The sequence below is a fragment of the Dendrobates tinctorius genome, unplaced genomic scaffold (assembly GCF_039654945.1).
Source record: "Dendrobates tinctorius isolate UK_male_01 unplaced genomic scaffold, ASM3965494v1 ptg000156l, whole genome shotgun sequence".
NCBI lineage: Eukaryota > Metazoa > Chordata > Amphibia > Anura > Dendrobatidae > Dendrobates > Dendrobates tinctorius.
Genome location: NW_027361823.1, coordinates 23,385,154 through 23,457,242, shown reverse-complemented (window position 1 = coordinate 23,457,242; position 72,089 = coordinate 23,385,154). Strand labels below are relative to the sequence as shown.

At 44.3% G+C, this 72,089-nt stretch overlaps 1 protein-coding gene across 1 annotated transcript; it reads left to right on the top strand.

Moving 5' to 3' along the window:
- Positions 1-16,492: 16,492 nt before the first annotated feature.
- Positions 16,493-59,761, top strand: SLC16A9 (solute carrier family 16 member 9). Its single transcript, XM_073548267.1, has 7 exons — positions 16,493-16,894; positions 23,202-23,256; positions 25,448-25,665; positions 33,722-33,865; positions 35,584-35,679; positions 44,526-45,398; positions 51,831-59,761. Exons 3-7 carry the CDS (start codon positions 25,470-25,472, stop codon positions 52,007-52,009), a joined length of 1,488 nt encoding a protein of 495 aa, XP_073404368.1. The 5' UTR covers positions 16,493-16,894; positions 23,202-23,256; positions 25,448-25,469; the 3' UTR covers positions 52,010-59,761.
- The last annotated feature ends 12,328 nt before the right edge of the window (positions 59,762-72,089 follow it).

Here is a 72,089-nt window from a genome sequence, read left to right as displayed (position 1 = left end):
TTCACCTCGGGGAACCCCAGACAGCACCATGGGGATCACCAACTCCACCCACCTGTCTGGGTACGTCCGCCTGTATGAACAAGTCCCGCTCCCCAGCAGCAACTCTAAGGGGCACTTTGCCAGAGAATATGGAGGAAAAATACACTCTCTGGTTGCCTCCACATGACCAGGAGGGGGCGGCTTCTTCAATGGTATGGAAGATTTGGCGTGAGCCCCGCGGACTATAAAGTACACCAGTCTGCTCACCACAGGGATGTACCCCTTCACCTCGGGGAATACCAGGCAGCTCCGTGGGGCACCAACTCTTCCCACCTGCCTGGGTACCTCCGCTTGCATGAGCAAGTCCCGCTCCCCAGCAGCGACTCTAGGGGCTTTTTGCCAGACCGCAGCCGCCATTTGATTTTCTGGTTGAGCCCAAGGAAAAGCCCCAGACCCTGAATACTGCTGCTTGAACCGCTTCACACCATGCAGCTTCTCACACACCTCAGTGAGGTCCAGCAGCAATTGCTCACAGGTCTCCACATGGCCAAGGCTGTCCAGAAAAAAAAAATGTAGGGTTGGTGATAATGTTCACACCACCCTGACTGAAACACAAACAAAGAGCACAGAATGACAAATGTGCAAAAATACCTTGCAGTAAGACATATGATAGTAGTCAGCAAGTGCTGATAAAAGGTAATAACTAATACAGGGTATTTAGTCGATACATTTTTTGCAAAACTACTATCATATGTCTTACTGCAAGGTATTTTTGCACATTTGTCATTCTGTGCTCTTTGTTTGTGTTTCAGTCAGGGTGTTGTGAACATTGTCCAACAGACTTATTCACATTTGTGCGCACATAAGGAGCTGTCTTGCACCACGTGCCCATACTAGAAAGTGCCTGTCTTAATCCTGCTCATTTAGACACTGTTCATATGTTCAAGTTTTAAATACATTAGATCGGGACTGCTTCAATACGGGTTACCTTGACGAGGTGGAGCAGCTTGGCATACATTTTTTGCAGTAAGACATATGATAGTAGTTTTGCAAAAAATGTATCGACTAAATACCCTGTATTAGTTATTACCTTTTATCAGCACTTGCTGACTACTATCATATGTCTTACTGCAAGGTATTTTTGCACATTTGTCACTCTTTGCTTGTGTTTCGGTCTGTAGCTTTGCTGTCCCCAATGTTTGCTGCTTGACCTTGTTGTAATGGACTGCCATCTTAGAAATCTTAAGGATGGAGGCAACATGACACTCACTGTATCTCTTTGCTAGTAAAACCAGAATTGAGACCTTCTTTTCCTCACTCAAGACTTTTCTTTTCAACTCCTATGGCATGGTTAAAAGTTATTTTTTCATTCCTATTACTTTTGGGATATTACTAGCACTTGTTTTGCCATCCAGCTTGTCCTATTGCAAGAGGATTGTGAACACCACAGCAGGTTTTTTTTATACTTTCCTTCATTAAATAAGATTTGGTTCAGGTGATCACCTAATCAGAAGCACATTAAGTAGAATGAGGTGTACTCTGGAATTCAACTGACACTGGAATGGAATGGCTGTCAGACATGTAGAGAAGCTGATTTATATAAAACTGTGCAGTGGTCTCTTAATTTTTGCTAGAGCTGTATATGTGAACAAGGACCCCTGAAATACATTTATCAATGCACTGCTTTGCCCACATGGGTAACATATAATCACTGCTGGTATGGTGGGACCACAGTCATAATGTTTATTAATGGTCATTTACTTATAGAAGACTCATGTTTAGAGATAATACATGTAGCAAAGATAATTTCATATAAAGTATTTAACAATTGTGTCTGTCCTGCCTGCACTTCGGCCACGTTCCCCAATGCGCGTTTCGCGTTAATGTCGCTTCCACAAGGGTGTGGCTTAAATGTGGCAGATATCCAATATACATATTTGGCCGTTTCCGATGACGCAATGGGATCGAGTCTCCATCCATCCGCTAACATGTCCTCGTCATGTCGGCAAGTGCATAATTGTTTACTGAAAAATTATATTTTGCTCTAATTGGTCAATATAAGTCAGGCCTCATGCATGTGTCACATGTGGTATGTCGCATGATGTTGTGTGCGGCCCGCGGACCTGTCTGGGATGCAACGGCTCCTTTTTCCCATATTGAAATGTATATGCGTCTTTGAGATGTGAATACATTTGAACACTGGGGAGCCAGGACTGGGGCAGAGAAAGCACTTGTCAGCCCCCACCTCGATGTGCAGCGGCATGATGAGGTCAGCACACTGGGGCCGCACAGGTAGAGACATCAGGCATTGGTAAGCGCTCCTTTGAGGAGACGATGATAAAATGTCTTGTTATTTTATGTTAAAGGGAACCTGTCACCAGGTTTGGCCGTTATAAGATGTGGCCACTGCCTTTCAGGGATTATCTGCAGCATTCTATAATGCTGTAGATAAGCCCCCGATCCGACCTGCAAGATAAGAAAAGTAAGTTTTATAATACTCACCCGGGGGGGCGGTCCGGGGCGGTCCGATGAGTGTCGCAGGTTCGGGTCCGGCGCCTCTCGTCTTCTTGCGACGTCGCCCTCCTGCTTGATTCACAGGCTCCCAGGCATCGTGCTTCTGCGCAGGTGTACTTTTCTGCAAAATTCCTGCAGTGCGCAGGCGTTGGATCTCTCTGATCTTTCCCGGCGCCTGCGTACTGCAGTACTTTTCTCTGCCCTCAATAGGGAAGAGAAGTACGCCTGCACAGGAGCACGATGTCGGGGACAATGATGCAAGCAGGAGGGCAGCGTTGCAATAAGATGGGAGGTGCAGGACCCGGACTGCCCCCCCCGGTGAGCATAATGAAACATAATTTTCTTATCTTGCAGGTCGGATCAGGGGCTTATCTACAGCATTATAAATGTTGTGCACTCCAGACTGAAGTTATCATTTGTTTTATAGTTATTTAGGGTATGTAGTATCCACATAGCCACATTTCCCATGCATATGCATAGAACAACACGACACAGACGGCGACAACCCTGGCACACCCCGCAAACACGTTTCCTGCAGAGGTGCTCCATGTCCGCCGAACATCTGTGGAGAAAATCCAATCTACACGAAGATTTCATCAATTATAAGTTTATGCTTAGAACATACAACACTGCCCTTCACCTCTCCAAACAAACCTATTTCAACACCCTCATCACCTCACTATCCAATAACCCTAAACGTCTTTTTGATACTTTTCACTCCCTGCTCAACCCAAGAGTGCAGGCCCCAACCACAGAGCTTCGAGCTGACGATCTGGCCAATTACTTCAAAGAAAAAATTGACCATATCCGACAGGATATTATCTCCCAATCACCTCATACAATGCACTGTCCTCCCTCCCCCACTGCATCTAGCTCACTTTCTGATTTTGAACCAGTCACAGAAGAAGAAGTAAGCCGGCTCCTTGCATCTTCTCTCCCAACCACTTGCACCAGTGACCCATTTCCGTCACATCTCCTCCAGTCCCTTTCCCCTGCTGTCACCACTCACCTAGCCAAAATATTTAACCTCTCTCTTCTAGTATCTTTCCCTCCTCATTTAAGCATGCCATCATACATCCACTGCTTAAAAAAACATCCCTCGACCAAAACTGTGCCGCTAACTATAGACCTGTATCTAATCTTCCCTTCATCTCTAAATTCCTGGAATGCCTGGTCCACTCCCGTGTTATCCGCTATCTCTATGATAACTCTCTTCTTGACCCTCTCCAATCCGGTTTCCGCTCTTTACACTCTACTGAAACTGCCCTCACTAAAGTCTCTAATGATCTACTAACAGCTAAATCTAATGGTCACTATTCCATGCTAATTCTCTTGGATCTCTCTGCAGCATTCAACACTGTGGATCATCAGCTCCTCTTCACTATGCTCCCCTCCATTGGCATCAAGGACACTGTTCTCTCCTGGGTTCCTCAAGGATCAATCCTAGGCCCCCTTCTCTTCTCTTTGTATACTGCCCCAATTGGCCAAACAATCAGTAGATTTGGTTTCCAGTACCATCTCTATGCTGATGATACCCAATTATACACTTCTTCTCCTGGTATCACGCCTGCCTTGTTAGAAAACACCAGCGATTGTTTAAACTCTGTGTCTAACATTATGTCCTCACTATATCTGAAACTGAACCTGTCAAAGACTGAACTCCTTGTATTTCCTCCCTCTACTAATGTACCTGTACCTGACATTGCCATTTCTGTGTGTGGTTTCACTATTACTCCCCAGGAACATGCCCGCTGTCTTGGGGTCATACTTGATTCCAAGCTTTCATTCAACCCCCACATCCGAGCACTGGCTCGCTCATGTTATCTGCACCTCAAAAACATTTCTAGAATTCGACCTTTTCTTACTTTTGATTCCGCAAAAACTCTTACTGTTTCTCTTATTCATTCTCGTCTGGACTATTGTAACTCTCTTCTAATCTGTCTTGAATGCTGCAGCCAGGATCATATTCCTCGCCAATTGTTACACCGATGCCTCTACCTTGTGCCAGTCATTACACTGGCTACCCATCCACTCCAGAATCCAGTACAAACTTATTACCCTCACCCACAAAGCACTCCATGGCTCAGCACCACCCTACATCTCCTCCCTCGTTTCAGTCTACCACCCTACCCGTGCCCTCCATTCTGCTGATGACCTGAGGTTAGCATCCTCAATAATCAGAACCTCCCACTCCCGTCTCCAAGACTATACACATGCTGCACCAATTCTTTGGAATGCACTTCCCAGGTCAATACGATTAGTCCCCAATCCCTACAATTTTAAGCGTGCAATGAACGCATTTATTCAGACAGTCCTATCGCCTCAACACATTAACCTAATCTATCCCTGCGTGGCACAGTCAAAAGTTTTACCATAACCAGGTTCCCCGCATCATGTTCCCACATGCTTTGTGCATCCATTAGCCCTCTGTGTCTGTACTGTTACACACTTAACATTTTGGCTGTGGTCCAAACAATCAGGGCAACTGTTACCACCCACCTTTCGTGTCTACCTCTTTCCTCATAGACTGTAAGCTTGCGAGCAGGGCCCTCACTCCTCTTGGTATTTGTTATAATCTATGTGATTATTGTTATGCTGTAATGTCTATTGTCTGTACAAATCCCCTCTGAAATGTAAAGTGCTGCGGAATATGTCGGCGCTATAGAAATAAAATGTATTATTATTATTATTATTATTAATAATAATTTTTGCTTTAACATTACACACAGGCATACACAAATGATATATACTGTACATACACATTTCACACATACATTAAAATTATACGCACACATCAATGAACACATTAAAAATAAATATACTGTACATATTAAACAGTCATGTAGTTACACATATTATACATACTCATCTCTGCTGGGAAGTGAGCAGCTCTTCAATCCTCATCCCTTCCTCTCATGTCACCTGGATCAAGTTACAACAGCTGGTAAGTTATAGCTGCTATGTGTTAAGCAAACACAGAAAAGAAAACAAGAGTGAAGGCAAGATCTGCAGACATCTCTGTCCTGCACCTCCCTCTGCATTTCTACCTTACTGCCAGATTCCCCATTTGCTCCTCTAGCTTTGCTCAAGCTTTGCACAGTGTAAATCTGAAGAAACTTACCATAATTCAAGGAGACCATACAGAAACAATTAATGCTTTTGGCCAGATTAAAACCTAAAGGCCCCGTCTCACTAAGCAATCTCGGTAGCGAGATCGCTGCTGAGTCACAACTTTTGTGACGTAACAGCGATCTCACCAGCGAGATCGCTGTGTGTGACAGCGATCAGCGAGCGGCCCCCCTGCCGGTATCGCTGATCGCTGGAAGAAACCTCTGGACATTTCTTTGGTCGCTGGTCTCCCGCTGGCCAGCACGCATCGCTGCGTGTGACAGGCGGGAGACCAGCAATCAGCTGTAAAAAAATAATAAAAAAAATAAAAAATATAGTTATTCTCACCTTCCGACGTCCCGTTCAGCCATCCCGCCTCTCTCCACACTCCGGTCCCAGTGATCCTTTGCACGAATGACCGCGAGACTTCGCGCTCCCGCGAGACCGTGACATCTCGCGGTCATTCGTGCAAAGGATCACTGGGACCGGAGCGTGGAGAGAGGCGGGATGGCTGAACGGGACGTCGGAAGGTGAGAATAACTATATTTTTTATTTTGATTCTATTTTTTACAGCGATGGCAAGCGATGCCGGGCGCTCGGCATCGCTGTGCAGATCGCTGGTGAAGCTGTCTGTGTGACAGCTCACCAGCGATCACATATCGACTTACTAGCGATCCTGACACCTTGATATCGGTGTCGGGATCGCTGGTAAGTCGCTTAGTGTGACGGGGCCTTAAGACCTGACTGCTCAATTGCACAAAGCTACTCATTGCTAATCATTAATCATTTTCCATGTAGAAATTAGAATAATTAACAAATTATTGCACTAGTTACCAAAAAGCTGATAGAGATCAGATTAAAAAATGTAATTTTTATTAATTTGTCCAAACATTGGGCATAAATGGGTTGCAATCTTTTGCAATGAGAAGGAGTGCCAAACTGAAACCTTTTGAAAATATCATCCTCTACATTGCATTTGTCACCCAGTAATCTAGGTTAGGTCAAGAGCTGCGCTTGACCAAAATCTTTACTGTGGTATTATAAACAGGTGTTTGGGTTGCAACAGCGCAGAAGATGAGTACACAGCGGAAACTTAACCAAGGATTATTTATTACTCTAATGCAACAATTTGAATGATTCAGATACAAATAAAAAGAGGTTAGAAGATTACTAGAGTGCAATAAAATATTTTACAATTCAGACATCAGTCTCTTCTTGAGAATAAAGCAGCAATAACCGATAAAACAATTAAACCCTATCATGGAAGGCACTAAACATTTATAATAGGTACCAGCATCTCTATTCTCTTATTCTGTCCTATGGTGCATTACGGTCAATCGTGTACCCATCACCGTCGTTACTCTGTCACTTTGGTAGTAACGCCGCACCATCCAGGCCAGGGGCAGACACTTAACAGCATGGGGCCCCTGTGCAAGAAATGTGTCTGGGCCCCCCTCCTTTTATGGCGACGAAGCTATATTATATATATATATATATACACACATATATATATTTATTTTAGTCACACACATACCGTATTTATCAGACTATAAGACACATTGAACCATAAGACGCATCTAGGTTTTAGAGGAGGAACTTAGAAAAAAAAATTGAAGCAGAAAATGTGGCCAGTTCTGTAATTCATCTCCCATATCATGGTATATATGGTCCCCTCATCACTATCCTGGTATTCATGGCCCCCTCATCCCCATTCTGGTTTGCATGGAGGAAAGTAGGGGAAAAAAATTGAAGCAAAAAATATGCTACCGTATATACTCGAATATAAGTCGAGATTTTCAGCCCAAAAAATTGGGCTGAAAGTCCCCCTCTCGTCTTATATTCGAGTCATATACAAAGGGGGTCGGAAGGGGAGGGGGGCAGGGGTGTCAGGTCATACTTACCCGTCCTGACGCTGTGTCTTGAGCCCCCAGCTTCTCCCCATGCTCTCTCTTCCTGCCTTCAGCGGTCACGTGGTGCCGCTCATTAAAACTCATGAATATGCGCATATTCATGAGTTTTAATGAGCGGTACCACGTGACCGCTGAAGGCAGGAAAAGAGAGCGCTGAGAAGCTGGGGGCTCAAGACACAGCGTCAGGACGGGTAAGTATAGCGATACTCACCTGTCCTGCGTCCATGGCTGCTTGCTGCTGTCTGTGTCTGTCATCGGTCAGTGACTTCAGACAGCAGAGGGCGCGGTGACATGATTAGTGCGCGCCGCGCCCCCTGCAGTCGAACGTCACTGACTGATGACGTGGCAGATAGCGGTGAGCAGCCATGGACGCAGGACAGGTGAGAATCTGACACCCAGCGACGGAGAGGTGTGTATGTCATTTTTTTATTTTTACATGCAGCAGCAGCACATGGGGGAATAATCTTAAGAAGCTTCTAATGGGGGCAGCATATGGGGGAATAATCTATGGAGCTGCTTATGGGGGCAGCATATGGGGGAACAATCTATGGAGCTGCTTATGGGGGCAGTATATGGGGGAACAATATGGAGCTTCTAATGGGGGCAGTATATGGGGGAATAATCTATGGCGCTTCTAATGGGGGCAGTATATGGGGGAACAATCTATGGAGCTGCTTATGGGGGCAGTATATGGGGGAACAATATGGAGCTTCTAATGGGGGCAGTATATGGGGGAACAATCTATGGAGCTGCTTATGGGGGCAGTATATGGGGGAACAATATGGAGCTTCTAATGGGGGCAGTATATGGGGGAATAATCTATGGAGCTTCTAATGGGGGCAGTATATGGGGGAACAATCTATGGAGCTGCTTATGGGGGCAGCATATGGGGGAACAATCTATGGAGCTGCTTATGGGGGCAGTATATGGGGGAACAATATGGAGCTTCTAATGGGGGCAGTATATGGGGTAACAATCTATGGAGCTGCTTATGGGGGCAGCATATGGGGGAACAATCTATGGAGCTGCTTATGGGGGCAGTATATGGGGGAACAATATGGAGCTTCTAATGGGGGCAGTATATGGGGGAACAATCTATGGAGCTGCTTATGGGGGCAGTATATGGGGGAACAATATGGAGCTTCTAATGGGGGCAGTATATGGGGGAACAATATGGAGCTTCTAATGGGGGCAGCATATGGGGGAATAATCTATGGAGCTTCTTCTGGGGACACCATATGGGGGAATAATCTATGGAGCATTTCCCACCCTAGACTTATACTCGAGTCAATAAGTTCTCCCAGTTTTTGTGGCAAAATTAGGGGGGTCGACTTATACTCGGATCGACTTATACTCGAGTATATACGGTAAATTATGTACTTAATATCCCCTATCCTGGTATATATGGTTAGCTCATCCCCATCCTGATACACATGACCCCCTCATCCCTACCCTGGTATGCATGGCCCCCTCATCATGATCCTGGTATGCATGGATCCCTCATCCCTACCCTGGGAATGATCGCCCTCATCCCCATACTAGTATGCATAGCCCCATCTCTAACCTGGTATGCATGGTTCCATCCCCATCCTGGTATGCAGGGCCCCCATCTCGTCCTAATATGCATACCCCATCCTTATCCTTGTATGCAGGGCCCCCATCTCGTCCTAGTATGCATGGTCCCATCCCTATCCTGGTATGCATGGCCCCATCCCTACCCTGATGTGCAGAGCCCCATCTTATCCTAAAATGCATGGCCCCATCCTTATCCTAGTATGTAGGGCCCCATCCCTACCCTGATATGCAGGGCCCCCATCTCATCCTAATATTCATGGTCCCATCCTTATCCTGGTATGCAGGGCCCCCATCTCATCCTAGTATGCATGGTCCTATCCCTATCCTCGTATGTATGGCCACCATCTCGCCCTAATATGCATGACCCCATCCCTATTCTGGTATGATTGGCCCCCATCCCAGTCCTGGAATACATGGCCCCATCCTTATAAATGGCCCCCCCCCCATCCTGGTAGGCATGGCCCCATCAGAAAACATTAAAAAAACAAACCATTACCCTTACCTACCAAGCAGAGCACAGCTGCCGGAATACTCGCCGGGACTGTGCACATATAGAGCAGTGAGTATTCATTGCTCTTCAGTAGCGCACAGTGTCAGCCACCGGCTTCCTGCTGCTACTGGTGGTCACGTGTGCCGATACTTAAGAGAAATGAATATTCAGGAAGTGTCTGCGATGAACAGTCCCGGTGAGTATTCTGGCAGCTGTGCTCTGCTTGTGAGCAGCACATGACATCCCTGCCATGTGCTACTTACAAGCATTAAGCAGTTGCTGGCACCGGAGCAGGACACTGCGAGGGAGCGGAGAAAGGTAAGTGTAATGGTTTGCTTTTTAAATCTTTTCTGATGGGACCATGGATACCAGGATGGGGATGGGGCCAATCATAACAGAATAAGGATGGGACCATGCATACCAGGACTGGGTTGGGGCCAATCATACCAAAATAAGGATGGGACCATGCATACCAAGACCATGATGGGGACAATCATACCAGACTAAGGATGGGGCTATGCGTACCAAGACCGTGATGTGGCCAATCATAACAGGATAAGGATTGGACCATGCATACCAGGACCGAATGGGGACAGTCATACCAGGATAAGGATGGGACCATGTATACCAGGACCAGGATGGGGCCAATCATACCAGGATAAGGATGGAGCCAATCATACCAGGATTCATACCATTCATTTCTCTTAAGTAGCAGCACACGTGACCGCCGGCAGCAGCAGGCAGCTGGTGGCTGACACTGTGCGCTACTGAAGAACAATGAATCCTCACTGCTTTATGTGCGCACAGTCCCGGCGAGTATTTCCGACAGCTGTGCTCTGCTTGTGAGCAGCACATGATGTCCCTGCCATGCGCTGCTTACAAGCATAAAGCGGTTGCTGGCACTGGAGCAGGACGCTGCGAGGGAGCGCCTGGTAGGTAAACGTAATGGTTGTTTTTTTTTAATGTTTTCTGATACCATGCATACCAGGATGGGGATGGGGGTGGGGGCCAATTATAAGGATGGGGGTCATGCATACCAGGACTGGAGTAGGGGGGGAAATCATGCCAAGATACTATTATTAAAGAGAAATGAATATTCATTGCCCTCCACGCCCATGGGCATGGAATGCAGTGAATAGTCATCTCTCTTTAGCAGTGAGAGCAGGAGTTAGCTGCAGCTGCCCGCTCCAGCCTCCTGTTACCCGCTGCTCCTCCGCCGATTCCATTTCCCCCACCTCTCCACCGCAGCCAGAGCCGGTACATCTGGACTATAAGACGCACCCCCCCCATTTTCCTCCACATTTCTGGAGGAAAAATGCGCCTTATAGTCCAAAAAATACGGTACTTTGAAACGCATTGAATAAACCCCCATCCTTCATTTCATCAAGTCTGGATTTATGTCGTATTCGCCAGCACGGATAATATCCACAGATTTCTTTTACTCTGGTTCTAATTTAGGCCGGTTTCACATTAGCGCATTTTCAGCGCGCGCACGGCCGGGGGTAGCTCCGCCCCCGATCCGGCTCTCTGCCCGGCGTGCCCGCCCCTTCCTTGTAGCGCCGCCTCCTAGCGGACAGCGGCGCCTGCGATCGGCGCACCCTATCTTTAGCATAGGGTGCGCCGATCGTGCGCAGGCCGTGCGCTAGTTGCGCTTTGACCTGCGCTGCGCACTTTTGACGGTGCGCCGTGCGCGCCAAAATCAAACTTTTCGGATTTTGGCGCGCACGGCGCACCGTCAAAAGTGCGCAGCGCAGGTCAAAGTGCAACTAGCGCACGGCCTGCGCACGATCGGCGCACCCTATGCTAAAGATAGGGTGCGCCGATCGCAGGCGCCGCTGTCCGCTAGGAGGCGGCGCTACAAGGAAGGGGCGGGCACGCCGGGCAGAGAGCCGGATCGGGGGCGGAGCTACCCCCGGCCGTGCGCGCGCTGAAAATGCGCTAATGTGAAACCGGCCTTACTGAGATAATGAGTTTTGGGTTTTCATTGGCTGTAAGCCATAATCACCAACATTTACAGAAATAAACACTTGAAACAGATAACTCTGTTTGTAATGACTCTATATAATAAATGAGCTTCACTTTTTGCATCGAAGAACTGAAATAAATTAACATTTTGATGATATTCTAATTTTGTGAGAAGATCTTGTAGCTATCCAGCATTTGACATCCACACAGCCAAGGAAAGGGATTACACTCCCTGGCAATGAAGTGTGGTAATAACAATGATATAAACAGTGTAAAACACGAACATAGCAATAGTATCACAAAATATTAGCAGTAATATTGTGCAAAACAGTCGATATAGACTGAATATTATGGCTGTCAAACGTAGCAATATTGACAAATATGCAGTTTAGTCAGTAACCCAGCAAAGGCATAAGTCTGAATGGCAGCCTATATATATATAAAATTGAATGTGTGTGTGTGTGTATCACCAACCAATCACGAAGCATCTTTCATTTCACCAGAGCTGTTTAAAAGAAGCTGAGTTGTGATTGGTTGCTATGACCAACAGTTTTCCCACTCGACAACACCTCACCAGGCACTGACATGGTGGGAGAAATCTAGCATCCCCGGGAACATAAGCGCCCAGCCATTGTCTGCCCCTAGAAAAGAGCAGAGAGCACATGACAGAAATGAATCACCCCCTCCCTGCCCATATACCCATCACACATCCTCCATCCCAAAGGCACATCTTCCCTCTTAAAGGGATCTCCGGTATGGAAGTTAGGGCAAATCCCTCAGCACTCTGATACTGACCCCAGGCCTCTCTTAAAGGGATCATTGGTATGGAAGTTAGGGCAAATCCATTCAGCGCTTTGGTTTTGACCCCAGGTCTCTCTTAAAGGGATCCCCGGTATGGAAGTTAGGACCGTTCCTCTCAGCTCTGTGGTTCTGACCCCCCAGGGTCTCTTAAAGGGATCCTCGGTATGGAAGTCAGGGCAATTGCCTTCAAATGCTTTGGTACTGACCCCAGGCCTTTATTAAAGGGATCATTGGTATGGAAGTCAGGGAAAATCCATCCAGCACTATGGTTTTGACCCCAGACCTCTCTTAAAGGGATCTCCGGTATGGAAGTTAGGACCGCTCCACTCAGTGCTGTGGTTCTGACCCCTGGGCCTCTTTAAGGGATCATTGTTATGGAAGTTTGTGCAATTCCACTCCGCACTCTGGTTCTGACCTCAGGCCTCTCTTAAAGGGATCTCCGGTATGAAAGTTAGGGCAATTCCACTCAGCGCTCTGATTTTCACCCCAGGCTTTTATTAAAAGGATCATTGGTATGGAAGTCAGGGCAAATCCACTCATGCGCTCTGGTTCTGACTCCAGGCCTATCTTAAAGGGATACCCGGTATGGAAGTTAGGACCATTCCACTCAGTGCTCTGGTTCTGACCCCAGGCTGAAGGGATGATGTGGGATATTAGGGGTAGTAGTCCGGTGGCTATGGCTGATGGGATGATGTGGGATATTAGGGGTAGTAGTCCAGTGACTTTGATGGGATGATGTAGGATATTAGTAGTCCAGTGGCTCCGGCTGATGGGACGATATGGGATATTAGGGGTAGTAGTCCAGTAGCTCTGGCTGACGGGATGATGTGGGATATTATAGTGAATGTGGCTATGCAGAGTGGGCAGGGCTATACACTCAGCTTTATATATAGATATAATCATTATAATTTGTTATAACTATCCATAGTTAGTTACTATGCCCGGGCAGCACCGGGCTCTTCAGCTAGTGTATTAATAACAAAAAGAGTAAAACAAGCTGGTTAAAGTCATAAGCTATAGCCCTATGTACAGGGAAAAGTCACCGAAGAAAGGCCTTGGTATTGGCCATTCAGACTTACCATCACTCACCTCTCCATACATCCCCCCCCCAGTATCATCGTTGCCGGCAGCTTTCTCTCTGACACAGGATCCGTTTTTTCTGTAAGCAGGAAAGCTGCAGGGATTGTTCCCTGCCCAGCACACATGAAGGTGATCTGGCCAGGAGCCCCTTCGAGCCATGGGGCCAGAGAAACAGGCCAGACTGCCCTCATTATTAACCGCCCTGCAAGGTGCGGCTGTCCCGGCGGTGTTTTCGCCCCTGATCCAGGCTCTAACGAGAGTCTATACTACTATAACGTTAGGCCTTAAGTCCCTTCTTGCCGAGGTACACTAGCCGCCTCAGTTCAGTGAAGCGTAGCTCCGGTCCCTCTGTGTACCATACTTCTGCACTTCACGTCGTGGGTCTCACAAATGTCTCTCTAACACGATCCGCTCACTTCTTGCAGCTCTGGTCCCGCTTGTTCAGTTCTGGCTCCGTTCATTTAGCTTCGGTTTCAGCCCCTCGATTATTCTCTCGCTCTGATCGCTCAGTTCTTCTCTTGGTTTGGGTTCCGGTCTTGTCACTTGGCTTCACACTCGGATCTATTCACTCGATTCTTCAGTCGGGTCTGGTCATTCAATTCTTCACTTGCATCTGGTCACTCAACTCTTCACTCAGGTCTGGTCATTTGTAATGGAGGCTATTAGCCAAGTTCGTATCACCGCTCATCTGTCCTGCTATAGGTTCAGGCTCCTCCCTTCACTGCCTTCCTGGGCCTTTTATAATTACTAAATGCTCAACAGCTATCACCTGACCTGGTGTCTCCTCTAATCTCCTCCCTGAAGGAGCATGCACTTCACTCTTTAGTCCCTGCTAACGCAATTCTCTCTGCTTTCCCTTTTCCTATCATCTTTGACCAGCAGATAGCGGTGTTCACTTGCAGACACTCTGTTAGACATTATCTGTGTGAGTCTTCTCTCTTGTCCATCTCCTTACAGTACCCAATAGCCATGCCAAATTTTTACCTTCTGTCAATGCATGTAAATGAGATTGCATTTAAATGTCATCTGAGTGTGATCTGATTTTCTTAATAGATTCATTGACTGGCATAACAAATTGCGATCTGAATATTGGATGCAAATTGTACACGCTGATATTTTATCCTCAGACAGACTCGGCCCGAGGAAAAATTCAAATATGTGCACAGCCCCATAAGAATAACAGGTCGATCTGATGTTTTGTTGACCCGAAGATACAGTCATCTGCACCTACCCTGACGGTGTGACCTGCAATTGCACTCAGTCTTCCCCGTATTCCTTGATCTCATTACATTTTATCAAGTACAATTTTTCTTTTTCATTTTAAAAACTAGCTGAAGATCCCGGCGCTGCCCGGGCATAGTAACTAACTATGAATAGTTATAACAAATTATGATTATATCTATATATAAAGCTGAGTGTAGAGCCCCGCCCACTCCGCATAGCCACATTCACTATAATATCCCACATCATCCCGTCAGCCAGAGCCACCGGACTACTCTCACTAATATCCCACATCATCCCGTAAGCCAGAGCCACCAGACTACTACCCATAATATCCCACATCATCCCTTCAGCCTGGGGTCAGAACCGGAGCACTGAGTGGAATGGTCCTAACTACCATACCGGGGATACCTTTAATTAAGAGAGGCCTGGAGTCAGAACCAGAGCGCATGAGTGGATTTGTCCTGACTTCCATACCAATGATCCTTTTAATAAAAGCCTGGGGTGAGAATCAGAGCGCTGAGTGGAATTACCCTAACTTCCATACCGGAGATCCCTTTAAGAGAGGTCTGGGGTCAAAACCAAAGCGCTGGATGGATTTGCCCTGACTTCCATACCAATGATCCCTTTAATAGAGGCCTGGAGTCAGTACCAGAGCATTTGAAGGCAATTGCCCTGACTTCCATACCAGGGATCCCTTTAAGAGAGCCTGCGGTTAGAACCAGAACGCTGAGTGGAATTGCCCTAGGTTCCATACTGGGGATCCCTTTAAGAGAGGCCTGGCGTCAGAACCAAAGCGCTGGATGGATTTGCCGTGACTTCCATACCAATGATCCCTTTAAGAAAGGCCTGGGGTCAGAATCAGAGCGCTGAGGGATTTGCCCTAACTTCCATACCGGAGATCCCTTTAAGAGAGGCCTAGGGTCAGTACCAAAGCACAAAGTGGATTTGCCCTCACTTCCATACTGGGGATCCCTTTAAGAGGGGCCTGGGGTCAGAACCAGAGTGCTTAGTGAAATTGCCCTAACTTCCATACCAGTGATCCCTTTAAGAGACCCTGGGGGGGTCAGAAAACCACAGAGCTGAGTGGAACGGTCCTAATTTCCATACTGGGGATCCCTTTAAGAGACCCTGTGGTCAGAACCACAGTGCTGAGTGGAACGGTCCTAATTCCATACCGGGGATCCCTTTAAGAGAGACCTGGGGTCAAAACCAAAGCGCTGGATGGATTTGCCCTAACTTCCATACCAATGATCCCTTTAAGAGACCCTGGGGTCAGTATCAGAGCGCTGAGGGATTTGCCCTAACTTCCATACCACAGATCCCTTTAAGAGGGAAGATGTGCCTATGGAATGGAAGGTGTGATGGGTATTTGGGCAGGGAGGGGGTGATTCATTTCTGTCATGTGCTCTCTGCTCCTTTCAGGGGGCAGACAATGGCTGGGAGCTTATGTTCCCGGGGATGCTAGATTTCTCCCACCATGTCAGTGCCTGGTGAGGTGTTGTCGAGTGGGAAAGCTGTTGCTCATAGCAACCAATCACAGCTCAGCTTTTAAACAGCTCTGGTGAAATGAGAGATGCTTTGTGATTGGTTGGTGATACACGCACACACACACACACACACATTCAATTTTATATATATAGATAATTTTATTATCTATTCGCAAATCGCTGACAAAATAAGGATCTGAAATTTCCATCCTATGTCTTTCTGTATCACATGATTTTTTTTCCGCATGTTTTGCATTTAGCAGGACTTGTGCGTGTAAATCTAGATGTGTTATTGATGACACTGGTGATAATAATGCAGCCTGGGAAATGACGAGCACAAACAGACAGGCAGCAGAGTGGTGAAGCCGTGGGCGGCTGCTGCTCAGCTTCTAGCTCTTTGTCACTAGCCCGGCTTGTCACAAGGTACCATTTAGGGATCTTTGTGCCAACAGCTATGTGAGCGCCTGGGTTCCCTGTATATTTTGCAGCACCTACCCCCCCTCCCTCCCTATTTCATTATCTTCCACCCTCTGCAGTTATGGGAACTGGTTTAGACTGGACTGATGTCAGGCAGGGAAAGGAGGTGAAGCGGGGTGGAGAAGAAGAAAGAGGAGGAGGAGGGCACCATATAATGGAGACACAAGCAAAAAATATTCCTTCTCACTTTCCGCACCGTGACTCTTCTGTCGTAAGGTGCATGCAAGCTCAATCCTGGTACTGAAGCTGCAATGGGGTCCGGGGCGGCACCTGGCAGTCTACAGGTAAAGCCGCATGCTCTCTTCCTTTTGGCTTGCTGTCATTTTGCCTCTAGATATTTTCTGTCTTCTCCGAGTTGTTATATTATTATTTTGCTTTCCTTCTTGAAATTCTGCTTCCTGATGATAACACTCGTCCCGCTATAGTTATTACACTTCTCTCGTCTGGACAGATGTTGGTTTACTTGACCGCGATGTTTTCCTTCGTTCTCAAAAAAAATCCAAAATTACTGCAATGAACCCTTGGAAGCTGCTGGGCTTTTTCGGTATTAACCACATATTCGGTAGAGTTTTCATCGCTTATTTTGTGATGCTAACATGCTGGGTGGCTCAGTGGTCACCACTGTTGACTCGCTGGGATCTTGAGTTTATTTCCAGCTACATCTTTATAGAAGTTGCATCTTCTCCCTGTGTGGGCTTCCTCCGATTCCCTTCCGCACTCCACTGAAAGATGTTGAACGCCATTTCACGTGGGATTTGCATAACAAAATGCTTATAAAAAAAAGTGTTACATGCAAAATTAGGCACGTAACACTTTTTTTCCCCATCAGATTTGATGTCATAAAACACATTAGGTAATCAAACTGCCAAGAAATCACCGCTGAAAAAACTAGCATCACAGCTATCTGGACCTAGGGGCAATTTAGACATTTCTTGACAAATAAGCTGTCAGAGAGGATTCCTCAAAATTGCACATTATCCCCTAATCATAGGATAGGTAAGGAATAACTTTATGATCAGTGGGGGTCTCCTAGCAGGAACCCTCAGGGGATCCTGATAACAGATTTTCTGAATCTCAAAAACGGAGCCTAGTCTTGGATGGAGTAGAGATACAAATGCTGGACCGCTGCTCCATTCATTGTCACTGGGACTGCCAGAAATAGCAGAGCGCTGCGCTCCAGCAGTCCCATAGACAATGAGTGGAGCGTGTGCACCTCTACTCCATTCAACAGGAGGCTCTTCAGAGACCCGTCATTGGGATCACTAGGGTTCACAGCTACCGGACCTACAGTGACCAGTAAATTATCTACTATCATATGGATAGGGAATAGCTTGTGACTTTGTTTCTTTTCATTAGAGGATTCTTACAGTATAGGGTATAAGGGGTCAGGAAAGGAATGAAGGGAAAGGGAAGGCAACCAAACAAAAGAAAAGGGGAAAGGGTTAGGGAGGAACAGGAGAAAAGGGAAATGAAAGGAAATTGACAACTTCTTAACATAGTTGCACCATAACAATTAACATACCAAGTTCAAAAACAACATAGCATAAAGCATAGATTAAAAGAATTCCGTTCTCAAGGTCTCTCCTAGATGTATTGGTAACAAAAGAACTGGTCAAAATGAGTACACTATCAATATATTGCATCTATAGCCTGCTAAATAGCTGCGCATAACTCAACTCCCTTATATTTTCAACAAAGTACATTCATAGTAAAGGAACGCTTCATCTGACATCTCCTATAATTAACGAGGTCTGGTTGGGGCAGAGGTGCACAATAGGGCAATACCACAGGAGAAATGAGAGAGGATGAGAGCGCTGGGAGTGCTCACCTGGAGAGGTTGTGTGCGGACACTACACCTGTAAGAGCCTTAGGAAAAATCTTTCAGATAGCAATTCACATTAGAAGAGAGATCACGGTACCTGGGCTGCGCTTGCGGAAATGTTTTTATTTTTTTTTTAACCTTGAAAAAGGCGCCAAAAAGCATTGGTGTAATATAAAAACCTTCATTTTATACCATCGAGGATTCTTCATTTCTGTAAGTGCAGGCCAGGTTCCGCGATCTCTCCTCTAAAGTGAATTTCTGTAATTAACGACTCTTCAGTTTTCCTTCCTTTGATTCCGCCTGTCTGTTCTTATTTTTATTATAATCTTTTAAATATACCATATTTTTCGTATTATAAGACGCACTTTTTTCCCCCAAATTTGGGGTGAAAATGGGGGTGCGTCTTATAATGCGGATATACCTTACCGGTACCGTTGCTGCAGGCCGCAGGCTGGGATAAGGAGGTGTCCGACGGTGCTGTGGGTGTCCAGCGGTGCTGCAGGTGTCTGGTGCTGCTGCTGGTGTCTCCAGTGCTGCGGGGGCTCTGTCAACATTTTGTGAAAGTTCAGAGCCCCCCCAGTTCCATGGTTTGCTATGCGGTGGACTCTGGGGAAATGAGATCTCATCTCCCGAGATCTTGGTGCCGAGATCTCCATCTGCGCATGCGCCGCCCCGGTGGCCATTTTCCCGGAGTCCACTGCATAGGAAACCATGGAACTGTGGGGGCTCTGGACCTTTCACAAAATATCGGCAGAGTCCCTGCAGCACCCGAGACACCCGCAGCAGTGTGCCGCACATTGGAACACCCCTCATCCCAGCCTGCGGCCTGCAGCATCACCCCACTCCTGCCTCCTCCAGCAGCGACCCTGGGACCCCACATCACAGCAGTCACCACCCCCGATAAGCAATAAGACACATGGAATATAAGAAGCAGCACCATTTTATTAAAAAAATTTCCTATTCTTCTCCTCAAAATTTGGGGTGCGTCTTATAATCCGAAAAATACGGTATTCATTTTTAGACATCTCAGTGTCAATTATAGAGAATCACATCTAGAAAACAGACAATCATCCCCTAACCTCACTCATCTAGCTATTAATTCAGAAAAGTGTAACTACAGGGAGGATTACATCAGTGTGACATATGCAGCTACGATCTGCCGATCCCTAAGATAAAGGTGTCACCCGAAGCTCCCGAATCCTAATACCTCCATTACAAAGTGTCATTTATTAGTCTGGGTTTTTGGGTTGCTCAGACATCAAAGTCTGGGTGAGTCATCTATCTCTGCTCCCTGGACCTGGGAAGTTTATATCAGACTTTCTAAGACATCTTCATTGTCTTTTCAGAGGAGTTATAATTAGAAAAGAATCTATTTTTTTTTTCTATTCTAAATCAGACCAACATTGATAAATTTTATGATATACTGTATCTATAGAAAGGTCAGCTCTCTGGAGTTCTATTACAGAACTAGAAATCTCCTACTATTCAACAGGCAGCTACAGAGTTAATTCCATAATATAGCTCCAAATTATTAATGAGGATCTGTCACCAGGTCAAAAGTGGGCAGTTTTTGATTTTGTTTTATTCCCGCTTTTCCCCAGAGTCTTGCAGCTTTTGTTGTTTTAATCCGCCATGCGGTTCCAGGGATGTGGGCCTTTTAGTTAGCGCTATTTTTTAGTGTCTTTACAAGGGGGCGTGGCTTGCAGGGCAATAAGGCACAACTGTCTAAAGACATGCCCCCAAAGTATCGTGTGACCCATACCCACTTGGTAAAGACCATAAAAATGAGCATCAAGTAGAAAGCCCCATATCTCTGGAGCCATATTGTGGACTAAAAACGCAAAACAAATATTCAAGGGAGCAGCAGGAATAATGTACGTAATAGCAAAAAAAATGTGCCTCTTTCACTTGGTAAGAGATCTTCTTTAAGGTTAAAGGCAATCTATAACGTGTAAAAAAATGCAATTAATCTGTAGATATGTGCTTAAACAGCATTCTGAAGCCATGTGGCGCTTGCACTGAAATCCCAGCTGCCACCAGAAAATTAACTTTATTCCTCCCAGCAGCCTCAGGCTTTCAGTCAAAGGAACCATGGCCGGCTGGTACCGTGCCCTGGCAATGACTGACAGACGACTGTGCAGTGTCAGTGCAGGGGTGTGGTTACATCCGCCGCTCACTATTTATGGAGTGGAGTGGTGCACCGGCTGCCCTTCTATGACTGAAAGTCATTGTATTAAGTAAAGTTAATTTCTTCCTGGTAGCCTCAGGCTTTCAGTCATGGAGGCACGGCAGGCTGTTACCATACCCCAGCACTGACTGACATCCTACTTTGCAGGATATCAGGATATGGCTGGCTGTCAGTCAGTGCAGGGGTGTGGTTACAGCCACCGTTCACTATGTACTGAGCGGAGCGCCGGCCGCGCTTCTATGACTGAAAGTTATTGCATTGAGTAAAGCCTCAGGCTTTCAGCCAAGGAGGCAGGGCAGGCTGTTACCACACCCTAACACTGACAGGGTTGTGGTAATAGCCACTGCTCAGTATGCACCGAGTTGTGATTGAAGCAGCGCCAGCCGCTTTTCTATGACTGAAAGTGATTGCATTGAATTAATTTCCTGGTAGCCATGCTTGCAGTGCGACGGTCACATGACTTCAGAACTCTATTAACTTGCAGATTAACCCTACACATGCAGGTTAATATTGTTTTTTTCACATCACAGGTTCCCTTTAATGAAAAAAATTCTGGGCACCTTCAACTACCACTAGGGGGAGCTTCAGATCTCACAGAATACAGCTTTATGACTGAGTACAATATACACATAATATATAGTGAGCTGCTGAGCATCCCCTACTGGTGGCTGAAGACAGTCAAAAGTGTATTATTCAGCTCTATAACTATTGAGGAGATTCAGAGTTTTATAGCTAAAAATGTTCCAACAGCTATAAAGGTAACACTTTATGTTCACAAATCAGCCAAAAAACAAGTATAGATTTTTTTAAAGTTATGCTTACAAGTGAATATTCCTTTTATGCCATATTGGATTATTGCACTTATACATTGAGGCAGACATATTAGAAATCCAAGCCCGGCTGTGAGCAGTGAGGGAGAATCCCGCATGGAACCTTGGAACCATAGAAGCTCTGAGCCACTGATGAGGCATGACTCCGGTCTTCTGCGATGACGCCCAACGTGTCATTTACAGTAGTTTACAAATGGACATGCTGCAGCTGCACAATGTGAACAGGCAGCGACTAAGAGGACGTGATTAAAAGCTTCTGGTTCCCAAAACTGGGATTTATCACCTAAAGAAAAACCGTTGTGTTCCACGATGCTCTCGTATTTATGTACAATGTTCTTCACAATGACCGTCACTACTACAAGTTCTTCTAGTAAGCCCTGCCCGGGGGTCGTCTTCATCATAAATAAGGAATTTCCAAGGCCATTGTCCCATTTCAGTAGATCTCCGCACCAACAACTGGGCTGCAACATCACAAGACCCCACAAACAGACTTTTCGACTTCTGGATGAGTTTAGACTGGAGCTGCCAAGTCTTGTAAGAGCAGAAGTTCATCTCTGGAAACCTGAACGCATCAACAGCTGATTTCTGGAGGCTTTAGTCATCATCTATCTGCAGGAATAACCTATTGTGACCGTAAACGACCCACAACCATTTATTCATGTATTTATTACCAAATTATATAGAAATATGTCTGGTTAATGGCCATTAGTAAAGAGCAGTTTAAATGGGATGACCACTTGGAAGTTTATCAGATGCGTTGAGGACTTTATTTTGTGATGTACTAATATACAAGTATTAGGATTTATGCTTACAACCTATCCATGGTTTTGACAGATAACACTCGTTATGTTATTCCATGGACCAAGTGGTCCGAGGGAAAAAAAAATTGCTGCATGCACGATTTGCCTCCGAGAATGAGATGACACTTGTTCATTCATGTCTATGGGACCGTGGAAAAAAATTGGACTGCACTCAGAGGACATTCGAGTGCAATCTGATTTTCAAGGACTGACATAACAGAGAAGGTAGAGAAACCTTTTTTTTTTGCCTCTCCATCTCTGAGCAAACTCTGATCAGAGACCATACAAGTATCAAAAACTGACCAGCATCTCCAAATAGAATAAGGCAAGTGTGAATTGGTGCGAGTCATCGCGACTATTCAATATAATCAAGAAAATACAGCTGCGCTCTGAAACGCTATAATATGCAAACATTGAATATGTGAAATTGGAACTGATAAAGAAAACATGTTCAAAATGAAGGTACTTAGTGCATAAATTGGCCAATTCATGAGAGCCCACCAGCCTGACAAGGCGTACCCTTTTGATAGGACCCTAACCTAAAATGCCTATCCCAACCTGAAAGCCTACAATTTTATGACAGGCAGGATCCAGCTCTATTTAATAACTTCTTAGGTTGATGGGAGGAGTGCTAATCAAAGAGGTGCGCCTTGTCAAGGCTGGTGGGCTCTCATGAATTGGCCAATTTGTAATGGACAGATCTGGTCATATGTTCCATTCTGAGAACAGGGCATCTGTGCAATCTGTGAAGAAGGCTGAAATACAAGTGGGATTATGAGCAGCACATCACGAACAAGATTAATGTGAATAGTGGCAATCGGTACAACACTGTAGAATATGTTGGTGATATATATGCAGACAAGTAAATTCTAGCACTTACGAGAAATTTAAAATGCCATTGGATATGTAAGTGTTGGTGGTTTATGTAAAATCATGTCTTTTTCTTGACAGATATAGATGATCTCTTAGATGATGTGCACTTCTACAGATTTCCAGATCCCTATCTGTAAGTAACAGTCCTGCGTTGCTTTAGTTTACTACTAACCTTCACATGTCCAAGGCTGAAGGGAACAGTCTAATAAAACATATCGTGAAGGGTAAAGTTACGATTCCCTTGTTCAAATTGCAGTTTTGAGTTGAATACTAATTGGAGACAGATTTCCAAATTTCCAGATTAGAGGGTTAATGTGGCCTGATTTTGGTGGCAGGTTAAATATTGGGTGCAACATAAAGATATTCCATACAGGACCTCACTCTTAGAATTGATAATTAAAGCCCCTATAAGACACATGCTATAATTTTTTTATTTCAAGTGGATCTGTTAGCAAATTTGATAAATCGTACTGCATACATCATTACATAGATCTCTTAGATTTGATGAGGCTGGTGTACTTACTTTGAAAATCCATGTCATAATGGCTATATAATTATGACATTAATATGAGCATTTTTAAGTCCAGGTAAAGAGTGAAGTCATTCAGCAGCTGTAAGATAAGGCCACAATAATCCTGAAAAACTCCAGGGCTGTATGTCGTTTGTGCTAGAAGGCTGCCATCTACCGTTCAAAGGGACCATGCGGAACTAACCAAAAGAGGAAGAGTTGCAGGGAGGATAAGTTTGGATGCAGCACCTAGTCAGGTGTCATTGATGATGGACCTCCTCAGTATAAAAGGTCTGCACAACAAACCAGAGCGGGTTTTGGCACCAGAGGAGAGAGTGGTCCAGATGTGAGTGGAAGAGAATGCTGCAGCTGGAGTGACATGCCTCAGCCGGAAGCGTGTGCCAGTGGGCTGCTGTCCACTTGCAAAAGAGACCCAAGCAGCACCAGGTCAGACCCAGAGTCCAGAATATGACAGTCAAGGCCCAAGACCTGATATGCACCAGTCAAGACCCAAAGTCTAGACCTCACCAGTCAAGGCACGAATCCCAGACCTGTGCCAGTCAAGAATCAGAGTCCCGATGACGCCAGTTAAGAGCCGCAGCCCAGCCCTCATTTCCACAGACTTGGGAGACACCCAGCATTGGTGAAGCACCGAAGATCCTTGGGAAGGCTCCACCCAGATGAGGACGCCTGCGGTGGTGAACAGGAGACACAAATGAGTGTTGCTGTCGCTTCCAGCACTAACATACGGTATAGGGGATGGCCTGGGCTAGGACAATAGACAGGATGGGGGTCTACTGAAATGTAGGAGACCCAACGGGTTTTGGTCAACTTTATCAGGAGGACTTTTTGGTCCAGTGCGAGAACCGGTGACCCCCTGCTAGGACCATAACCAGAGAAGGAGCCAGTATGTTAGCTCCTACGTGAACGGGTGTACAACCCCGTTAGATGTTTATAGGAATAATCCCTAAGAAACTTTCATAACATTTAAAGTGAATTTTAGGACTTATTGTACACTCTTTATTGTACGCTCCAATTTAGATTGCTCTGTTTTACATTGTTTGACTGTTGCAATAACTACCATAAATTCCCGCTATATCAGGGGAAACAAATAGTTCATTGACTGTACCTGAGTCGTGTCTTTCTGCTTGTTGCATTTGGTCACCTGCTTTACACAGCAGCAGGGAGGATGGACACTGAGGAGTTGTCAATTAGGCCAAAAGGCAGAGATTAAGCTTCAACCTTCAAATGGGACAATACAGCTATAATAAAATGAATTTTCCAAGTGGGTACACCAGCCTCATCAGATCTAAGAGACGTATTTTTATGATATATACATTTGTATTGTGAAATTTGATCAGATAAGACCTACATATAACCAGGTAATGCTTAATGATTTAAAGCTCTGCTGCCAGTAGGTTTTGGCCTCCATCATGTATAGTGTGAATTAATGTCGATGGTCAGTATTGACAATTTGCAATTTAAACGTGCCGTACTTTGTAGGAATTGAGGACCATACAAAAGCTAAAGGATTGTGTTCCATTAGATTAATGCAATCTCTTAGAACATCTACATTTCGATCTAGTGCGGCTTCTTCACTTCTTATATCCAGTGTTATTTTCATTCACTGACTGAAGTCAAAGGATGTCGTGATAAGACCTTCACATTGTTACAAGACTATAGCAGTGAGGTTCCATTAAAAAATATCACTGTAAAGACTGAAAATCATCAAATCCATATGACAACATTAGCGCAAACACTGCATGATCTTGGGTAGTTACTGATTTCTTTTATATGGTTTCTTATATTCCCACAGAACCTTACGCAGCTGCTGAGACATGACGCACCAGAAGCCACCGGATGGGGGATGGGGCTGGGTTATTGTCTTGATCTCATTCTTTATTCAGTTTTTGTGCTACGGTTCTCCTCTTGCCGTTGGAGTTCTATATGTTGAATGGTTAGAAGTCTTTGATGAAGGAAAAGCAAAAACTGCATGGGTCGGGTCTCTGGCAGCTGGAGTCGGATTACTCGCAAGTAAGTAGACATTTTTAATCATCACATCACTTTTTTCATGCGCGCCAAGCGCCTATCCCCAGGAAATAGCGTATAGCCTTGACGTTTAGCGATAAATATTTATAATTGCACAGATATTGATACTTCTAAGTCGTCACCGCCTCGGTTCCAACACATGTAAAGCATTAGTGAAAGAAAAATGCAAGATTCGGACCATTTGGTTTCCATCTGCTTTCATTTTTTTCAAACACGTCATTAGTGAATCGGATGATTTTCCTATGATACTTTACAAGAGTGAGCACAAAATCAGGGGAGATTCTCTTATCAACGTTGAAGTCAAGAGCTGGATGGCAGAGTTGAGCCTCGTGCTCTGATCTGGATGGTTTTGGCTTCTTTCGATATTATCTTGTACGTTCTCTGGGCCATAGAATATAATTGGGATAGATAGATAGATAGATCACTGGATCAATGGGACCACGTGTCACAATGGGCAGCCCAGAGTCTGTACCAGCTGCGCAGTAGTAGTCAACTTCAGTCTGCTGGATAGATAGAGATGTCCTTTGCTGTGATTTTTTTCACACTTAACAGTTCTATTTTTTTCTGTTCACTTTCCTTTTTTATATATACACATTTTTCTGTTTGTCTTACATTTTCCTATTCATGCAGTAAAAATGCATTAAAAAAATACTGTGTCATTTCTGCACCAAAAATGCATCAGCAAAATGGAAAATGTATAAAAAAAATGCAGAACAAAAATAAACAGGGAAGATTGCTATTGGTGTGGACGCCTGTAAAGAAATGTAGTGGTCAAAATGAAGTTTTTCTGCACATTGCAATATGGTCAAACATGAGTGACAAGATGTAGGGTATGTGCACACGCTGCGGATTGTAGTGCGGATTTGGCCTCGCGGATTTTGTAAAATCCGCAGGTAAATCTGCAGGTCAAAAGACTTGAGGTTTTACCTGCGGATTGCTCTGCGGTTTTGCCCTGGGGTTTTTCATCTCCTCAATGGAGGCGATGGCAAACCGCAGCGGAATCCGCAGAAAGAATTGACATGTCAATTCTTTCTGCGGTTTCAAAACCGCAGAAAAATCGCGCGGAAAAATCTGCACTGTCTGCACTGCAGATTTTTATTCCCATAGGGAATAATGGTACTGTACATCGCAGCAAAAACTGCTGCGGGTCCGCAGCGGCCAAAACCGCTGCGGAACCGCAGCAGAATCCGCAGCGTGTGCACACACCCTTAAATTGGTTGTCACAGCTTCCAGCTTTCTCCTTCTGCTCTTCCTGCTTCACATCTTTTCTTAAGGCTGTGTGCCCACATTAGCGTTTTTGAAGCGTTTTTTGGGGTCAAACCGCTTCAAAAATGCTTAAAATAAGCATCCCATTCATTTTAATGCATTTTGGCCTTTTTGTGCCAATGGATGTGTTTTTTTTTTCCGCATAGGAAACGCTTAGCGGTTAAAAACGAAGCATGCTCATTAATTTTGTGGAAAAGTCCACGTTTTTAGCTATTTCCTATGAGTCCAGAAGATGCGCGGAAAAAAACGCATCAAAAACGCGCGGTTTTTGAGCAAAAAACGAGCGGAAAAAAAATGCTCGTTTTCTGAGAAGGAGTCCGTTCCTGAAGCAGAAATTTTCTGCATCCGTGGGCACATAGCCTAAATCCAGAATTAACACATTGACCGCTGATGTCAAAACGAGCTAGGCAGCCTGGCTAACCTTGTCTGACTTTACTGAGACGCTAAGGTAACGTCCCTAAGGCGCTAATATTGTTCATATAACACCTTAGAATTTTGATTCATTGGGGGACGTATATATCAGTAGGCAACGCTGAAAGAAAAACCTCAACTACTCATGTATAAATGGGCAGCGGCCAATGTGTTATGTAACCAGCAGCACAGATCTTCCCTCTGTTTACATGCTGCACACTCTTAATCTTCCCAACAGTGATATCTTCCAGGTTAGAGACAGGAAGTCTTACCCAGCAGTCAAAATAGTGAGACAGAGGAAAGACCCATTACTTACTTTAGTTACCGTAGTTTCTCTTTGTGATAAGGTTTAGATCTTTCATCAATATAATGGCAGGTATTTTTTTTTAGTTTTCCCTAAACATAAATATGATATATACATTAGTGATGAGCTAGTATACTCGAGCTAGTATGCTGCTACTTGACAGGCTGAATACATGTGTGGAATGCCTGTTTGTTAGGGAATTCCCACATGTATTCAGGCTGTCTACAAGTCACAAATCATGCAGCTGCGGCAAAAGAAACTAAATCTCCGAGGACATCCAAATACTCGGCGATCACCAGAGCATGCTCGGGAAAACCCAAGCAACGAGCATACTCGCTCATCACTAGTGGGTACCCATGCGGATTTTCACCAAAGACTTGCACTAATGAGGAAAATCTGCATGCGAAAAAAGCGTAAGTGCATGTCCACTAATTTGCAAAATAGGTGCGGACATTCTGCAGTGTCAAAACCGCAGCAAATCCTGAACGTGGGAACTTACCGTTCTCAGCCAAAAAAACGTTAACAGCATACAGATTATCAACTTGACACTTAAAGAAGTTTTCAAGTTTTGGTAAACTCCTATCCCTCAGCTTCAGATTGCTTCAAAAAAAGCAAAATTTGCTTTGTTCACCTTCCATGGGTCCAGTGCTGAGTCTCCACCACTGCTCCCGGAGACTGTTATTGTCTCCGTCAGCTGAGACTCGTGTCAGGAAGGGTTTTTTAGCTCGGTTTTTCCCTACAGCTCTGTCGGCGTGACTGTAGCGCTGCGGACAATAATAACTATCAGGAGTGGATGACTCGGTGTTTGACCAGGGGAGGGTAAAGAATCCACATTTGTTTTTTTCTAAAAACGAGCTGCAGCTGGGGTACAGGAGATTCAATACTCCGCCATGGCTTCATAATAAGAAGTCCAGACAACACAATGCTAACACCAGCTAAGCTTCTCTACTGATGTTTACTCCATAGAAATTCTTGCCAAGATTAATGAGTTATCTGAGGAATTAAAATGGGTTTAAAGTTTGTTTTTAGTTAAGCAAATGGCTAAAGCAACTGAGGTGCATTATGGTGGTCATACATGCCCTGGTCTGATGCTGCATGACTAATTGAAAGTAAACTTAAAAATGTAATTAGGATTTTTTTTTATACCCCCCACCCCCATGCTGGTTTTAAAACTTATTGTATACTTCATTATTTAATACTGATTTATTATTTTATTATTTTTTATTACTGAGGTTATAAGACTAATACATATTCAGAGCATATAAAGTGTATAACACTTAACCTTAATAAAATTATTATTCTTCAAAATCCACTCTGAAACCAGCGATTCTTATGACTTTCCAACATGATACATCTAAATAGATAAATAATAGATCTATTATTTTCAGACAGACCCTGATGGTTTTCAGATCCTAGAAGTCTAATAAATCTACAAAAATTCCCAAAAAGTCGAATATTGCACTATTTTCTTAAAAAAAGGGGAGAATCCGGTCACAGAAAAGATGCAGCTGTAATGTCCAACACTAGGTCACAATGCTAATGTACTGCAGGATGCAGCAGACCCCCATGATAAAGGCAATGGACAGTCCAGGTGCAAGATACTGATGAAACAACCATTCCCAAACTTACCAATTCATGGAGGGGGTGTTCATCTAGTATTAGAATTGTACACGGATAAGGCTTGTATAGGGTGCCAGTCACACAGCTTCTGGCTTACCATCTATTTGTTACGCCCATAGTATTAGATCAGGTGGGCAACCCAACACTATATAAATGCACAGCCTAAGGACAGACGCCCAAGTTCTGTTCATTTTTACAATGGGCACTTCACCAGGACCTTCTCGAACCTCTTATGAGTTAACATAGTAGAGTACCATTAGTATTAAGCTATATGGCAGATCAGGCACCACAATGCAAATGTGAACAAAGCCTAGATGATATACAAATCCTTGTGATGGTCTGGTATTCAACTATGGTCTTCCAGGATGATCCGAACCCCAAAAGACTGAAGAATATTATGACTTTCCAATCTGTAAAGAAGACTATGCACTTGGGATAGCTTTTAGTCCAAATGGCGGAGACTTATGTGCTTCAGAAACAAAGGAAACCATTATGCCCGGTCCTTCTTTTGTCCTGAAATGTGCCATCAGGGAGAGTTGGAAGGCTCCCATATACATTAGATAGTTGCCGATCCAAACAATCACACTATTGATATTCACTGTTTTTCTTAGCACTGATAAATAAAACTGCACAATTAAATACAGTAATTTGTCTGTAGAAAGTATTCACATCTTTGTACAAGCACACCATTGTACTCACCAGTGGGGAATAGGAGTTATACTCTGCCCTGGGTATCTTAATAAAGCGGAATTACGGAAAGTATTGTGTTAAGCTTATGGAAATCTTTATATTAAATCCCCACATGCTCTCTGATTACTTAAATTATTAGCAAGCATGTACATAACATATTTTACAAGTTCACAAGAGGACAGATTTTATTGGGTGCATGAGGAAGATTACCCCTCATAAGAGGGTTGTTGGTTGTTTTGTCTCATGTAAGAAAGACCACAAATTGAACATAAGGAAAGGAGAAGTATAAAGCTTTAGCTCTTCCACAGACTAGTCCGGCAATCCCTTTTCATGGCCAGTCTGTTCCTCCTTTATTGATAAATCAGCATTTGAATTGATATGCAAATGAGGCTGAAGATCTATTGTAGATCTAAAGCCTATGTCACTCCAGATCTATTTCCCACTGAGCACAGCTGCCTCCTCCTGCTTGACTCATAGCCTCTTTGCTGTGCAACTTCAGTCAGAGGAGCCATCCGTCAAGCAGATTTGGGCCGAGTATAGAGCTGGAGTGACAGAAGCCTCAGTCTACCGTAGTCATTTGCATATCAATTCTGGTAATGGAGGAACAGACTGATCATGTAAAAGTATTAGTGGACTTGTCTTTGAAATAGCTACATGTGCTTATAAATAGTTTTGGGTATGAAATTCTGCTGACAAATTACCTTTAAGGTCCCTATACAAATTAGATGAAAGTTGGCTGAATACACCGATTTAGGCTCCACTGAAAGACTCTCTGATGTGTATAGGGGCTAACAGACTCGCCCCTGACAATGATGTCAGGGTGGATAAACATCAGGTAGTTGGGCCTTCTTTCTCCTGTCTCTCTGTCAAACACACATGGATCAAGGTCTCTAATATATATGGTGGGACAGGGAGAGATAACTATCTGCCAAAGCAAAGTCCGGCAAACAGATATCTCATATACATGGAGAGCTTATTCTTTCTATGAAATTCATTCCTAAATTTTTCAAGTGAAATCCTGCATGCATTAGGCTTTAAAGAGAGACCCACTGATCTTCTGACATATCATGGACCTTTGTCAGAAGATCACATCTGTAGGGTCATTCCAAAACTCTTTAGCGCTGATGAGAGATTTTTGAAAATCTGTAACACAACATTTAAGTGACTCAGTGGAGCTTTACTTACACTATTCTGTTGGGTTTTTGAATAACTGAAATCATGTGGGTAATTTGTAGAGAACTACAAACCCTTTGGCTTGATCCAACAAATTCCTACAATGTCATCTTCTTACACATATTGGTGATAAGTCAGCAGATCATTTTGTGGTTGACTTTTGAAGTATAATGTTGAAAAATAATTTCCCATGACCAAGTAAGAACACAAAGTACATAACTGGTTATGTTATCACACACAGTTAATCTGACCTTTTCTCCTCAAACACCTTTTTATACTTTTCCCAGTCTCCATGAGTGAAGAATCAACAAGCGGAATACCATTTAACCTCACGCCATCTGGTCACCTTATGCTACAGGTTGCGCAAATTGTTTTTACTATCATTACATATGGTTAGACTAACACATTTATTACAGAGAAGTGCCAGGTGATATGTTATCTTAGTATTTTTGACTTCTTGGAACTAGGAATTCTGCTGACAAAATGTTAATAACAGGAAACAACCCTCAGGAAATCCATCGAGCGTTTATCAACCTCGAGTAACTAAGACTACAGTAGTTGCTATCTTAGAGATTCACTATGGAAAGACAAAAACATTGATAACAAGTGTAAAGAAAAAAAATATAGCCCAATGTTTTTTTTTAATTTACAGAAAATTGAACACACTTTAAATAGGATCATGATGGATTTACATTTACAATAATCACTAGCTTCATTGAGCAACAATAAATGGTAGAATACTCATCGGAAGGGAAGAGACAAAAATCGCAAGAAGAAACTGAGGCCGTTTTCCTAACAATTTAAAGTCTACTTAGACAAAAATATATAAGTAATAGGAGCCTAAATTTGGAAGACATGGGGAGGATACATTGGCCTGTTTGGAAATGAATAGTGGCTTCCCAAAGGTTTTCATAAACTGGATTTGGAATATAGAAAAACGAAGTCCATACACTGCAGAGCAGAAATGGACCAAATATGAGAACATCTACCCTGTGTGAAGCATATCAATCTGTTGGTCACAATCTCAAAAGCGCAGTGAGAATACTGCGGAAAAGCTTGAATTAGAGTATGTGCAGAGCCACATATAAGCCAGCCCATTAGAACATTGTAGGCCGATGTCATGTTTAGGGTTAATATGAGCAATTTGAATAGGTTTGATCATTGGAATCTGTATGTTCTTCTAGACTGGACATCAATCACTCTTGGGTACTATTCTGTTGAATCATGTACGGTCTAGGTCTGGTCTTCAAATACTAAACAGACAATATTACGTCCGTCTCTTATTGGACAGTAAACTGATGTCTTAACCATACCACTTGTAGTGGAACATGTAGTTCATGCATAAATTAATAACCTCTCTGTTTTCCAGTTTGTCTATTGAATTTAATCTAAAACTATAATAAGTACAAATTTAGTCAATTATGTTGCTTAACTATAGATAGTTGCAGCCATGGAAAGGATTGTACAGCTTGTGAACACTTCTATGGAAAATTCCTCGTCAGCTGTGCCTCACAAATAACTAGGGCCACCCCAATCGTTGGCTAGCCTCAAAGTTTCAGAAGCTCTGGTCTAGCTCTGCTCTAGGTGATCCAGACATAAGGACGCTACTATAGTAGCCTATGTAAGGACATTGAACTTGTTTAACCAGGATTTATTTTACAATCTCCTGTAAAAAAAAAAAAAGGAAGGCATAGATCAAGCTAAAGTCTAAAGGAAGGCTTCAGGAGATAAGATGGAAAGCTTGAAAGAAGCTTGGAATTAGAAAATAGGTTAAAATGTGAGCTGAAATGGGGGAGGTAGGAATATATGGAGTAGAAGCAGAGGATCTATTCTAGGTTAAAAAAAATGAAAGTATAAAAATGGAAGGGAGAACTGCTGAAAAGCTTATCTAAGTACTGTAGGGATTCGCTCTGGTAGGCAATAGCTGGGCGGCAGTAACGAGGCAACACACAGGCATAAAGTCCAATTTCAGTGGTTTTAATGTCACTCAGTAACCATCAGCTTAACAAAACGTAAGGGAAATCAAACACATACTCCAGCTTGGAGAACCACTGGTCCCAGACTCATCCCTTGTACGGGACGGGCGTAACTAAGCGGCTGCCAGGTCCTGCGGCATCCGCCAGGTGCCATTCCCGGGGTTCTTCCGAGTCTTGCTGCGATAGTCCTGCAGCACAGGAATTCTATATACAAGTTTCAGGCTGAGTCCACACAAGTTTCTGTACTTTCCAGAAACACACTCACACTGTGTCAATCACCAACCCCCATTACATAGGGCCTAACCCCTCCCACCAGTGAGGTAGACATCACATGGGCTGATCACGTGACCCTGACATCATCGCAGGTTCGGTCTTTAAGGAAAAACCCTGCCAAACATTAATCTGCTAGGAGAAACATATCTTCCATCCAGTAAAACACCCTTTACTGTATCACAGTACCCAGGGGGGCCAAATAGTCAGTTAGGACCCATCCACTATCAGAAATACTGTATGTTTTTTTTTAAAAATATTATGATACATATGAATTTCTATTCTATTTTTCAAAAACAAAAGCACTGATATATTTGTTCCCCCCTTCCAGGTCCTTTGTGTAGTGCAAGTGTCTCTTCTTTTGGTGCTCGTCCTGTCACCATTTTTAGCAGCTTCTTGGTGGCTGGAGGCCTAATTCTAAGCAGCTTTGCACCGAATGTCTACTTCTTATATTTCTCATATGGCATTATGGTTGGTAAGTGAAATATTTGCATCACTATATTCTTATGTCTTGTGCTCAAGAGATAATTCAGTTCCACAAATGAATCATATGTTAATTAGTACGTTCTAGGTTCTACTCCTTGAATGTAATGTGTAATTGTTCCATGTCAGGAAAATCTTCTTTTTATTAAAAATACCATAAAAGAACTAGTTAATGAAAATAGTGAAACAACCTGTATTTGCATGTACAATTTAATCACATAAGTCTAACAATTTTGGTCATTTTTATAGAAAACTTTTTAAAAATAGGACAGTACACACTATTATAGGTTAAAGGGAATGTGTCATCAGGAAATTATCAACTTTTTGAATCAAATTTTTATGTTAAGAATACTTTTTTTTCATAAAATGTGTTTTTTTATTCTCATTACTAATATTAAAAATCAGTGTAAAATAGTGCAGTTTTCACTCTGACCACTAAGCCTAACATTTGGCTGCAACTTCTTGTTCTGTAGAGAATACTTTTCAGCAACTATTTCATTATCATATAGGAAGTATTACAATGAAGTATAGTGCCACTATGTAGATAACGCTGTATCACATAGTTCAGAGTAGGCGGTGATGTCACAGTTCATCTCCTCCCCCTCGCTGCACAATGACCTCTGCACAGATCACAGAGCATGCCTAGTAAACTCTCCCATAAAAGTGTCAGAGCTTCTCTATTGTTACCCGACTGTCTTCATAACCATGTAGAGAAAATATTAAATAAAATGTACAACAATAAAATAAAAACAGGTTGGCAAAAAATAATATTTATCACTATCTGGTAGAACACATTTAATTCTGGTAGCAGCACTGCAGATTTGGAGGATGTCATTATGAGTCAGCTGACCCAGGAAATTTCTCCATTAACTCCTCTATTTCCCTAGCCCCCTGTGCTTTTGTAAATTATCTTTATCCCGTCCCTGCAAGCGGTAATAGCTGTGGGCTTATTGGGAACCTGTCACTTCTTTTGGCCGCTATAAGACACGGCCACTGCCTACAGCTTTCTATAATGCTGTAGATAAGCCCCTGGTCTGACCTAAAAGATAAGAAAAATAAGTTTTATTATACTCACCCGGGGGGGGGGGGGGGGGCGTCCGATGCGGTCCGGTCCGATGGGTGTCGTAGGTCTGAGTCCAGCGCCTCCCATCTTCTTGTGACGCTGCCCTCCTGCTTGCTTCATCGTTCTCCAGCATCGTGCTTCTGCGCAGGCGTACTTCTCTGCCCTGTTGAGGGTAGAGTAAAGCATAGCAGTGTGCAGGCGCTGGGCCTCTATGACCCTTGCCGCCACCTGTGCATTGCAGTACTTTACTCTGCTCTCAACAGGACAGAGAACTACGCCTGGGCAGGAGCGCCATGGGGGGGAGCAACGATGCAAGCAGGATGACGGCGTCGCAAGAAGATGGGAGGCACCGACCGGAACACCCCCCCAGGTGAGTATAATAAAACGTATTTTTCAGGTCAGATCGGGGGCTTATCTACAGCATTATAGAATGCTGTAGATAAACCCTGAAAGGCAGTGGCTGCATCTTATAGCCAAAGAGGTGACAGGTTCCCTTTAAGGCTTTCCGAGGTTCATGGGTTGCTACAACTTGTTGGAGAAAATATTTATGTTTTATAATGTACCAAGGAAATTCTTGCAACAATTTTATTTTTCTATATTGTGGACATAAATAGCCTCTAAATATCTAATTACTATTTTAACTTTAGGTTTTGGATGTGGGTTATTGTACACGGCTACTGTGACTATCACCTGTCAGTACTTCGAAAAACGGAGAGGACTTGCACTTGGGATCGTCTCAACCGGTAGCTCATTTGTATCCAATGTGTTTTTGCTGTACATATATTTTCATTTCTTTTTCAGTATTACGGTACTTGTAATACAAAGTACAGTATATATTTCACCACAGTGTATAACTGTTTTCTCATTGACTTTACCAATAGATAAAGAACTCCAATCAAAGTTTTTATCCTCTTAATATATTACAGTCATCATCAGCTCTGTGTACTTACAAATTCTCATTGTGCCCTTCTACTCAGTTAATTCTTTTTTTTTTCCATTATGACTATTATATCACATGATTAAAAGCAGTCTAGCTGAATCCTTCTAAGCTCTATGTAGAAACAGGAAGTCTCTTTTCCATGCATGAGTCATCATTAGAACTACAGTTCTATACATTACTGCAAAGACCCTCACAGTCCAGCTCCACCCCCTCTTCAACTCCTGATCCGGCTGCTCTATTCCTCCTTCCTGCCAGGGACTTGCAGTGAGGTAGAACTGTAGTACTAGTGATGGCTCATGTAGGGAAAAGAGACTTCCTGTTTCTACACAGAGCTAAGAAAGATTCAGCTAGTCTATTTTTTTACATGTGATGTCATAGACCTAATGGAAAAGGGAAGAATAAACTGGGTAGCAGGTAAAAATGACCAATAGTAGGTACACAGTGCTATATAATATGATGACTGCAATATATTACGAGGATAAAAACTGTGATTGGAGTGATTCTTTAAAATAGGCAGGCTGAAAGGACGTTTATATTTTCATAGGGACAATTTAACCCCTTCACGACCTACGATGTAAAGATACGTCATAGGTCGCCTCTCCTCGCTTGATGCTGGCACAGGCACTGAGCCCGCATGTTTCAGGCACATGACAGCTTATCTGATCAGTTGTCATGAGACCCTAACACATCACAAGCCACCAGCGGCTATTAACATGTTAAATGACACTGTTAATCTCTGACAGAGGCATTTAACATGATTGCGTCCGAAATGCATCTTTACTTTTACCAATCGACATCAATGTCACATGATCGTGGGGCGCTGATGAGTTGGCATGATAACCCAGGGTCTGCAGGAGACCCCCTGTGGTTGTCATTGCTGATTTGCTGTGAGCACCACCTTGTGTCCAACGATCATAGCAGATGATCAATTCAGCTACATATAGCAGGGCAAAAACCCTGCTATGTGTACCACAAACATTAAGAAGATCGCAGCTTCAAGTCTCCTATTAAAGCAAATAAAATGTGTAAAATAATTTTTAAAAAAAAAATATGAAAAAAAAAAAATCTAAAAGTTAAAAAAAACCCCAAACACTTATTTGGCATCACCATGTTCAGAATCGCCCGATCTATCAATATATAAAAATAATTAATCTGATCACTAAACGGCGTAACGAGAAAAAAATGAAAACGCCAGAATTGCATTTTTTGGTATCCAAAACATTGCAACAACAGGCGATCAAAACATTTTATCTAATCCAAAATAGTATAAATAAAATCATCAGCTCGGCGTACAAAAAATAAGCTCTCACCCAGCCCAACTCAAGAAAAATGGATACCCTACAGGTCTCGGAAAATTGCGCCACTTTTTTTTTTTTTTTTTACAAACTTTGGATTTTTTTTCACCTTTTAAATAAAAAAGAACCTACACATGTTTGGTATCTTCAAACTCAATGACCTGGAGAATCGCAATGGTAGTCAGTTTTAGCATTTAGTGAACAAAAAAAAAAATTGTGGTATTGCACTTTTTTTTTGCAATTTCGCTCCACTTGGAAAATTTTTTCTATTTTCAGTACACTATGTGGTAAAATCAATGGTTTCCTTCAAAATTACAGCTCGTTTTGCAAAAAAAAAGCCACACAGTTACATTGGCGTAAAAATAAAGGGAAGAAGGAGAGCTAGAAACGAAAAACGCAAAATCCCAAGGTCATGAATGGGTTAAGGAGGTGGCAAACTGAGCAATTGCTCAAGGCCCTCTTTTGATAGGGCGTCCGAGGATGAGATATAACAACTGCAGTCACAACTATAGACAGTAGGGAATTACTGTGGTTTGATATTAATATGTAATGTGTATTTCTAGACTGTATTGTATGACCTCTCAGTTTGACATATATATACACATTACATATCAATATCAAACCAGAGTAATTCCCTACTGTCTATAGTTGTCTATATATATAGTAGGGATTCTACTTGCTCAGGTGCAGCGGGAGACAATCAGGAGGCACGTTCCATATAAAGTCCATAGGGTTTATTGCTTCATAAACCAAAACAGCACATCACCAAAAGAAACAGCCTTCAGCTCAAGAGAAAAAACATAAATGTCCATTCCTTCAGGCTCAGTCCTGGAGCCTCAGCGCACACAGGAGGCTTGTCCCTCATCACATACAGCTCTGTTATGAATGAGTCACCGAGGAGGAAAAAACAAAAAGCAAGCTAAGCCCAGAAAACCGGAGAGGTTGGTAACTAGCGGATTGCAGACCCCTGATCCTATCCACACAACTAGCAGTAGCCGTGGAGCGTGCCTACGGTGGTCCTAGACGCCTCGTCACGGCCGGAGAACTAAATAAGCCGAAAGAAAGAAAGGGAAAATCTAAACTGCCCCAGAGCAGACCCCAAAGCAATAGACAGCCCCCAACATGTATTGTCGGTGAAACAAGAAGAAAACACAAACACAGATAGAAAGATAGGCTGAGCAAACAATGGGGCCCTCACTAACTAGAAAGGACAGGAAAGAAAAGCTGCTGTCTGCAATCACGCAAAAAACCCTGCCAAAAAAATGTCCAACACGTCTGATAGAAAAAGACCCTGAAGTCGCTAGACTTCAATTCCCTATATCAGCACTCAGGTATATTCTGAAGACAGAGCAAAAGAGATCAACTGATCAGAGACAAAATGGGGATTCAGCCCAGTCCCAGCCAGGGCTGGCTGAACACAAAAACTAAGTAAGCCAGACGAAAACTCATATGAACAATAGCAGAGAAAACTTAGCTTTAAGAAGGCAGGAACCAAACTGGAAACCAGAAGCCACAGTCAGGAGAAGTCACCAGCAAGAAACTAGGGAGTCAGCTGCCTTAAATCCAATCAGAAATTCCTGATGTCCAATCAGTCCTCTTCCTCAGGTGGCCGGTCTCTGCCATTTAGATCAGCTTCATTACCTCCCTTCACCAACAGAGGGAGTCCAGATAGAGAACTCACTACTCCTCTGTCAGTACAGCCAGCTCCATAACCCTCACCAGAAGCCAGAGGCAAACCCAAAAATGAGCTCACAACACAGCTCTGGGTTTCAGGAATAGTCTAGCTTATAAAGTTCTAGCCACACCCATGAACCCAGCATCTGACTGGTCACGTGATTGTGACCTCACCACAGGTACTTGCAAAACATCAGAAATAGAATGATATTAATTAGGGCTTACATTACAGAGCGCACCATCTCTGAGCCACATACCTCCCATCAACTATACAACCATTAGCCACGCCACATCTCTCCCCCCCTGCATAAAGTCGTGGGGCTTGGCACTTTCACCTACTAGACAAGGGATTTGTGAGAGGGCATCGGCATTACCATGTAGCTTCCCGGCCCTATGTTCTCCATGGAAGCTGAAGTCTTGCAGGGCTAAGAACCAGCGGGTGACCCTAGCATTCTTACCCTTTGTTTCCCTCATCCATCGGAATGGGCATGGTTGGATATTAACCTAAACTTCCGTCCCACCAGGTAGTACCGTAAGGTATCCACTGCCCATTTTATGGCCAAACACTCCTTCTCTACAACTGAGCAATTTCTTTCACAAGAAGATAGCTTCCTACTCAGGTAGAGGACAGGATGCTCCTCCCACGTATCTCCTGGAAAAGGACCGCTCCTATCCCGACATCTGAGGCATCTGTCTGAAGGACAAACTCTCATTTAAAGTCCAGGGCCACCAGAATGGGTTGCTTACATAGAGCCCCTTTAATTTCTTGGAAGGCTGACTCTGCCTCTTCGGACCATCTGGCCATTACTGATTTTGTCCCTTTTAGAAGATCAGTCAGAGGCGCAGTCATCGTGGCAAAGTTTGGGATGAACGTTCTGTAATATCCCACGATCCCCAGGAAGGCTTTAACTTGCTTTTTGGACAGAGGTCTCGGCCATGTTTGAATTGCCTCCACTTTATTGATTTGGGGCTTGATCTCGCCACGCCCCACTACATATCCGAGGTACTTGGCTTCTTCTTTACCCAAGGCACACTTCTTCAGGTTTATTGTAAACCCTGCCTCCCTTAGAGCATCAAACACTGTTTGGACCTTTTCCAGGTGAGTCTCCCAGTCCGGGGTAAAGATGACGATATCATCCAGGTATGCAGCAGCGTATAGCTCACGAGGCGCAAGGATTCAATCCGTAGCCCTCTGGAAGGTTGCCAGAGCTCCCTGCAGGCCAAACGGCATCCGGACATACTGGAAGTACCCGTCTGGTGTAGAAAATGGCTTCCTGTGCCATGGGGATCTGCCAATATCCCTTGGTCAAATCCAAGGTGGTGATGTACCTGGCAGGTCCAAGTCTTTCGATGAGCTCATCAACGCGTGGCATGGTATTTGCGTCGAACTTGGAGACCTCATTCAGCTTCCGGTAGTCATTGCAGAACCTCCATTCACCATCCGGTTTTGGGACGAGGACAATCGGGCTCGACCAGTCGCTCTTGGATTCCTCAATGACCCCGAGCTTCAACATACGCTGTACCTCCTTGGAGATTACTTCTCGACGGGCCTCGGGAATTCGGTAAGGCTTCACGTTCACCCATACATGTGGATCGGTCAGAACTTCGTGCTCCACGGCAATTCTGAAAACAGGTCCCTGTTTCTCTGGAGTAACTCCCGGCACTGCTGTTTCTGGGCCTTCCATAGCGTCTCCGCTATGGTAACTGCTCCAACCTCACCTTCTAGGTTGCCCAGCAAGCACGGAGTTACCGCTGGCTCTCTATCTTGCCACGGCTTGATGAGGTTGACATGGTAAACCTGGTATGGTTTCTGTGTTCCGGGTTGGTGGATCTTATAGCTCACCTCCCCACGCTTCTCCACTACCTCATATGGCCCTTGCCATTTGGCCAAGAACTTGCTCTCTACTGTCGGAACCAGCACAAGAACTCAGTCTCCCGGGTTGAACTGCCTCACTCTGACTGTCCGGTTGTAGACCCTGGCCTTAGATTCTTGTGCCTAGCGGAGGTGTTCGTTTATGATGGGCATCACCTTTGCAATCCTCTGTGCATCAGTGCCACATGATCAATAATACTTCTGTGGGGCGTGACTTCGGCTTCCCAAGTTTCCTTGGCTATATCTAGGAGACCTCGCGGATGTTGGCCATACAGCAACTTGAAGGGCGAGAACCCTGTGGAGGCCTGGGGAACTTCACGGATAGAAAACAGTAGATGCGATAAGAGATAATCCCAGTCTCTACCATCTTTTTCTATGGCTTTTCTTAGCATGCTCTTCAGTGTCTCGTTAAATCTTTCAACAAGGCCATCTGACTTCGGATGATACACTGAGGTCCTCAGCTGGGATATTTGCAAAACCCTGCAAAACTCCCTCATCACCTTGCTCATAAAAGGTGTCCCCTGGTCGGTCAGGATCTCTTTCAGCAAACCCGTCCTGGAAAACACATGGACCAGCTCGCGGGCTATACTCTTCGCGGAGGAGTTTCTCAGGGGAATTGACTCAGGGTAGCGTGTGGCATAGTCCAGGATGACTAATATATACTGAGGGCCTCAGGCTGACTTAACTAAGCGGCCGACCAAAGTCCATGGCAATTCTCTCAAATGGCACCTCAATAATGGGCAATGGCACAAGGGGGCCCCGGAAATGAGGGGTGGGGGTAGTTAACTGACATGTGGGGCAGGACCTGCAATAGTTTACTATTTCCCAGTGACACCCAGGCCAATAGAACCTCTGCACAACCCGTTCCTGCATTTTTTCCACCCCCTGGTGTCCCCTCAAGATGTGTGAATGGGCCATGTTCAAGACTTTCCGTCTATAGAGGCCTGGTACTATTAACTATTCTACCAACTCCTCCCTTATTTTCATGACCTGGTATAACAAGTCCCCACTCATCATAAAATAGGGGAACCTGGTGTCTGCTCCCGGATCTTGTGCAACCCCATTAATGATGGTGACATTATTGAAGGCTTCTCTCAGCGTTGGGTCCCTATGATGGGCAGTCCCAAAATTCTCACCGGCCACCCCTAACTCCGGAATGTCAGATACAGGGGACCCTTCCTCCTCATCCCCCACAAGGACACATAAAGGAAACCCGTCTGCCTCTGGTGGTGGCGATACCTTACTAGGGTGCATTGGTTCCCTGCTCTTGCTAGCAAACTCAGAACCCTTACCTCACAGTTCCCAAAACAGACAGAAATCCTGGCCAAAAATTGTAGGATGCAACAAGTCCCAAACGACGCCAACTTCATGCGACTCGGTGCCATGCGCCGTTTCAATGTTCACCCTGGCCATAGGGTAGTCCTTTGCATCACCATGAATGCACCGAATGCCAACCTTTTTACCCGGGAGTAGGTTGAGAGAAAAAGTGGCCCTTACAAGGGTCACCAAGCTCCCAGAGTCCAGAAGCGCCATTGCTGCTCGACCGTTCACCATCACGGAACACGTGTGAGGCCCCTCGTTGGGTGGAGAGTTCACACTGCAGGCTGGGTATGCATAGTACGAACTACAGCGTCCCATGCTGCAGTCCATCCGCTCGGTGGTCTGGGGACAACGGGCAGCTATATGTCCTGGCCCCTGGCATCTCCAACAAATAATATCACCTCTTTTGACCTTGGACGCCCCACCCCTTTTTGGGACTCTGCCCCCTGCTGGGACCCCCAATACGGAATGGGCTGCTTCCCCAAGGAACCTTCCATCCCCTGGTATCTCTCAACCAGCCCGACCAGTTCATCGGCATTTTGGGGATCACCATGGGCAACCCAAGTCTGTAGGGGTCTCGGCAGGGAATACACAAACCGATCCATCACCACTCACTCTACCATCTGCGCAGGCGTAGAAGACTCGGGCTGCAGCCATTTCTGGACCAGGTGTAACAGGTCAAACATTTGGGAGCGAGGGGGTTTGTCCTGGTGATACGCCCAGTGGTGAACTCGCCGTGCCCTGACAGTCCTTGTCACCCCCAAACGTGCGAGAATCTCGGCTTTTAGTTTGGGATTCTCCTTGGCATCTTGCAAAGTCAAATCATAGTACGGCTTCTGGGGCTACCCCGTCAGGTATGGGGCCAGTACCTCTGCCCACTGCTCTGGCTGAAGTTTTTCCCTCTCAGCCACCCTCTCAAACACTGTCAGGAAGGCCTCAACATCATCCTCAGGGGTAATTTTTTGTAATGCGCGTCTTACCGCCTTCCTGACATGGGTGTCATCAGCCAGAACTGGGGTTGGGGCGCTCGTCCTGCCCTCCAGGATGGCGGTTGCCAGAAGCTGCATCTGCTGCCGTTGCTCCTGCTGGCTCTGCTGAAACTGCTGCCGTTGCTCCTGCTGGCTATGCTGGATCTGCTGTAACAACAGCCTGTTGGTCTCCTGTTGCTGTGACTGGGACTGGACCAGGTGTTTCAGCAGGTCCTCCATTATTCCAGGTAAAGCTTGCTGCCTCACTGAAAACTTGACCCAGGACATGCAGCAACTGTCTCAAGTCTCTGCTGGGAACGCTTGCCGGCACGTCTAGCACCAATTGTAGGGATTCTACTCGCTCAGGTGCAGCGGGAGACAATCAGGAGGCACGTTCCATGTAAAGTTCATAGGGTTTATTGCTTCATAAACCAAAACAGCACATCACCAAAAGAAACAGCCTTCAGCTCAAGAGAAAAAACATAAATGTCCATTCCTTCAGGCTCAGTCCTGGAGCCTCAACACACACAGGAGGCGTGTCCCTCATCACATACAGCTCTGGGTTTCAGGAGTAGTCTAGCTTATAAAGTTCTAGCCACACCCACGAACCCAGCAGCTAACTGGTCACATGATTGTGACCTCACCACAGGTCCTTTCAAAACATCAGAAATAGAATGATATTAATTAGGGCTTACATCTCTGAGCCACATATCTCCTATCAACTATACAACCCTTAGCCACGCCACAATATATATACAGTATATATATATATATATATATATATATGCATTATCAATAATTAGGCTAGTTTCACAGTAGCGTATGGCCAAGCTGTGGAGGGATGCGGACTTCCTCAGTGAAGCTCCGCTAACGGCCGCACCTCATCCACTCAGCTCTGCCTACGTCGGCATGCGGCGTGCATACCCTATCTTTTGCATTGGGTATGCAGGCCTTGCCGATGTATGCGGAAGCCTCCACATGCGTCGTTTTGACGGTGCGGTGACCTGCGCCGAACGCAACGAGTTGCATTTTGGTGCGTTCGCTGCACGTCAATACGATGAATGCGGAGGCATCCGCACACATCGGCATGGCCTGCGTACCCAATGCCAAAGAAAGGGTATGCACGCCGCATGCTGATGTAGGCGGAGCTGACCGGAGGAGGTGTGGCAGTGGGCAGAGCTTCACGGAGGAAGTCCGCAACCCTCCGCAGCTCGGCCATACGCTAGTGTGAAACTACCCAAAGACACAATTTAAAAAACAACTATGTATTAGATCTGGGGGTTCACACTGCTCCTTAGGTCTTATTGAGACATCTGCAATTTTTCGTGAGCAAAAAAACATTTTGAGTGTCATGATGGGTACATGTTTTATCAGTATAAACTACTGCCAGAACATGTGCCTGAAAAATGGATGTCTGATTGAGCACTTATATGCAGAACGCAAATACTTTGTATAGTAAAGTGGGGAATTTCCTCGTAGTAAATGTGACTGATGATATTACTGCATGTGTCCTTTTCAGGTTCCAGCGTTGGTACCTTTATATATGCAAGTTTACAGAAGGAGCTGATTTTAGTCTATGGATTGGACGGCTGTTTGCTAATTATTGGAGCACTAGCATTAAATATATTAGCATGCGGAATCTTAATGAGACCCTTACGAAAATTACCTGAAGCTGCAGTAGAAAAGCCTGGTCTGGAAAATGTTCCTGACTCCTACCTCATATACCATGAAAAATACCAGAAGGAAGAAGAAAATATCGGGATGCTTGAAAAGGAAATATCCCATGAAGCCAATGGGAACTGCTGCTCTCAAGAACATTACCCCCAGATGGCTCAGTGCGACGTGACAAAGGACAAAGTTATAGAGAAATACAAGTGCAAGCAGCTGGTAAAAAACAAGTGCCATACGTACCTGGACTACTGGGAAGACACCATTAACCTGTTCAAAAACAAAGTCTTTGCTGCTCTTTTCATCAACATTTTGTTATTTGACATTGGAGGATTTCCAGCAAGCTTTCTTCTAGAAGACGTAGCCAAAAGTGCCAATGTTGATAACGAGGACATGGTGGTTCCCCTAGTGTTCATCCTTGGCCTCATGATGGCAATTGGGAAGCTTCTTTTAGGAATACTTGCCGATTTTAAGTGGATGAATACATTGTATCTGTATGTATTCACTTTAATAGCGACAGGTTTGGCTGTGTCTGCAGTTCCATTTGCCAAGACATATGGCGCCTTGGCCGTTATCGCCAGTACTATAGGATTTTTTACTGGGAACTGGTCAATATTCCCATATGTAACAACAAACACTGTGGGGCTGGATAAGCTCACTCATGCCTATGGGATCCTGATGTTCTTTGCTGGAGTTGGAAACTGCCTAGGACCACCTATGGTTGGTAAGACAAAAGCTCAAGAGTTTTTTTTTTCCTGTGGCTCTGGCTATGCATGTGCGTACATCCCAATGGCAAAAAGGCTTTGAGGCTAATAGCTGTAACCTGATATACGTTCTGCAGCAGTGTATTGACTTAGTCAGGACTCCGTGTTCTTCCTGGCCTCCAGCAGTTCCTGGATCCTGCTGGCTGTCAGCCTTATGTCAGGTAAACATGCCTGTCATCACGTGGAGGTGACTGCGGGACCCGAGATCGAACAGCCACAAATTAATTTTTGGGATTAAAACAAAAATACCTTTCCTACATTGGGAGGACATGCAGTGGATTTCCTGCAGAAAATTTCCAGGCGTCATGTAAAGTAAATTCTCACCACATTGTGTAAACTTAGGTGCAGAATTTTTTTTTGATGATTCGCTGCCATAAATTACCTAAAATAATAAAAAAATATTTCACTATATTCACTTCCCTTGATGCTTATATGGTTCAATATGGCCCATTTAGATAAGCCAATAATTAGCTTTCATAAGAATAGGCCAGCAATATTCTGAGGAACAAAGTGTTCATTCATTGGGTGTGATCCAACAAAACACCAGATAACACTCGAAACCAATGTTAAGCTATGGGGCTTTTCACGTGTCAGATTTTTTTTCTCAACGAGAGTCTGACAAAAGAAAAAAATGAGTAGCATTCACAATATGCATCCAATATTCAAACCGCAAGTCAATGAGCTAGTGGGAAAAAAATCGGACTGCACTCAGATGACATCCAAGTGTGGTCTGATTTGTATGGAGAAGATGCAGACATTTTTTTCTTTCTCGTCTCGTCATCCGGGAAAATCGGATCACACTGGGAACACTGATCCGAGTGTGATTAGTATAATCGGACTGATTTTCTAGGATGAGAGAATATATGGTTGTATGTCCCTGGCCTAATTGCCATTCTTATCGACAGTCACATACACACGTGGTCAAAATTGTTGGTACCTTTCGTTTAATGACAGAAAAACTCTGAGACATCTCTTTCCTTCTCTTCCTCCGGTCCATGCTGAGTGTGATACACACCATGCCACCAAACAGCACAGTGAGTATCTGTAGCCCTATATACTGGCCCACTCACTGATTCCAAGATAGTAGACACCTGTGATGCTAATTAGTGGACACATCGAGATTTAACATGTCCCTTTTGTCACATTATTTTCAGGGGTACCATCATTTCTGTCCAGGCCTATTTCATGAGTTTTATTTATTTTTTAATTCCGTGGAAGCATGGTTGAAAAGCAATGTCTGAGTTTCATTTGTTCATTTTCATAGATTTTTGATTTATTATTACTTTTGTCAGATTCAAGTTATTTCTGTGACCATTGTGGGTTTTTCTGTCATTTAACGAGGGGTACTAACATTACTGACCACGTGTGTAAACAGGAGACAAATTGCTGATACCAAGTACCGTAAATACTCAAGTATAAACCGACCGGAGTATAAGCCGAGGCCACTAATTTTGCCACGGAAAACTGGGTAAGCTTAATGACTCGAGTATAAGCCGGGTGTACACTGTCCCCTCATCCCTGTCCTGCTCTGTGTGGCTCTCCCCCCTCTCAGTACGCGTGGCTCAGCTCCCCCTTCTAGAATCATAGAATCGTAGAGTTGGAAGGGAACTCCTGGGCCATCTTGTCCAACCCCCTGCTCAAAGCAGGATTCGCTAAATCATCCCAGTCAGATGTCTGTCCAGCCTCTGTTTGAAGACTTCCATTGAAGGAGAACTCACCACTTCTCGTGGCAGCTTGTTCCACTCATTGATCAATCTAACTGTCAAAAGTTTTTTCTAATATCTAATCTGTGTCTCCTCCCATTCAGTTTCATCCCATTGCTTCTAGTCTTTCCTTGTGCAAATGAGAATAAAGTTGATCCTTCTACAATGTGACAGCCCTTTAGATATTTGTAGACAGCTATTAAGTCTCCTCTCAGTCTTCTCTTTTGCAAACTAAACATTCCCAAATCCTGTAACCGTTCCTCATAGGACATGGTTTGCAGACCGGTCACCATTCTGGTTGCTCTTTTCTGAACTTGCTTCAGTTTGTTGATGTCTTTTTTAAAATGTGGTGCCCAAAACTGCACACAGTATTCCAGATGAGGCCTGACCAAAGAGGAGTAGAGGGCAATAATGACTTCACGTGATCTAGACTGTATGCTTCTGTTAATACATCCTAGAATTGCATTTGCCTTTTTTGCTGCTGCATCACACTGTTGACTCATATTCAGTCTGGGATCTATTAGTATACCCAAGTCTTTTTCACATGTGTTGTTGCTTAGCCCTATTCCTCCCATTCTGTATATGCTTTTTTCATTTTTATTGCCCAGATGTAGTACTTTGCATTTTTCCTTGTTAAAAACCATTCTGTTAGTTGCTGCCCACTTCTCCAATTTATTTATATCTTTTTGAATCCTCTCTCTCTTCTCTAGTATTAGCTATCCCTCCTAGCTTTGTGTCATCAGCAAATTTAATCAGTTTACCCTCAATTCCTTCATCTAAATCATTGATAAAGATGTTGAACAATACAGGGCCCAGGACAGAGCCCTGTGGTACCCCACTTGAGACATTCTTCCAACTGGATGTGCAGCCATTTACGACCACTCTTTGGGTCCGATCACTAAGCCAGTTATGAATCCACCTAACAGTTGCCTTGTCCATTCCATACCCAGTCATTTTTTCAATAAGGATTGTGTGAGATACTTTGTCAAATGCTTTGCTGAAGTCAAGATATACTATATCTACAGCATTTCCCTGATCCACCCAATCAGTGATTCTGTCATAGAAGGAAATTAAGTTAGTCTGACATGACTTATTAGTTACAAACCCATGCTGACTCTGTTTAATCACTTCATTCTTATCCAGGTACTGACATACATGTTGTTTAATAATTTGTTCAAAGATCTTTCCTGGTATAGAAGTCAGACTCATCGGCCTATAGTTGCCTGGGTCCACCTTCTTCCCCTTTTTGAAGATATGAACAACATTTGCTCTTCTCCAGTCTTCTGGGACTTCTCCTGTTCTCCAAGAATTTTCAAAGATTATGGAGAGGGGTTCAACAATTTATTCTGCTATCTCCTTGAGTACTCTGGGGTCTAATTCATCTGGACCTGGAGACTTGAATTCATTTAGGTTAGCTAAGTGTTTCCTCACTATATTTGTTTATAGATATCCTGGATTCTTCTATTCCCTTAATAGGACAGTGAAGAACAGTTGATGTTACATTTCCTTTCTGAGACAAAACAGATGCAAAATAGGAATTTAAAAGTTCGGCCTTCTCAACATCCTGTCTTACCATTTCATAATTTTCATCCTGTAAATATCCTATAGCATCTTTGACTTTTCTTTTACTTTCGACATATCCCCAAAATCCTTTTTTATTGCTTTTGACGTCTCGCAAGCCTCAATTCATTGTCAGCTTTAGATAATCTGATTTGTGCCCTGTAGGTTCTGCAGACAGCATTATATTCTTCTTTAGATATGCCTCCCTCTTTCCATTTTATAAACATTTCTTTCTTCCTTTTTAGCATGTGCTTAAGTTCTGTGTTCATCCATCCTGGTTTCCTTAAATGCTTCCTATTCTTCCCTCTTTTTGGAATTGTTAACAATTGTGCTTTGAGAATTTCATTTTTCAAGATTTCCCATCCTTCCTGGACATTTTTGTCCTTAAGGATTTCCAGCCATTGGATCCCTCCAATTCTCTTTCTGAATCCCTTAAAATCTGCCTTTCTGAAATCTAACCTTGACGTCTGAGTCTTCACAGGTCTTCCTCCTCTAGTTATCCAAGATTCTAAAAAAGCAAGGTCGCTACCTCCTAGGGTCCCAGTCACTTTTATGTCCTCAACTATTTCCTCCCTGTTTATAAGGATTAGATCCAAGGTAGCAGATCCCCTTGTTTTCTCCTCTACCTTTTGGAAGATAAAGTTGTCAGCAAGAGAGGATAAGAATTTCCTTGACCTGTTAGTTTTGCCTTAGAGAGATTCCCAGCAAATGTCTGGATAGTTGAAATCTCCCATGACAACTATGTCAGATTTTTTGGAGAACTTGGCCATTTGATGCATAAAGAGTTCATCCATATCTTCAGCTTGCACAGGCGGCCTGTAGTAAATGCCTACAATGGTGTCCTTTCCATTGTTCTGTCCTTGTATTCTTACCCAAACAGTTTCCACAGAACTCCCAGTCTCTGAAGCTTCAATCTCTGTGCAGATATACGCGTTTCTAACATACAATGCGACACCTCCTCCTCGTTTATCAAGTCTGTTTCTTGCAAATAAGTTGTATCCTTCTAGTCTTGTATTCCAATCATGTGTATCGTCCCACCAGGTTTCAGTGATTCCAATGACATCATATTTCTTTTCCTGTGTTAGTAGTTCCAGTTCTCCTTGTTTGTTGCCCATGCTTTGTGCATTAGTATAGAAACATTTGAGTTTGTGATTGGTTTCTCTTTCGCCAATCTTTTTACTATTTAGATTCTTTTGTCTTTGTTCATCCTTTCCACTTCTAATAGCAGAGTTCTCAATAGCATTTGTCAGGTGTATGGCTTTTTCTGGCCTTTTACTTCCCTTCCCACATTGTTCTAGTTTAAAGCTCTCCTGATGAGTGTAGCAAGGTGACTTCCAAATACATGTTTTCCAGTCTTCGTAAGGTGCACCCCATCTCTAGCAAGTAGTCCATCGTATAGGTAATTCACTCCGTGATCCAGAAATCCAAATCCTTGCTGACGGCACCATCGACGTAGCCAGTTGTTCACCTGCAGAATCTTATTCCACCTCCTTGTTCCATGGCCATCCACTGGGAGGATGGAAGAGAAGACCACCTGCGTTCCCAGTTCTTTCACTTTCTTGCCTAAGTTTTCAAAGTCACTGCAGATGGTTTCCAGGTCGTTTCTTGCTGTGTCATTTGTCCCCACATGTATTAGCAGGAATGGGTAGTCATCTGTACATCTGAAGGGTCCTGATATCCTGTCCGACACATCCTTAATTTTTGCACCTGGAAGACAGCACATTTCTCTTGAGGTTATATCCGGTCTGCAGATAGCAGCCTCTGTTCCTCTCAACAGGGAATCCCCCATGACCACCACTCTCCGTTTCTTCTTCACAACATTTTTCTTTCTCCATCCAGGAGGATTCTGAAGGCGTACAAGGTTGTTGTTTGTGGGCAAAGTCTTACCCTGATGTATTTCTTCATCGTTCTCCTGCGTAAGAGCCTGGTACTGGTTCCTTAGCAGTATGGGTGCTGACTGCCTCCCGATCCTCCTGCTTCTCTGGGTCACATGCTTCCATTCCTCTGTTTCTTCAGGTGCACTTCAAATTTCTTCTCTTTCTGTAACATGAAGAGATAATTCTGCTCTGTCTAAGAACTCTTCACCTTCCTTAATGATCTTCAACGTAGCTAACCTCTCTTCGAGATTTTGCAACTTTTCCTCCAACAGGGACACAAGCTTGCATTTGTTGCATTCTATGTATGGCTCAGCTCCCTGGCCTCCCCCGTGCTCTCCTCGTCCTTCTCCATGCTGCCACCGTCCTCCTGCATGCTGCCACCGTCCTCCTCCCTGCTGCACCCGTCCTCCTCCGTGCTGCCCCCGTCCTCCTCCGTGCTTTCAGTGCCCTCTGTGCAGCCCCTGTCCTCCTCCATGCTTCCCCTGTCCTCCTCCCTGCTGCCCCCGTCCTCCTCCTTCATACTCACCCTGCTGTGCTGTCGCTGAATGTCCCTGCATCCTCCGTTGTCCAGCGCTATCAGCTTCTTGCTGCCTTCAGCGGTCACATGGTTCCACTCATTAAGGTCATGAATATGCTTCCACGCCCATATTCATGAGCTTAATGAGCGGTACCATGTGACCGCTGAAGGCAGCAAGAAGCTGTCAGCGCTGGGACAAGGAGGATGCAGGGGATGTTCAGTGAGGCACGGGAGGGGTGAGAATGACTTCCCAGCCACTGGCTCCTGCCGCCGCTCCCCCACTGGTTTCTGCTGAATGACTCGTGTATAAGCCGAGGGGGCATTTTCAGCACAAAAAAAATGTGCTGAAAATCTCGGCTTATACACGAGTACATACGGTATATTGCTGATTGGTGGTTATTTAGTGGCTTTGATTGCTCTGTCTATATGGGCCATTGGTTTGGTCTCCTGAAAGTTCCTGTACAATCAGCTTTCAGTGATGATTTAACTAACTGTGAATGCTGTGGCGGTCATATGTCTGCATGAGACATCATCGCTGGAGGTCAGAGTACAAATGCTGGGGGGACCAGGCTCACGTTACCATTGAAGTAGGAGTTGTGCATACTTACCCGCTCTATGGGTAATCTGCAGCACTATCAAAAATTGGATTTTGCTTTGCTTCCCTAACAAATGCTTATACTTAAAAAAGTAATTTATGATTTTATTATTAACTTTTTTTTCTTTTTTTTTTTCCAGGTTGTTTTTTTGACTGGACACAGTCCTATGATATAGCCTTCTATTTCTGTGGAATATGCGTTATTGTAGGAGCTTTGAGCTTGTTACTTGTAGCACTGCCATTTTGGAAGAACTGTCAAACTAAAAAGTTGGAACCTTCTACAAAGAGTCACTCTTATGTTGTAGCTCCTGCCGTGTGAATGTATTTTGCAAATTTACATATGTGAAGTTTTGTAGTATTTAATTATTATACTATACAGTGTTTTATAGAGTTTTTTAAAATTATTATTAATATACTGTATTCTCATAGTCCTAAATATCATAGGGCTGTAATTCAGAAGGTGTCTCCTCAGGCAAGTTTTTTACAGGTGCTTCTCACAAAATTAGAATATCATCAAAAAGTTTATTTATTTCAGTTCTTCAACACAAAAAGTGAATCTCATATATTATATAGAGTCATTACAAACAGAGAGATCTATTTCAAGGGTTTATTTATGATAATGTTGATGATTATGGCTTACAGCTAATGAAAACCCAAAAGTCATTATCTCAGTAAATTAGATTCTCTATGGGGTTAAGGTCAGGCGAGTTTGCTGGCCAATCAAGCACAGTGATACTGTTTGTAAACCAGGTATTGGTACTTTTGGCAGTGTGGACAGGTGCCAAGTCCTGCAGGAGAATGAAATTTCCATCTCCAAAAAGCTTGTCGGCGATTGCGCTGACTTTGGTCTTGATAAAACACAGTGGAAATACACCAGCAGATGACATGGCTCCCCAAACCATCACTGATTGTGGAAACTTCACACTAGACCTCAAGCAGCTTGGATTGTGGCCTCTCCACTCTTCCTATAGACTCTGGATCATTGATTTCCAAATGAAATGCAAAATGTACTTTCAGCTGAAAACAACACCTTGGACCACTGAGCTAGAGTCCAGTTCTTTTTCTTCTTGGCCCAGGTAAGATGCTTCTGGCATTGACTTTTGGTCATGAGTGGCTTGACAGAAGGAATGTGACACTTGTAGCCAATGTCCTGGATACGTCTGTGTGTGGTGGCCAATGACTCCAGCAGAAGTCCACTCCTTGTGAATTTCCCCCAAATTTTTGATTGTCCTTTTCTTTACAATCCATTCAAGGCTGTGGTTATCCCGGTTTGTTGTGCACCTTTTTCTACCACATTTTTTCCTTCCACTCAACTTTCCATTAATATGCTTGGATATAGCACTCTGAACAGCCAGCTTCTTTAGCAATGACCTTTTGTGGCTTACCCTCCTTGTGGAATGTGTCAATGACTGCCTTCTGGACATCTGTCAAGTCAGCAGTCTTCCCCATGATTGTGGCGCCTACTGAAACAGACTAAGGGACCGTTTTAAATGCTTAGGAAGCCTTTGCAGGTGTTTTTTGTTAATTATTCTAATTTACTGAGATAATGACTTTTGGGTTTTCTTTGGCTGTAAGCCATAATCATCAACATTAACAGAAATAAACATGTGAAATTAGATCATTCTGTAATGACTCTAATATATGAGTTTCACTTTTTGAGTTGAAGAACTGAAATAAATTAACTTTTTGATGATACTCTAATTTTGTGAGAAGCACCTGTATCTCACTCCATATTTTCCATGGATAATAATATAGAAATTTTCACCAGAATTCTGGTGTAAAACTGTTTGAAGTGTCAAAAAATGTTTGCGCAATTTGCAGTTGTGCCAAAAATTGGCAAATTTTGGTGGTTTTACACTAGTTGCAGTAATTTCCACCAACTTTAAAAAAAATGGATAGATAATTGTTTGGAAGTGGCATGGATGTCAACTCCATCACACTATATGCCTCAAAGGTGGCACAAATCACTGGAGTACATTTCGTGTAATGGCACGTGGCCGAAGAAAAATGTACCCACTAAATTTAACGCATCTTACTTCAGAGCACTGTTCATGAAGAGGACAGGGGCCAATGTTTTTACAATTTTTATACATGTCCAAATATGATTTCAGACTTAGATTACTTTTTTCTGTGTTTCAAATGAACTGAACTACAGTCAGCATAAAACAGTAAAGTGATCTTGTCATCGTCCAAAATGCGACCATCTGTGACTTTATCGATGTGAGGATCTTTCTTCTAGAATCTGACTTAAGTGGATGGTGACACTGGAAAATGGTATTCTAACAGACCTGTCTACTTACTGTATTATACTGTATGTATTTTAGCTTCCTTAGGGTTTATTCAAGCAGTATTACAGTAGCAGAATTTTCTCATCTCATAAAGTCTCATCTATACTCAGAAAATCCACATAGAAATTCACTTGATTGAATTGAATCTTTGTCAATTTATGCTGCAAATTTTCCAAAAAGGGTTGTCCCGACTTATGATATTGATGATCTATCCTGCAGATAGGTCATCAGTATCATATCTTTGGGCTCTAATTCACTTCAATAGGGGCAAAGTTTCAGTTATTGGTAAGAACCATTACAGAGTGAACAGAGCTGTGCAGTTTCTGCTCTATTTACTGTTTTCTTCTTTCTGATCATGGGGATGCCATGGGACAAATCCTCACTGATCTGATACCGGTGATCTATTCTAAGGATCAGTGTATAATGTCATAAGTTTGGAGAACCCTTTTAATTTTTAGCAATAAGTTTGGTGCAATAAACAAACTGTTTCCAATGTGCAATGCCCATTTCTTTAGTCATGTGCTCATTTCTAACTAATCTTTCTCCAATGTGTTCCAGCTGAAATGAAACAACTTTGTAAATTTATCTTAAGTCCAAAATCTGTTATCATTTCATCTCTAGAGTTTTTATACAGAGCTACCACAAGCAAAAGGGTAACAATGTTTTGAACGTTTCACTTTCAGGCTCCATGTCTCACCATTCACTACTGCTTCGAAAGTCAGTCTACCATCATTTTATAGACAATCATCTTGGCTGTCTCATACATAAATTTGACCTTCAACTATTTAACATATAATCTTTTTCTTCCTGAATACTACAAATTACAACCCATTGTGTGTTTTTTGGATGATTCCAAAGCGAAAGGTCAGTAGTTTGAATCAAGGAGCAGCCATGAAGAACATTTCCCCCAAAAAACAGAAACAGCATCATCCAGCTCATCGATAGTAGTCTCTCGGCCAAGATAAATACCAAACTGCATTATGTGAGCGCCATGACAGTTGAAAGAATACGACATGAAGTCCGTCCATTCATTCAAAAGCCAAGAGGTCGACGTCCAGGCAAAATATCAGAGTCAACAAGTCGGCTCATCAAAAGGTCTATCAGTTCTGGCGCGACAACCATAGCAGTGGCAGTGGCTCGTATGCTACATAATAGTGAGATCACAGACGTCCATGCAAGCACCATGCGTTGCACGCTACACAAGTCTGGAATGGTTGCCAGAGAAAAAGTGAGGAAGCCTTGACTTTAACATTGTCATATGAAGCGCCGGCTCTAGTTTGCAAAAAAGTACAAAAAGTGGCCAGTAGAAGATTGGAAACGGGTGATTTATAGCAAGGGGATGAAAGTCAATAGACTAGGCTCTGATGGGTGCAAATGGGTCAGGAAAAAACAAGGGGAAAAAGGCTAGAGAATCGAGAAATTGAAGGAACTTTCAAGTTTGGTGGAAGAAGCCTCATGATATGGGGTTGTTTCACAGCCAAAGATACTTGACCAGGATGTATGGTGGTCTCAATGCTGAGCTACATGTGAGTATCCTATGAGACAAGTTGCTTCATACATTCGAGTACTGTGGGTATTAAAAGGACGACATAGTGTTCCAGCAGGACAACGACATGAAGCATACGTCGAGATTGGTGAAGAAATGTTTCAATGACAATGAAGTAGAGGTGCTGGATTGGCCCCAACAGTCCCCAGAACTCAACCTAATCAAACACTTGTGGACAGAATTGAAGGAAATCTGTATACATACCCAAGTGAGTTGAACACTATGCACCAACTTTGGGAATGAGCAGAAGAGACCTGACATCAGATTTCATTTGTGACGTGCTTGAATATGATTGAGAGCATGCCCAAAAGGATTCAGGTAGTGTTGAAAGCCAAAGGTGAATTTACAAAGTCTAACAAAATAATAAAAATTAAAATTTAGATTTTTAGGAGCAAAACAGTAACAATGCAGTGACATGACAAGAATTTGCATAACTAACCATATGCTAAATAGTTGCAAGTCAAATTTATGTATGAGACCGCCAAGAAGATTGTTTATAAAATTATGGTAGTCTCATGTTGGGAGCAGTAGTGGATGGTGAGATATGGAGCCTGAAGGTTCAAAACATTGTTACCCTTTTGCTCATGAGTGTATGGATCTCTATGGCTACAATCATTCCATACTGAAATTAGTGGAGTTGGTCCAGCAATCCCAGGGAAGGAAAACAGCATCTTTATTCTGAAAAATATTAAAAACATGGTGAAAAATTAAGCAGAAACAATGGTAAGGAAAATATGGTAAAAAAAAACTCACATTAGAGGGTGACAAGGGTGACACTACATATTAGAGGGTGAGGCAATGATTAAGAACCTTTCTGATTCGAGTCGCGTCACCCTCTAATGTGATTTTATCACTCTCTTTTCCTTCCCATTTTTCCTGCTTAATTTCACTATGTTTTTATTGTTATTGGAATAAGGATGTTGTTTTAGTTCTCTTGGATTCCTAGGCACAACTCTTGTTATTTTCAGGATTGCTGCCACCCAGAATCCGGCTTGAATCTATTATCGCTGCATCCCTTTTTACCTGAAACTTTGGATCCGAGAGTCAGGCAAACCTTTGGTGTGCCAATAATTTTTCTTTTTATTTTGTATTTTTCTACAGTCATACAAAGTTTGTAGTCTGAACCAGCAATCATGTGTTTGGTATTTGTTCCCTCCTCTACCTTCTATAAGCCAATAATAAAAAAGGCCTGAGAAAGTTCTCTACACATGTTGTAAGGAAGCAACACAAATTATTGCAAAAGTTTATGTAACCTTTGTATAAACTGTTTTCCAAGAAGCAAGTAAGCGATGAAGTCGTAGACTGAGATGCACACAGGCAATAGATATTTGATTGGTGATTTCATCCAGAGATTAGTTGCAAGCTCATCTGGATAGGTACAGTATAAATTAATCAAGTGCAGAACTAGACTCAAAAGCAGAATCAATGGTATTTCCAGACATAGGTGTGGTGTGGCGGGGCCACATGGCAAATCGCATGGGGTGGCAAATTATATTGTGGCACAAAATTTCAAAGCCCGGCTCCTACACGTCCCCATTGCTAGTTACTTAAACATTCCGTCTCACGGCTGGAGCTGCCATTATCCATCTGGGTAATCTTCTCCACACTTATTGAACAACAAGCATCACATTTTCTTTGAGCGGCAGCCAGTGTGTATTACCGCTGCCCAAAAGGATTAACCTGATTGAAAAGATGGTCTTAGTGTGTTTATTAGCAGGGCATATGTTATGCATGTGCTGCTTAGCTCCTCTGTCATCTTGGTCGTTACCTGCCTCTGCAGAGAGCAGCAGCTGATACTAAATTAATCCCAGCTGCTGCGCTCTGTATAGGCAGTGACAGAGATGGCAGCGAAGCTCAGCAGCATATACATAACACTGCCCAACTACTAAACATACTGAGAACAAGATAAGGTTGATGCAGTACTACCTTCCTGTGGAGAAGACGAAGTCTATGGTGTTTGGTTGGGTTTGGAGGGAGTGTGAGCTAAATTCTCCTAGTATAAGTATCCGATTGCTAGAACCCCCAGTGAAGCCAAGATCAGAGCACTGGAACTCATGAGTCAGACTCTGCAGAGCCATGAATTACATGGAACTGAGGTGCCCATGCTCAACTTCTGCTCTATTGAATGTCATAGAGACTGCAAGAAATTAGATGGGCGTGGGTTACTCGACTCTCTCCAGCTGTCTCACAGACAATGAATAGAGCAGAGAGTTGATCATGCACATCTCCATCCATTCCATTCAAGACGGGGCTGGTTCGTCAAAGTCTCAGGTTCCACAGCCAAGTTCTCAGGATCACTTGTGGTCCCAGCAGTTAAACTATCTGTTATCAATAAGTTATTACTATTACTATGCAGGACCTCCTGAGGACGAAGATTACAATCTGAGGAGGGGTTGGGTGGGGCCCACTTAACGCTATATTAGACGAGGACCAAGATTACAATCTTGGGCCAGAATGGGTTTTATATATGAGCATATTACTTTAATGATATCAGTATTTTCTTCACCCCTTAGTGACCAGGCCAAACTTTTTAAATCTGACCAGTAGCACTTTATGTGGTAATACTTCAGGAATGCTTCAACGGATTGGATTCTGAGATTGTTGTTTTGTGGCACATTATAATTTATGTTAGTGGTAAATTTAGGTCAATATGTTTTGTGTTTATTCATAAAAAGATATCAGACATTTTACAGGAATGTAAAAAAAAAAATCTAATTTTCAAACTTTGAAAGATTATCCCTTTAATCCAGATAGTCATAGCACAGAAAAACATTAATAAATAACATTCCCCTCATGTCTGCTTTACATCAGCATCATCTGTAAAAGGTTCTTTTATTTTGTTAGCATTTTAGGTGGTTTAAAAATGTAGCAGTAATTTTGAATTTTTTTAAGGAAATTTACAAAATTTATTTTTTTAGGGACCTATCCTGGTTTGAAGTGACTTTGGGGTCCTATATATTGGGAAACCCCCAAAAGTGATACCATATTAAAAACAGCATCCAAAATTGCTTTCAGGTAGTTTATTTACTCTTCAGGTGATTTTCAGGAATTAATGCAAAGTCGCATAACAGAATGAAAAAAAGTATTTTTGCCACCTAGATGTTGCCGACTTCTGAACAGGCCGCTATAGCCGGCAGACTCTAAGGCCGCTATTTGGCAGTGAACTTCCATGGCAAACATCAGGGCCACACAATCATGATCTCATGGTGCCAATAGGGGATAAATAGGAAGCCCCCACAGACTATTAACCATTTATATGTTGTAGTCACTATTGACAGCAGCATTTAAGGGGTTAAAGAGATGGACGGTGCAAATACTGATCGTAGCTAATACAGCAAGTTATCAGCTATAGTGTACAGCCGACAGATGCTAGATTGTAACCTGTACTGGGATGCTATTCTCTTACATCTCAGGTCAGTAAAAAGATATTGGCGGTCATTAAAGGGTTAAAATTCAAGTCATGTTTTGGGGGGGCGAGGTTCCAATACTGGACTGGTTAAAGGGACTTGGGAGTGTTAATGGTCCACGAGTTATGGGTGCAAGTTATTTGCCTTGCCCGTCACTGGCAACCTAATGTAAGCCACTATTTCCAAAATATCTAAGGCCATGTGCACACGTTGTGGATCCTGCTGCGGATCCGCAGCGTTTCAGGCTCTTCCGTATGGATTTGCTGCGGGTCCAAATCCGCAGCATGTCACTTCTTTATGCGGAATCCGCAGCGGTTTCACACCTTCTCCATTGTAGAGGTGTGAAACCGCAGGGCTAATCCGCAGGCTAATCCGCAGGTAAACCGCAGGTCTTTTGACCAGAGAATTTACCTGCGGATTTTTCCAACTCTGCGCGGACAAATCCGCAGCACCTAAAACTACGTGTGCACATAGCCTAACAGTCCTTTAGAATAATCAATTTCATGTTTTTCTTATCACTTTTATATGGGATATCTCGATCTGTGTGGATCTGTATTTTTCCTATTGTGTAGTCTTGTATGTATGTAGTGTTTACATTATCGTTGTTTTTTTTCATAACCTGACCGACCAAGATTGTCCACTGTGTATTTGTATCGATGAATGAAAAAGTGTTTTGAAGGAATTCCTGATCGTGTAATGTTTTCAGATATTTATCACATTCCTGAATTGTTCAAATTTCAAACATTGAGAATTCCCAATTTGTATGTTGGAAACATGATGAGACTTTATTGGTTTTCATATTCGAGTTGCAAATAAAATATTTTTTTAGACATTTGAGTTTGTTCGTGTTCAGTACACAGTGGTCCTGTCACGTCCGCCATGTCTGTTTGTCTCAGGAACTCCTGGAGCGATGTGCATGCGCATGTTTTGTCTGCTGTCCTGCATGTTCGCTAGAGCTGTGTGCAGACTCGCCTCATGTCTGAGCTGCAGGATCCCTGCGTTTCTGCTCTGCCTTCTGTGATCTTCTCGTCATGTCTGGAGTCCTTGATCATGTGATGTTTCTTAAGATCCTGCACTGTCTGGTTCTGCAATCATCTCGTCATGTCTAGAATCCCGGATCATGTGTTCTTCCTAGGATCCTGCACTGGTTGGTTCGGTGATCATCTTGTCATGTCTGAAACCCTGATCATGTGACGTTTCCTAAGATCCTGCACTGTCTGGTTCTGCTATCATCTCGTCATGTCTAGAATCCCGGAAGTGCTCCCCTGGTCCTGACCTGGAGGAGGAGGTGCTATGCCCTATATCAGGCCACCTCTTCCTATGCTCAGGGCCTGATTATTTGTGTTGCTTCCCTGCAAGGCTTTGGGTCTGTGGGGTTGCTCCCTCTATTCTGTGCCCTTGCACTTTGCTCTGTAGTGCGTCTCTGCACACGCTCCGTGCTCGTATTCCGCCTCTTGTCTTGTGCCATGTCTTGTGTTGTCTCTCGTGCCATGTTTGTCTTTGCCTTGCTTTGCCTTGTAGTCCTTCTGCTGTTCTTTGTCTTAGTCTGTTTTGCTATGTCTCGCCTTAGCTATGCTTTGACTTGTAGTCCTTCCTTTGTTCTCTGCCTTGCCTGTTTTGCCATGTCTTGCTTTTGCTATGCTTTGACTTGTAGTCCTCCCTGTGTTCTCTGCCTTGCTATTCCTTGCTTTGTGTTCCTCCCTATGGTCTCAGTCTTTGCTTGCTCTGCCTCGCTCTCTCCTATGGTGCTCTGTAGTGCTCCCTGGCACACGCACCATTTCTCCTCTCCTTAGTGCTCGTTTCTTTGTCTAGTCCCAAGGTCTTCCCTTGGCCCGGCTCTGGGCTTCTGCCTACGCTCCGCTGCTAGACTCTGTCCTCTCTCTGACCTGGCTCTGTTTCTGCCTGTATTCCTTGCCTTGTTCCCTGCCTTGTCCTTGCATTGAACCCCGGCGTGGGTTCCCCTTGGCCGTCTCCTGTGCCGTGGTAAGTGCCACGTGTTTGTGTACAGCCGTGTGTACTGGCCAGTGTGGCGTGCCCCCTGCGTGGCTCCTAGCATGCAGCCCTTCCTTGTGCCCTGGCGTGGCTCCTAGCACGCACTCTGTCTTGTGCCTTGGCGTGTCTCTACACGCACTCTGTCTTGTGCCTTGGCGTGTCTCTACACGCACTCTGTCTTGTGCCTTGGCGTGTCTCTACACGCACTCTGTCTTGTGCCTTGGCGTGTCTCTACACGCACTCTGTCTTGTGCCTTGGCGTGTCTCTACACGCACTCTGTCTTGTGCCTTGGCGTGTCTCTACACGCACTCTGTCTTGTGCCTTGGCGTGTCTCTACACGCACTCTGTCTTGTGCCTTGGCGTGTCTCTACACGCACTCTGTCTTGTGCCTTGGCGTGTCTACACACGCACCCTGTCTCGTTTGCGAACCTTGGCATGTCCCCTAAACACTTACCCTGCTTGGATATCTGTCGTGCCTCCTTGCCTGAACCCTGGTTTGCCTGCCGGATGCCCGGAACCTGCCGACCGTTGCCAGAGGTCCGGAACCAGATGACTACGGCCTGATGTCCGGAGCTGACGTCCGCAGCCTGATCCCTGGACCCTGTCGGTTTGCCAGCAGTCCGGAGTCCGATGCCATCATGCCATTACCTGTGCCTAGGCGTGCCATCTGGCACGTACCATGTTATGGACCTTGGCGTGCCCACGCGCGCACCTTGCACGTTTTGCTTGTTTTCTCTGTATGTGATCTTGTGTTATTCTAATGAAGATATCTTGCACCTACGTCTAGTCTCGTCTTGCTTCCTGCTCGTCCTTGTCGTCAGACACTCGTCTAGTGTCCCCTGAGCCGGCCGTCTGGTCCCAGCAGTCGTGGTGGCTCACCCCCTTGGTCTTGCCCCTGACACTCCCTGTATAGGGGGTGGATTCTCACAAGGTCAGCTCGCCCTCGGTGGGTGGGTGCCACGACCCAGAGGGTCCACTCAAAAAATGGGCTCAGCAGGAGCTGAGACCGTCACAGGTCCCAGTACAAGAAATATGTTTGGGCCACCTGTCAGGGCCCCGGGCGAAAAAGACTAAGTGGGCCTCCTTAACTCATACCACGATTCATGATGCACAGATACGGCAGAGAAATATAAGTATAGTACAATGCCAAAAATTTCACTTGTTACATTACATGAGTGATATCTACTGTAAATTCTACAATCGCTCAGAAACCAGACAGTATAGTCCTCCCTACAGTATTATGGGCACCACATAGCGCTCCATACAGAATAATGACACCCATATATTGTTCCACACAGTATTAGGCTATGTGCACACGTTGCAGATTTTGTTGCGGGTCCGCAGCGTTTTTGCATGCACGGAATTGCACCAAATCTGCACTGTAGTGCAAACCAATGTTAATCAATTGGAATTACAGAATTGGTGTGCACATGCTGCGGAAAAATCCGCGTGGATTGGCAGCGTTTTATTTTCCGCAGCATGTCAAATCTTTTTGCGGATCTGCAGCATTTCTGCACCCAAAAAATAAAGGGAACTGTCATGTCCCACGACTTGGGAAATCATTTAATATTTGCACTGTTTGCGTTGCATCATCTGTTGCTAGGCAGAAGTTTGCCTTTCCCTGTATTTTGTCCCAACTCTCTCCCTGTAGTCCTGTGATGTATGTTTGTTCCCTCCCTTATTCTCCATTTTGTGATCGTCCCTCCATCTGTATGCATCTTGTTACATGTTCTCTGAAGAATATTCCTTTTTACCTGCTGCTTTCATCATAATACAAGAATTTCAGTTAAAGCATCCCTCTTTTCCTGGAGTCTTCTTACATGAGATCGTGGCTGAGTTAAGCTGTCTGATTAATCGGTATGAACGTGAGTACAGGTCGATACGGAAGGGGCCCAGAAAGAGAGGTCTATCCAGGCACCATACGTTCTACATATCCATGAGTCAGAATAGTAAAAAGGAATAACCTGCCTTCAGAGTCAGTAACTCAAGGTCTGTGCTGAATCTCAGTGGAAAAGGACATTTTCCAGATAGACTGTAACCCAGTTCCTGCCAGACCCCAGCGTGCATAGAAGCCACACTGCAGCTGAACAGAGAGGAATATAACTCCCATCATTACACAGGACCCTGCAGCTGCTCCAGCATTAGATACAAAGTATCAACTCTGTGCAGAGTCTGTGTATTTCCTGTTGCTGAACAGTGGGAAGTATAACCCTCATCATCCACTCTTCCTGCCTGCAATCTAATCATGTCTGAAGCAAGGAATACAATGTCCCTACCAGACTTACAAGCACAGGAAAGAGACCCAGACCCCCATCCACCATCTAGCGAAAGGGGAAAACGTACAGTCAAACCCACATGGAAAGTCATGGAGAATTTAGAGACTGCAAAATGTGAATTATATAGTGATGTGTCTTCAGTATGGAAGAAAGTGCTGAGTCACATAGACACTGCATCAAGGCCTGCTTCTCATGAGTTACCACCAGAGGGAGTCCTAGAACAATTATGCACAGCATACCAAATGTATATGGAGAAGAGTGACCAATACATTATTCTCCTGAAGAAACTGAATCTTCCAGAGACTTTAAACGAATTGCAAGGTTTCCAGCAGCTTAATTCTGAAAGAGACTGCGCTGTATGTGACATTAAAGCCAAGATAGAGGCTAGAATCGCACGAACACCAGATGCATCAACTCGCACATCCAAATCGTGTAAGCACTCAAAACGTTCATCTAGGTCAAGTTCATCGAAATATTCTACTCTTACTGAGCAGCTTATAAGAGCACGTGCTAAGGCTGAAACTACTAAGGTACAAGCTGCTTTTGCACAAAAGAGAGCAGAAATGGATGCAGAAGCGGCACGCGTGAAAGCGGAAAAGGAAGCTCTAGAGAAGGAATGTGAGCATGCAACAGCCATGGCAGAATTAAAGGTACTCGAGCAGGCTGTCAGTGGGAGTCAAAGAGACAGCGTCAGTTTGTGTGAAATGGAGGCAGAAGACCCTATTGAACGCACAAGAGACTACGTGCTAAGCCAAGATGGCGAACCGCAGATCATCACTAACACACCTGATGGTGTTGACACTTCTCCAGAGCACCAGGATGCCGATCCACTTACAGAATCCTGCATTCAAGGTCAGTACAATGCTCCCAAACTTGAACTTCCTTCATATTCCAGTATGTGCCAAAACCCTGCATCTCACCAAACTCCACAGGCTAATACCTACATGCAACCCAATATGCCGGCAGGTCATTATACCCTCGACAACCACACAGTGCCACCTCCGCAGGTAGCAGAAACTATACCCACCAAACCAGTTGCTGGACTAAATGCATATGCCACTCCATACTTCCCCATGTTTCAAGGCCAAGACGTCTCCACCCCTATGTACAACACCGCTCAGCCTACAATTGTGCATCCTAAGTCAGAAAGAACAGACATGTCCGACTTCGCAAGGTACATGATTCGCCGTGAACTTACTAAAACCGGTCTCACAAGGTTCGACGACCAACCTGAAAATTACAGAGGTTGGAAAAGTGCCTTTAGAACCGTAACTGGTGACCTCGGCATCACTGCTGCGGAAGAGCTGGACCTGCTGATCAGATGGTTAGGACCACAATCCACAGAGCGTGTCAAGAGACTCAGGTCTGTACATATCAGTAATCCAACGGCTGGTCTCATGGCTGCATGGGAAAGACTAGAGAGAAACTTTGGCAGTCCAGAAGCCATAGAGGATGCACTGTTCAAGCGACTACAGAGTTTTCCAAAGATATCAAGCAAGGACAGTTCAAAGTTCCTAGAGCTCAGTGACCTGCTGTTAGAGCTCCAGCTGGCCAAGGCAGACACCCACCTACCTGGCCTCAGCTACCTGGACACTGCTCGTGGAGTAAACCCCATTATCTCCAAGCTACCATACAATGTACAAGAGAAGTGGACTACAATAGGGTCAAAATACAAGAAAGACCATCAAGTGTCATTTCCTCCGTTCTCCTACTTCTGTGAGTTTATAAAAGTCATTGCAGAGCGTAAGAACGACCCAAGCTTTTCCTACGGAGAATCCAGTGGCCCAGCTTCACCTCCTTCTAAATACGTGAGCACACGCTTGAATGACAGAAACCGCAGGAGTCCAGTTTCAGTGAAGAAGACGGATATTCTTCCCTTACCAACATCAGCCCCAGGCAAGAGCAACAAGGGTGAAAAGATAGAGAACCCAAATCGTGAGTGTCCCATCCACAAGAAGCCACATCCCTTAAAAAAGTGCATCAGCTTCAGGAAGAAACCGCTCCAAGAACGCAAGGAACTTCTAAAGAAGTTTGGGGTATGCTACAGATGTTGTGCTTCTACTGAACACCTTGCTAAAGACTGTAAAACTACAATTAAGTGTATGGAGTGTGACAATGAGGATCACGTACAAGCACTCCACCCATACCGTCCAGACTCTACACGTACTCCTTCCCCCACCACGAGCCATGGCGGGGAGGACGCAGCTCAAACTGCAAGTCATAACACAATATCTTCTTCATGCACAGAAGTCTGCGGAGAAGGTCTCTGGGACAAGTCCTGTGCGAAGATTTGCCTGGTGAACGTATATCCCAACGGTCACCCAGAGAAAGCCGTGAAGGTGTACGTCCTCTTGGATGATCAGAGCAACCGATCACTTGCAAGGTCAGAACTCTTTGATATGTTTAACTTAAAGGGAAATGCTTACCCTTACACCTTAAGTACCTGCAGCGGTGTTACAGAGGTCTCTGGGAGAAGGGCCAGTGGTCTTATGGCGACATCCCTCGACAACACCGTAGAGATACCCTTACCTACACTTGTCGAGTGCAACCAGATTCCATCCAATCGAGAAGAGATCCCAACGCCAGAGGCTGCTCTTCATCACCCACATCTCAAGGGGATAGCAAACAAGATACCAGCCCTCAACAACAGCGCAGATATCCTGATTCTGCTTGGCAGAGACATTCTCCGGCTGCACAAGGTACGTCAGCAAATTAATGGACCACACGACGCACCATTTGCCCAACGCTTTGATCTAGGCTGGGTAATTATAGGCAATGTTTGCATACTCAAGATGAAGAGACCTAATAACATCTCCTCTTACAAAACACACATCTTGCCAAATGGTCGCAGCACTCATTTTCAGCCATGCCCACATCATTACTGGGTGAAAGAGAAAGTGAGCAACACCAAGAGGCAACAGGAATCCTTCAACAACATGAACATGCTCCAGCCATGGGACGAAAACCTCGGGTCAACAGTGTTCGATTCCACAAATGAAGACAACAAGTTAGCACCCACAAGGGAAGATAAAGAATTCATAAAGGTTATGGACAAAGAATTTGTTCAAGATGACTCCAACAGTTGGGTAGCTCCTTTACCCTTTCGTTTCCCAAGAGCGAGGTTGCCGAACAACCTGCAGCAAGCAACTGCAAGGTTCTCATCCTTAAAGCGTACCCTAAAGAGGAAACCAGAGATGGAGAAGCATTTCATTGACTTTATGCAGAACATCTTTGACAAAGATCATGCTGAACCTGCGCCACCACTGAAGGAAGGAGAAGAATGTTGGTACCTTCCATCCTTTGGTGTCTATCACCCTCGCAAGCCTAACCAGATCAGAGTGGTGTTTGACTCCAGTGCTCAGTATGAAGGCCTCTCTCTCAACGACCTGCTACTAACTGGACCCAACCTGAACAACAGCCTCCTTGGAGTATTGATCCGCTTCAGACAAGAACCTGTTGCTATAATGGCCGACATCCAGCAGATGTTTCATTGCTTCATCATGAAGGAAGACAGCAGAAACTATCTTAGGTTCCTATGGCACAAAGACAACAATGTCAACAATCAAGTCATAGACTACCGGATGAAGGTCCATGTCTTTGGCAACAGTCCTTCACCTGCTGTGGCGATCTACGGACTTAGACGGACAGCCCAGGAAGGTGAGAGTACGGATCCGATGCTCGTCAATTCGTAGAGAAGAACTTCTACGTAGACGACGGGCTCAAGTCCTTGCCCACAAGTGAAGAGGCAATTGACCTACTCTCCAGGACACAGGAAATGCTATCCACATCAAACCTCAGACTCCACAAGATCATCTCTAACAGTCAAGAGGTAATGAGCGCGTTTCCATCTGAGGACCATGCCACGAACCTAAAGGACCTCAACCTAGGTTCTGATGTTCCTCCCACACAGCGCAGCCTTGGTCTACTGTGGGATATCAAACAGGACACCTTCACCTTCCAAGTGTCGCCCTGTGACAAACCCTTTACCAAACGAGGAGTCCTATCTGTCATAAACAGCATCTACGATCCTCTCGGGTTTGTAGGACCCATCACTATTCAAGGCAAGATACTGTTAAGACAGCTCACTGCCGAGAACACTGATTGGGACACCCCGCTTCCGACTCAGAAACAGCAAAGGTGGGAGACATGGAAGAAGTCCTTGAAGTTCTTAGAGCAACTCCAAGTCCCACGTTGTTATTCTCCAATGATTCTTACCCCAGCTACACTTCTTACACAGAAGATTGGAGCTGCTACAGTTCCTCCCGGGAATTTCGATAACAAGGACATTTACAAACGTCAGTGGAAGCAAGTACAACACATAGCTAACGTGTTTTGGCACCGTTGGAAGACCGAATACTTGCACCTGCTTCAAAACCGTCACAAATGGCAGACACCCAGTCCCAATCTCCAAGAAGGAGACCTTGTCCTCTTAAAAGACAAAGAGGCACATCGTAACGACTGGCCAATGGGTCTTATCACCAAGGTCATGCCCAGCGAGGACGGAAAGACTCGTAAGACAGAAGTTAAGGTGACAAAAGGGGGCTCTACCCGAACCTTCCTCCGTCCGGTCACCAATCTCGTGCTGCTACTGCCAAAGGGGAACGTCACATGAACTGAACATTGCTCCTGGACGTTACTCACGGCGGGGAGCATACCTACTCATTCCCCAGTTTCATTGAACATTGACATTTTCCATTGGATTGAACTTTGAACATTGCCATTGGATTGCTGGGTTGGTGGAAGAGTTGGCATGTTTGCGGCTTCCCCAATCCGAAGATGGGTTTAATAGACTTGGACTTATCTTCCAGTGTGATCTACGGGTCAACAACAACGAGTTGGACTTTAAAAATATTTGATGCTTATTACTGCATGCATGTTTTTCTTTTCGCTTGTTTTTCAGGTTCGAACGACTTCGGAGAATTAAGGACATCGTGAAATCCAAGGATTTCAGACGGGGAGTGTCATGTCCCACGACTTGGGAAATCATTTAATATTTGCACTGTTTGCGTTGCATCATCTGTTGCTAGGCAGAAGTTTGCCTTTCCCTGTATTTTGTCCCAACTCTCTCCCTGTAGTCCTGTGATGTATGTTTGTTCCCTCCCTTATTCTCCATTTTGTGATCATCCCTCCATCTGTATGCATCTTGTTACATGTTCTCTGAAGAATATTCCTTTTTACCTGCTGCTTTCATCATAATACAAGAATTTCAGTTAAAGCATCCCTCTTTTCCTGGAGTCTTCTTACATGAGATCGTGGCTGAGTTAAGCTGTCTGATTAATCGGTATGAACGTGAGTACAGGTCGATACGGAAGGGGCCCAGAAAGAGAGGTCTATCCAGGCACCATACATTCTACATATCCATGAGTCAGAATAGGAACACTTAAACAACTGTGAGCACAACCCCCATCTGTGGACATCGGGCCCTCAGATCATCCTCATGGAGTCGGTTTTTAACCATTTGTGCAGACACATGCACATTTGTGGCCTGCTGGAGGTCATTTGCAGGGCTCTGGAAGTGCTCCTCTTGTTCCTCCTTGCACAAAGGCAGAGGTAGCGGTCCTGCTGCTGGGTTGTTGCCCTCCTACGGCCCCCTCGACGTCTCCTGATGTACTGGCCTGTCTCCTGGTAGCGCCTCCAGCCTCTGGACACTACGCTGACAGACACAGCAAACCTTCTTGCCACAGCTCGCATTGATGTGCCATCCCGGATGAGCTGCACTATCAGAGCCACATGTGTGTGTTGTAGAGTCTGTCTCATGCTACCACGAGTGTGAAAGCACAACCAACATTCAAAAGTGACCAAAACATCAGCCAGAAAGCATTGATACTGAGATGTGGTCTGTGGTCCCCACCTGCAGAACCACTCCGTTATTGAGGGTGTCTTGATATTTGCCAATAATTTCCATCTGTTGTCTATTCCATTTGCACAACAGCATGTGAAATTGATTATCAATCAGTGTTGCTTCCTAAGTGGACAGTTTGATTTCACAGAAGTTCGATCTACTTGGAGGAATATTCTGTTATTTAAGTGTTCCCTTTATTTTATTGAGCAGTGTATAATATGCCCCTTATAATGCTTCATATATAATGGGCCCCATATAATGCTTCATATATAATGGGCCCCATATAATGCTCCAGTGAATGGTGGGCCCCATATCCTGCCCCAAACATAAAAAAAGAAAAATGAAATACTCACCTCTCCTCACTGGCCGCTGCTCTGCTACGGACTCCTCAGCAGTGCAGTCTTACGGCTATCTGCACTATGACTGTTCAGAGCAGAGAGTGCACACCCTCTGACCTGAAAAGTCACAGAGCCAGAAGATGCCACAGCGTTGGCAGAACAGGGAGAAGTAAGAATTACAAGTACCGGGGCCCTGAGAAGAGGGAGAGGGCCCACTTATGGGAGCTGTCACCGGGCCACCCATAGCATGCCATGTCCTCGACGGTGAATGTGGGCAATGACTTTGCTGGAAGTCCTGGCCTAATGTAGAGACTGGAGATGTGGCACATGATGGGAGAAAAATGAAGTGGCCGCATGGTGGGCTGCAGTAGTGCGGAGAAGGGGTGAGAAGTGAGGTATTAGTTTTTTTTGTTTTACAACTTATGTTTATTATGCCCCTAAGACACCGCAGAGCACAAAGAGGAACATACACTTCCAAGCTAATTTATTTAGAGCAAATCACATTTTTTACAAAAACATTTATTAAAACCAGTGATCTCGAATTCCAATTGATTCCCTAATAACTGTCAGGAGGTAAAATACAAAATGGAAGCATCCCATTAAAGGGAACATGTCACGCTTTACATAGTCGGAACAGTTGACATCATGGTATAGAGAAGGAGACGCTGAGCAGAAGAATATACAGTATGTAGATTTGGTAGAAAAGATTCAGTATAAGGCCGGGGTCACACTTTCGAGTGCAATGCGAGAAACTTGCGCAAGTCTTTCACCTTAATACCCAGTACTGCCACCAGCGGTTCGGACCGGAGCGTTCACCTGCATAAAAAAACATGCAGCCGCACACTCTGGTCCCAAGTGTCAGCGGCAGTGCCGGGAATTGAGATGAGAGACTCGCGCAAATTTCTCGCATTGCACTCGCAAGTGTGACCCCGGCCTTACTTGTATTTCCGGCTGTTTGTCTACATATGAGTCTCATGTGTGGTCCTACTAGTGATTGACATCTGTGTTTGCATGAAGTCAAAGATGACTGTCAATCACTGAATCAGTTTTACTGAAACTTGTCCTACAAAAATATCAATCTGATCCGCTTCTCCAGTTCTATAGCATCGTGCCTGCAGATCAGAGACCAGTTTCAACATGACAGGTCCCCTTTAAGTTCAATCATATTCTACATTGGAATTACTCATCATATTAAATTGATTATTTAATTCATTAAAATGAATCTGTGGAGCTAAAAGTCTTGCCTCTCACCTGTCACTTTAGGGGACACCACCTTCATTATTTACCAGGTATGGCGCTGTATCTGTATTGCTCCTTGTGGTGAAGACTTTGTATTTGCTCTCAGGAAGTCTTCTCTTCATGGAAAACTTAGATACGGTATTTAAACACCTACTTCCTGGAGAGTCTTCACTTTGATGGATATTATGAAATGGATTTTCTTCACCATGGAAAGGATTCTGTAATCATTCACTATTGTGGTCTTCCGTGACGTCTAGACCTTTTTGAGATCCCAAGCTCACCAGTGCGCTCTTTTTTCAGAATGTACCAAATGGTTGATTTGGCCACTTCTAACATTTCTGCTATCTCTGTGATGTTTTTTTCAGCCTAATGATGGCGTGTTTCACTTTCAGTTAGAACTTCTTTGATGGCAAGTTGTGGGTTCACAGAACCAGTTTCCAAATGCAAATGCCACACCTGGAATCAGCATCAGACTTTTCCCTGCTTATTTGATGATGAATTAATAAAGGAAATCCATGCAGCCCATTAAAGAGCTTTTAAGAGAATTGTCCAATTATTTTTAATCTCTTGAAAAAGAAGCAGCTACATATTAAATAGCTGTAATTCCTAAACCCATGGCCGGAGTTAGGAGCAGTCAGACTAGGCAGCTGGCTAGGGTTCCCGCTCCTCCAGGGGCCCCCAGCCAGTGGCGTGCAGCTAATAGCGGCACACCAAGCTGCCACTATGGGGCCCATGAGTAAGGGGGGGCCAGCCTGGGGAGCCCGCCTAACGACAGCGCCGCCCCCGCATTCACCTGCATCGGCAACATAGATGCCGATACAGTTGAAAGCAATAAAGGAGTAGAGAGCGTCAGATGACACATCCTCCCCCATTATTCCCTTCTGCCTCTGACACAGCTGGTGTGCGATGACGTCCCTTCATCGCGCACCCGTTGTGTGCTGGGCAGTGCAGCTGCTGAGACCAGAGCGGAGTCAGAATCAGCAGAACGAGGAGGAGAGATGAGTGGGCTGAATTATACCCTTGGGGGGCTGCATTATACACTATGAGGGGGATGCAATATATTCTATGGGGGGGCCATATTATATTTTACGGAGGAACTACATTATACCCCATGAGGGGGCTGCATTATACCCCATGACGGGGCTGCATTGTACCCTATGAAGGTGCTGCATTGTACCATATGAGGGGGCTGCATTATACTGTATGGGGTGGGCTGCATTATACCCTATGAAGTGGTTGAATTTTAGACTTTTGGGTGGTTGCATTATACCCTATGAGGGGGCGACATTACACCCTATTGGGGAGGCTGAATTTTACTCTATTAGGGGGTTACATTATACTCTATAGGGTGGACTGCATTATACCCTACGAGGTTGTTAGATTATACCCTATTAGGGGGCTGAATTTACCCTTTTGGGATGGCTGCATTATGCACTATGAGCGGGCTACATTATATTCTATGGGGGCTGCA

Bases quoted from the DNA above. Each gene is read 5' to 3' on its own strand.
- SLC16A9 (XM_073548267.1), top strand. From the start codon at position 25,470: ATGACGCACCAGAAGCCACCGGATGGGGGATGGGGCTGGGTTATTGTC. The intron at 35,680-44,525 runs GTAGCTCATTTG...TGTCCTTTTCAG, and splicing joins ACTTGGGATCGTCTCAACCG to GTTCCAGCGTTGGTACCTTT. The intron at 45,399-51,830 runs GTAAGACAAAAG...TTTTTTTTCCAG, and splicing joins CCTAGGACCACCTATGGTTG to GTTGTTTTTTTGACTGGACA.